Source organism: Phyllostomus hastatus, unplaced genomic scaffold (genome assembly GCF_019186645.2).
Source record: "Phyllostomus hastatus isolate PE091 unplaced genomic scaffold, TTU_PhHast_1.1 phas_contig_524, whole genome shotgun sequence".
Classification (NCBI taxonomy): Eukaryota; Metazoa; Chordata; class Mammalia; order Chiroptera; family Phyllostomidae; genus Phyllostomus; species Phyllostomus hastatus.
In genome coordinates, this window is record NW_025333900.1 from 15,340,392 (window position 1) to 15,404,676 (window position 64,285).

At 44.1% G+C, this 64,285-nt stretch overlaps 1 long non-coding RNA gene across 1 annotated transcript; it reads left to right on the forward strand.

Annotated features, from left to right (window-relative positions):
- Positions 1-294: 294 nt before the first annotated feature.
- On the forward strand, positions 295-39,774 carry LOC123823937. Its single transcript, XR_006786626.1, has 3 exons — positions 295-624; positions 38,425-38,610; positions 39,528-39,774. It is a non-coding gene; the product is annotated as an uncharacterized LOC123823937 (long non-coding RNA).
- Positions 39,775-64,285: the final 24,511 nt, after the last annotated feature.

Here is a 64,285-nt window from a genome sequence, read left to right on the forward strand (position 1 = left end):
GTGGCAGGAAAAGAAAACTCCAAAGGTTTCTTATGCTCTGTAACTGTAACACTTGCAAAGTTTCACACAGGACTGTAGAAGCTGACAAGTGGTAACCAAAGCAACGGCCAGTTACTCAAGGTCGTACACAGACTCCCATGATAAGCTCCTCGCTCCTTGCTTCTGCAAATTCCTCCTGAGTTTTCTCTTTGTCTCCCATATAAGGTAGCTGGACCTAACTTCCGCATTCGGCTTCTGTAACCTTGCTTCGCCACGTAGGGTAGGAAGCCCGGGACTATTTAAACCCCGGGAGAGTGAGGATCGGTGCTCAGAGGATTTGGATGTTAGCCACCCCCTCTGGGCCCCCGGGTAATAAAGTTCGTGCTTCATTATCTCCCCGCGTGTGGGTGGATTTTCCACAACATTTTGGTGCGGTGGCCGGGAAATCCCTCATGCGAGCAGGTATTTTGCCTCCGGTGATGGCGACTGGGGGAGTCGGCAGGGGAGCCCTGCCGCAGGGGAGGAGCACGTGCCCTGGTGATTCCAGGCTTCCCGGGGCAGAGACTCCCGTGCTGCGTCCCCAACGGCTCTAACACCCGGACGGAGGGGAGAGACGAACCACGGACTGTCGGAGGCGCCAATCAGGTATCTGGACGTGCCCTAGGGACCTGACCCCGAGAATCTGAGAGGGACTGATCACCCCTCGACCAGAAAATTCAGGGGTCTGGGCTAGACCCAGACCATCGGGCTCCTTCTCGGGGGGAGGGACAGCTAACTTCTGTGTGGCTGTCTGTGCGACTGTGTGAGTGAATGTGTTTGTGACTCCACGAGCCAGCCAGGCTTACAGAGTCTGATTGGCCCCCCCACCTGCGGCGGGCATGTGAAAGATCCCCTTTTTCCTTTGTCTGCGTCAGTTGGGAGAATTCATCATGAGTTGGGGGCGGTTTCTGCCCCAGTACTGTATTGCATGTATGTGGGTGCGCTGCCATTTTGGGTAAAATGGAGGACGAGCCACGTGAGTGCCCCCCCCCCAGGTGGAGGTGCAGGGTTGTCGTCATCTTGGAAGATGGGTCACGTGAGAGCCCCTCCATCTTGGAACGGGGCAAGGTGCCAGGCTAAGGGCTCTCTCCAGACTGCATCCGTCTGGCTCTCTGTGTAACTGGTTCTGATAAGGATGGCTCTGAAGGACTTGTACTGAAGTTAAGAAAACATCTGGCCTGTAAAATGTTTGCAGGGTCTGAGCTTCAGAAAACTGCAGCCTGCAGTGTCAGGGACTTTCGGCTGTCCTTCCCAGAGTGGGAAAGAACCAGGATTAAAAAGAATAATGGTTAAATCTGAATGAGTAAAATTATGTATAAAGAATGTAAAGTTTTAAACCTGGAGTAAAGGAAACCTCAACTATTTGTTTTCTGGTTTTGTGGGAAAAGAGCAGTGTTGTTTCTGATCAAAAACCCTCTGTACTTAAAATCTGTTTAAGGTTGCCTGTAACTGGTTGGGGAGGATGCCTTTGCCACTCGGGACCCAGGAAGGGTCATTTGGGGCTGATGAGTGCTTCAGTCAGAGGCAAAGCAGCATGTCTCTGCCATGAGACCGGGCCTGAAGGAGCATGTCTCTGTGCGAGAGAATGCCCCTACCTGTGTACTGTTCTGGAAACTCTGTGTTTTGGGTTTTGCTCTGCATCTGCTCTGAAAAGGAAGTAAAGAATTCCAGGGAAGGTTAAAACTTCACACTCTGTAGAAAAGTAAATAATTTAAGTATTTATATATAAATGAAGAAAGTCTGTGGGAAACTGTAAAGATAAATGGAAAAAGAATTTTAGAATTATGTGATGTTAGTTAATAATAAAAAATATAAGGCATGGAAATACACTCTTGCTGGATATCAGAAAATATATGAAAGATAAAAAAGTTGTAAATGTTGCATAAGTCTGTAGCAGTAAAGGTTTTAAGAAGCCTGGTAAATATCAGAAGGGAAAAGTTTTTCCTTCAGGCTTTGTATTTTTCTCCCTACCTGATCCCTCCAGAATTTGGCATTCTGAAGGAGTAAGTGAAAACATAAGGTTTCTTTGCATAAGACCAATAAGACCAGTAGTTAATAATGGTTTTGTTAACCAAGACTTTGACTGGAACGTCATGTCTGAAGGAGGCATGTATGGGTTCTGGTCGTCACCAGAAAGCCCTGAGGAACTGGGATTGACTTGTGAAGCTAGCATAAGCCCACGAGGAAAGCCTGGTACTTTGGTTGGTTGTGCAGTTCATGGCAGTCTTTCCAGGGAAGGAACGAAGGTTGCTTTCATGAAAGATGGCCAAAAAGGAACCTGTAAGCAAGAAACCTGTTTTAACAATGAAAACTCAAGGATCTGAGTGAAACAAATGGTACAGGCAAAGCCAGATGGCGGATGTATGGCTCTGCTTCTGTGCTCTGAGGGGCGGACTGAGAAGTCAATCTGAAGGTTCCCTGTGTGAGTTCCAGCAAAGCAGAATCAAGAATCATAAGTAATTCAGGCTGCTCCTGGTGTGTTTATGCAAACGAACAGTCAAAATGAGAAAACAGAACTCAAAGTAGTCCCTTTAATAACAGTGAGGGTGATCTTAAGGAGGAAAATTATGGTTCAAGGAAAATCACTGTGCTCAGTATTAAACAGAATAACGCAGCTAACTGTCTTAAAAGTTTGTTTTCATTTGAAGAAAAAAAACTGGTTTTGTAATATCATCAAACTGTACAATTTACAGGTATGAAGGACCTGTCAAATTGCCATTGCTGAATGTCATTGCAGGGAAAAAAACTTGCAACTGAATGCCTTCCCAAAGACAGTCTCACAGGCACGGAGACTGGTTTGGGGACTATTGTGTAAATTAACTGTGTGTTCTTCTGTTTTCATAGGACGTATGCCTATGGCTTCATTGCCTGAGTGATCGGTTGCAATATAGGCCTCACTTAAGGAGCCCATTTTCATCGTCGCCCCCTGGAGCTCAATGGTTTGGCTAAACTAAGTAGTTGGGTTAGTAAGCAGTTTGGGCGATCTGTGGGCTTCACTTTAAAACTGATTTTCTCTTTTCTGTCTTAGTGGATGGAACAGGAAAAGTTTAGATATCTGAAAGGAGGGAAATCATAATATAATCCCTCAGCCTAAGTAAAGTATAATGGACCACAAAAGCTTTGAATAGGTGTAGCATGCCTTGTACACCTTCCTCCAGATAAGCCATGCCTAAGCCCCTGCCTTTGTCATTTAATGGTTATGATTTAATTGTGCCTTCCAACTCTTTCCAAATCTGTCACTTCCAGAATATAACCAGGATGTCAACGGTCCAGTAATGCCAGCCTTTGGACACTGAGCCTGCAACTTCCTGGTAATAGCTAACTGACCAGGATTCTGTAAGGTCCTTCCCTTTACAGGCAGGACTCCCCCTGTGCTGCACCCACTTTCAGGGCACCCCAGACCCATGGGTAGGTAAAACAACGTCCATTTCTAGCCAGAAGCAGTTACAAGAAGATGAGACCTTCGTCCATTGTCCTTTAAAAGAATTTAAAGTGGGTATATATCTAAAATGAAAAGTTGTTACAAGTTTCAGCCAAGGGCGGGGGGACCCCAAATGGGCATTTGGGACGGAGTCCAGAATTCAAGATGTCCAGGAAATTTTAGGATGTCTTCACCCCTTCCCCACAAGTGTAAGTTGAAGAAGGACACACAGAGCAAAATATGCGGGACTGTTTTATACAACACCGGTTTTGCAGTTGACCCATGGCATGGTCATTTAACGTGCCTATAGCCTTCAGCTGGTCACTTGGATATGCTAAATGGCTGTGGCCATGCTCTGGGCCAGGGAGATAAAGGAAGACTCCCCTGCCCAGGATGTGACAGGGAGGCAAGTCCCCCAAGTGGGAGCTTGGAGAAAAATTGGCTCCATAACATGGGGCCACACCTGCCCAGACCCATGATAATAGCCAGACAGGAGCGGGTGCCGGCCTGTCCAGGATCTGTGGGCTGTCTACGAATCAGCCGACAGCCGCCACCCAGTGGTCCCGAACCCGTGCACCCTCCCGAGCCAGCTTCCCCCAACAGCAACGTGGTTTACCTGCCTTAATCTGAAGGATGCCTTCTCCTGCATTCCTGTGGCACCTTCCAGCCAACCCATTTTCTGCACACAGCGGTCAAGGCTCAGTTGACCTAGACTAAACTGCCCCAAGTGTTTAAGAACTCCCCAGCCCTGTTTGGGAAGCCCTAGCAGGAGACCCTTCGCTAAGGGGGGGATAGACCTGACAATTCTGCAGTATATGGACGACCTCCTCCTGGCAGCCCATCCCAGGATCGGTGCTAGGAGAGAACGCACATGCTGCTGAAGTGCCCCCCTACAGCCGTCTGCGCAGTCCTCTGTCATAGCCCTTCACGTTGTTCCATCAGATTCGCCTGCCCCAATAGCCTACAAGCTCCCTTGGGGCTCCGGTAATATCACCAAGTGCAGAGCTCAGCAACCAGGCTTGCCAGAAGTACTCAGGGTGTGATCAGGGGCGAAGACAGAAAATGGCAGAGTTGCCAACGCCCTCCAGAACCTTGTCTGATTTCTGAGGAAAATGCTCATTCTCCTGAGGGAAAACCAGCCTGCACCCTGCGGCTGTAAAACTCGGCCCTACTACCGGGCTTTGAAAGATCCAGACATTAAGAAAAAGCCTTCCAAAATATTAAGAGGTGCCTCAGTAATGTTCCTGCCCTTGGACTGTCAAAGCCGAGGCGGCCTTTTAATCTGTACACCCACAAGAGAGACAAAGTAACCCTTGAATCCTGACCCAGCCTGTCGGACCATGGCAACACCCGGTGGCTCACCTGTCTAAGCAGTTGGACATCTGCTGGCGCCACCGGCTGGCCACCTCATCTGAAGGCAGTCGCTGCTGCCATAACACTCTTGCAAGAGGCATAAGTGACTGTCGAACCCCAGACTGACTCAATACCAGGGCATCCTCCAAAGAAATCCGAGGGTGCATATTAAGACCATGAAACAAGTCAATCCAGCCACCTGCTTACCGGCAGAACTTAGAAAGCTAGACCATGACTGTCTTAGAGTAACCAGAGAAGTCCACGCCAGCCGGCCAGACCTCCAAGACCAGCTCCTGGTTCAACCTGATGTTGATGTCACCCACTACATAGATAGAAGCAGCTATATAATTGAGGACAAGAAAGTTGCCGAGTATGCAGACCAGAAAACTGGACTGCCCTGGACAAACTTACTGCTGCAGGAGTCATCCCTTAGATCTACTACAGCCGGGCCAAGACAGCAGCAGATCCCAAAGATCCAAAGACTAGGCCTGTGCCAAAACCCACGCTAAGACAATGGAAGACGCCAACCAGTAAAAAAGACGCCAAAGAATAGACCGTTGTTCCTCAGGGTACCTGACTTTAATTGGCACCTTCGCAGGAGCATTGACAATTGGACTAGTGACTGTGGCCCCTGAGGAATGGAATCCCTGCAAAGCGGGTCACCCTAGAAATAGTTTGTCTCTGTTTGATCTCTGTATTTGGATTTATTGTATGCTTTGCTTAACAAATGTAGCCCCTGTCTCAGCCCCAGCCTGCAAATGTAGTACCCCCAGGCATAAAATTATGCTCAGTGGTAAAATGGTCTCTTACCATCTCCCAGGGTCAGCTTTCAGCTCCTCCACTGACATGCCATTGGGTTGCATTCAATCACAGCAATCCCTCTGCACTTGGGGAGGGAAGGTGTACTGGACTGAAGTAACATCCAAGACCATGGAATACCGGACCCGGGGGTGTCGGGCATGTGGGACCCTGCATTCTCCGGACCTTAGTCCCACACCTAGGGCTACAGTGACTCATAGAGCAGCTGCCACAGTGCTAGCCCTCCGGTGGTACCAACACCAGCATCAGCAGTTGTAACCCTCCCAAAGACCTCAGCCTTATAGCCAGGTATTAGTGATGCTAAAAGGGATAAAACACCTTATAGCATCAAAGGGGGGAATGTGGCAGGAAAAGAAAACTCCAAAGGTTTCTTATGCTCTGTAACTGTAACACTTGCAAAGTTTCACACAGGACTGTAGAAGCTGACAAGTGGTAACCAAAGCAACGGCCAGTTACTCAAGGTCGTACACAGACTCCCATGATAAGCTCCTCGCTCCTTGCTTCTGCAAATTCCTCCTGAGTTTTCTCTTTGTCTCCCATATAAGGTAGCTGGACCTAACTTCCGCATTCGGCTTCTGTAACCTTGCTTCGCCACGTAGGTAGGAAGCCCGGGACTATTTAAACCCCGGGAGAGTGAGGATCGGTGCTCAGAGGATTTGGATGTTAGCCACCCCCCTCTGGGCCCCCGGGTAATAAAGTTCGTGCTTCATTATCTCCCCGCGTGTGGGTGGATTTTCCACAACATTCCCTTTATGCTGTTTGATGGGGCCATCAAAGTGCACAAACAGTTCCCAAACGCCGTCCCCTCCCTGTGTACACTGTTTTAAAAGGGGAACTCAGAATTCATAAAAGAAGAAATCCCTCTCCACTTGCCCAGCCGTACCCCTCTCCCTCCCCTCCTCAGGCAGGACAACCTTAGGGAGCCTGCGGGGTCTTCCCGAGGCTGGACCTACTTGCTCTTACTGTCCGTCTGGCAAGAGCAGCCGTTCTAGTACTGAGCCTGGATGAAATCAGAGCGGGCTGGAGACTGGAGGACGCCACAGCTGCGATGGGAGGAGGGCCCCGGGGGGGCGGTGGCGTGCGGACAGGAGCGTTTGTTTGCCGAGCAGGGAAGGGGGAGAGCTGGCTGAGTGTGAGGAACTGCGTTTCTCTGGCAACTGAGAACCGTCCTGTTAGAGGTGGCTGCACGCTTTCAAAACAAAAAGTAGCTTGTAACTGTAAAAGGCTACCAATGGATTTCTTGCTCCTCCACCCATTTAGAGGCGAAACCTATCTATGAGGCTTTATTAAGTGCAAATAAGTCCCTGGGCTGCATCGGAGAAACAGCAGCTGCTGAAGATGTGGTCATTTGCATATAAATGACATGATTTCAGCTCAGAAAAGAATATTGAAAAATATACATGTCGACAATGGAATCCTGATAGGTTCACACATATTAAGGTCAGATAGTGTAATTTTTAAGGCTGCTGCATGCTGATGACTGCATCATATCACACATGCAATGCTATTTCAGTTATACGAATTTTATCTTCTATGAAATGAAGGATTTTTATTGTGAATTAATTAAACTTTTTCCCCCCTAAACATGAGAACATTTAGGTCAATAAGCTAAATGCTCTACAAACGCATCAGCTTCACAACAGCCAGTTACCAACGGCAAACTCTGTTGACAAAGAGGGGTGTGTCCCCAGGGCACTTTCTCAATTTCAATGTGCCCCCTGCAGGGTCAGCCTTTTCTTAAACGGCCAAAGAAAGCTCCACTTTCCAGGGTCTAAGAAGTTTTCTAACAGCCTGGCTAAAAGATTAGGGAGGAAATTACTGTAGCCCAGAAATTCCCACAAATTTGCCAAGTGCCCACCTTACCCTGTGGCTTGTGGCTTGAACTTCACAGCTGGCCAGCAAAGGCCCTGGAAGGGTCCACCCTGCTTCCTGACAAGTGTCCCCTCCCTGTCTGGAGCAAGGAGATGGGTTCTTCTGAAATCTGCCCCGAATTTTGGCCCTGCATCACTCAGGGTATTCCTGGCTCCTTCCCCCAAACAGAGCTTGTTTAGAAGCTCTTGTATCTGGCTGTGGGAAGGCCATAGAAATAGTAACACTTGCCTTTGTCTTGCCAACCAGTCTGACTCAGCTCCCCCAGGGAGATTCCTGTAAGTGATAATGTTAGAGTTTCTTGTACAAAAATACTACCTTGTATTCCTTTAAGTAACAGACTTTATTCATATCAATTCAGCATCAGATCACTGAATTATTTAAGTAAGTCAGGTAACTAATTCTCAACATGTTTTTAAACCCTACACATTAACACTTTCTGGATGAATAGTCTTTGGTACACACACACTTTTTAAAAGAGATCATTAGAGAGGACTAATAAATAATTAAGTAGCCAGCAGGAAAAAAGGAAAATTGAGAAATTCACCATAAATATACATGTTTTACAGAGAATTTTAGAGCCTTTAGTGAACATAGGGAATTTTAGAATCTAAATATCAATTTGCTGGTATATTCAATATATTATGGAGATACATATGATACTTTAGGTTTAGTAAAGATTTAAAAACTATATTCTAAAAAGTTTAATCTGGCCTGGTTGGTGTGGCTCAGTGGATTGAGTGCTGGCCTGTGAACCAAAGGTTCTCTGGTTCAATTCCCCGTCAGGGCACATGCCTGGGTTGTGGGCCAGGTCCCCAGTAGGGGGCATGTGAGAGGCAACAACCACACATTGATGTTTTTCTCCTTCTCTTTCTCCTTCCTGTCCCTTATCTCTAAAAATAAATAAAGAAAACCCTTTTAAAATTTTTAAAAAGTTTAATCCTGGTAATTGATCAAATTATACACATAGAAGATAATCATATTATCCAAAGTTTGGAATCCTAGGATTAGAGAAGGATGATTAAACTACCCAGAGTAGGATCCAGTTATTGAGGCCTGAAGCTTATACAATTTGGAGAATTCTCTTTAAGGAAAAGAATGATACAAAATTGGATACAAAGTGAATATTTATTTAGATAGAGAAAAAAATCCCAACAAATTATAAATTTTTGACTGTTTTTTATTTTTGAAGATTTTTAGAGACAGGGAAGGAGAAACAGAGGGAGAGACACATCCATGCCTGAGAGGTACAACATTGATCGGTTGTCTCTCACTCACATGCAACCCGGAGATGGGGCCCACAACCCTGCATGTGCCCTGACTGGGAATTGAACTGACGACCACTTGGTTCTCAGGCCAGCGCTCAGTCCACTGAGCCACACCAGCCAGGGCTAAAATTAGACAATCTTAAGAGAGAAGAGGCCCATGCCTAAAGCCAGGTTTGAATATTTTAAAAACTCTAGTGACAACACCAGCTGAAACTGCTGCTCTAGAGGTATTTCCTGCATGGTTTGTCTCCTCAGTCATTGTCCGAAAGACTCTGAGAAACTGTAGGAATATCAAGAAACTGATTTCATCAGTTTCTTACCCAACTGCTATCGGTAAGATCATGTAAAGTTCTAGGACTGTTGTCAGATTGGGGAAAACCTCTATTTCTTTCAGGCAAGGGCTGTAACATTCCAGGGAATTTCAATTTTTCTTGTGGAGTGACCAAGCCCACACATCCCCCACCTTCCTAGTGCCGGGGTCACAAGGCACGTCGGGCTCTGCTGCAGCATGCTCTCAAGCACTGTGCTTTTGGGTACTTAGAAATGGGGCTTATGGAAGCTTTCCCTATATCAGGACAGCTAACAATATCTGTGCTGTATACAGAATTGACTGCAAAACATTTAATTAATGTATTCCCAGCTCAATTTTGACATGGATAAAAGGGAAAAGCATCTTCTTAGAATGAACCCCACCGAACCATTTCTGGCCCTCTCTGCCTTCGGACAGGCTGGTGGTTCTTACACAAATAGTCATTGCTGATTCCCCAGGCCCAGTGTCTGTGATGAGGGCAGAGGGGGTTGTTAAAGCAGCTGACAGCAGTTGAACAGTTTCCCTTGGGCAGCAGAAGCCCCTTCAAGTTTGGGGGGCAGGGGAAAGCTGTTCTCTAAGTTCATGAAAATAATACCCTCCAGACTACCCCCCGACCAGTGTGCTCTCTATCCACACAGAAGTTCAGCAAGAGTAGGATTAAAACCAGAAGATGCTACAAGAAATTGAAAAATAAGAGCCCCAGGTGGATCCTGTCTCTCTGGGGTGTGATTCACTGAACACAACCAATTCTCTAGTGGATCCATGGCCAGCGTCTTCTGAAGGAGCTTTGCTAAAAGCAGTGCATCCGGAGCTGCCAGAGATGAAATGGACACTCTGTTCTGTCCTAGAAAGAAGATGAAGCTGGTAGTTTAGATTGCTGAAAAACAATTTGAGATAAGCTTGTAGTTCCATAGAAATTAATCCGTTCCTCTAGATAGCACGTAAGCCTGTTGGAAAGCTTCTTCAATTCAAGCAGTTAATAATATATCAAGTCTTGTAGCTTAAGGGATACAATTTTCAAAATTATTGTGCTGAGGGAATCATAAATTCCACCAAGAGGAAGGTTGTAGTTCAGATATTTTATTTTCGATTTCCATCTAGGGTGCATTATGACACTCCACATGAAAGTCAAATCGTCCATGTAAAATGGTTTCCAGGTGATAAGTTTACCCCAAGGGGTCCAGTAAAGTAATACATTCAGAGTTATATCTGACTTTCACAATCTATAAAGACTAGTTATCAATTTTTTGAAAGATTTGATAAGCAGGAGCAAAAAAATAGCTTATGGATGCTGACATTTGTCTCATTAATGGGAGCAGCATAAGAAGTACAAGCTCCTTCTGGATTTGGCTGTAAATACGCTGCTGACATACATTTTGGAAGGTTGCTGTTTTGTGCCGGTGGGAATGTGTTTGTCTAACCTTGCACTGACTATTACAGACATAAGGAAGCCGGGAGATTGCTGTCAGCCACATTCAGCTTTTTAAAACAGGGGCGCCCGCTCTGCCAATATCTGTCAGATTCCGGGCCGCTGCATATTAAAAATTATGTTCCATCAACACTGCCTGGCCTAGTGGAAGTTTTATTAGGAAATTATTCTCCTGTTGTGTTTGGGGAAGGGAAGAAAAAAGTCCCATTTCACCCAATAGGATTCAAAGGAATAATTAATGTTTCTTCCAGCCTCAGAATAGGAATGGCATTGACTTCTCTGGTGTTTCACGTGGAATTCCACAACCCCACCTTGCAAGGGCAAAACTAATAAGCATGTTAGGAACAGGCAGGAGGCTCAAGTGCTAATTAACCACCAGTTCGAGTGTGGCCTGTCGTTGCATCATTCTGTGTATTGTAAGGCATCATTTTCCTAAGTTATTACCTTGTTACCAGGGGAAAGGAGTTAGATTCTTTTTCATTCAGGATGATGATTGGTGAGTTTGCTGAAGACACTTATTAAAACAATAAGAGTAATAATGAAGTGGGTACATTTGCTTTGCTTTGGTTAAATTTCCTAGTTGCAAGTGTATTCCTGGCAGGGTGCTGACTGCCCGAACCGCAGAACTGCCCGGGACTGCCCACCTCACCATTGCAGTGCACGAGGTGAAATGCAAGGAGCGGCTACACTATTCATCTGGCCAGGATTTACCACTAAACCTTCAAAACACTCACTATGCACTCTACAGAGCATGCCCACATCTCTTCCCTGTCCTTCCTCCCCCACCCCACGTGTTCTCCTTGCCTCTCTCTCTTTCCTAAGCTTCAAGGGACATTCTTTTGTCTCTGTAACTTGTTTCCTGAGCCCGTTTCTTCTACAGCTCACTTCTTACACCTCTGTGACTTTCTAACTAAACTTTCTCTTGTGGTTTGAGTCTTGGCTCTGAGTTATTTCTTAGCCAGAACTCAAGTACTGAGGTCGCTAAACCAAGGTCTGGTCTGACTCCACCAACCTAACACTTGGTGACATTCTTGCCATTCATAGTTTGATTGCCTGGGGGCCTTTCTTACTCACTGTGTGTCTGCTCCTGGCTAGTGGAGGGCTAACCCGGCCAGCACCTCACCCCGGAAGATGTGAACAGACCATTGCTGTGCCTCATAATTTAAAGCAGCAGCATCCAGCGCCCTCTCTGTGCATTTTTTGTTCATCTAGCTATACAAATAAACGTGTTTATTTTTTATTACTTGGAAATGACTGAGCAGATTTCACCTGATTTGGAGGCCTGACGTTGCATGTTAACTTCTTCCAGTGTTAACTTCAGGAAGACCTGGGGGCCCTCAGGTGGGTGGTTCTCAAACTTGAGAGTGCATCAGCATCACCTGAAGGATTTGTAAAAACACGGGTTCCTGAGCCCCACTCCCAGAGTTTCTGCTTCAGGAGAGAGTCGACAGTTTCCGTGTCTGACCAGCTCGGAGGTGAGGCTGCTGCTGCTGCTGCTGTTGCCAGTCTGAGGAACCACACTCTGAGAACCGCTGCCTTGGGTAATCCACAGCAGGATGGGTGTTGTGGATTTGCAGGCAGCCAGCCACACACATGGGCTGCTCTGTGGGCTAATGAGCTACCTGAGGCAGGCTGGAAGGCCAACTAGTTCCACTCAGCTAAAGCCTGCTGTTAGGAGCAAGTGATTATGTGCAACTTGATGTCTGAAAAGAATATCACCAAGGTGAGACATAAGGCATATTTTTTATTGGCTTAATGCCTTCTTACACATTGTCTAGTTAATGCAAATAGCTGGAGCACCCCTGCCCCACCAATGCCTGCCCTTATTTCCTGCTACATCACAGTGGCTGATTAATTTAGGGTTTGAGTGGGACTTGTGGTCTGAATTATTAGCTCTGAGGTAAAGTGAGACTCATTTACATTGTTCTTTTTTTAAAAAAGATTTTGTTTATTTACTTTTAGGGAGGGGGTAGGGAGGGAGAAAGAGAGGGAGAGAAACATCATTGTGTAGTTTCCTCTCACAAGCCCCGCACTGGGAACCTGGCCTGCAACCCAGGCATGTGCCCTGACTGGGAATTGAACTGGCGACCCTTGTGGTTCACAGGCCAGCACTCAATCCCCTGAGCTAAACCAGCCAGGGCTCATTTACATTGTTCTTAATTTCCCACAACACACTTAGGTTGAGAAGAAAGCAATTTCATAACTATTTGCAAGCCAGAAATTGTGTTCATAAAACATTTAACTGAAATAATTCTAAGCCATGTCGCTAAAATCTAAATCACACATAGTTAATTGAAATGGAAACCAGCTTTCTGAGACCTGGGCTCAAGGCCCCGACACTGCAGGTGCAGGTGGTCCAGGGAACTTGCTGCCAGACCCAAAGAGGTGAGCCGTTGCTGGGGTCGTCCTGCCCACATCTGTGTGCCCCCTGAGGAGAAATGTGGGGCAATGAGAAGCCCAGGGGGCCCTGGGGGCCAAAGGACAATTTTCAAATTGATTGTTTGATGTGTTGTTTTGTTGTATAACCACTAAATTTAGGAGGAGCCTGCTGCATACACTACTCTGTATTGCTGGGATTCATGAGGGTTGTGGTCTCACAGATGAGAGAAGAGAGCCCCAGACGGTTCTCACACATCTAGTGGACATAGCTGGCCTGGGGAGTTACTGAGTGGCAGCTCAGATAAGCCCCCAGGATTTCCTGAGATCCCGTGGGGAGGGCACTAGACTTCCCACAAGAACATTTGGCCCACAAGACTTGCCATGCTTTCATTTAAATAGTAGAGAAAAAGGTGACCTAGCAAGGGGACAGCCTGTTGACAGACCTTGGGGTAATCTGATGTTGTGGAAATCAACAAGTTGGCTCGGTGTTGCCTCAGCCCTTCCTCAGGTTTTGCCAATGGTCCGGCAGAGGTAAAGCCTGCTTGAGTGTGGTTGGTAGGGTAATAATATCGGTGTAATAATTTATAGTTTTAACTTGCACATTTCACCTAAAATGTCACATGGTATGCTTGAGTGTGATATTGTTATGTTACAGAACTACATGCTTATGATTGTGTAATCACAAAGGGGCATTTGAAGGGTCTAGTCAAGGAACATGTACAGAGGACCCATGGACATGGACAACAGGGTGGGGACAGTCTGTGGGAGTGGGGGGAGGCAGAGGAGAGCAAGAGGGGAAAAATTGGGACAACTGTAACTGAATAATAAAATAAAATTGGGGGGGAAGGGGACCGCTACTTGTGCCAGACCCTGTATTTCCAAGGGGCTGCTGGGCGCCTGGCTGTGTGCCAGATGCTGAGTGTGTTGTGATGACAACAAGGCAGGTCCTGTTCTCAAGGAGCTTATTTTCCTCCCACGTCTTCTCTTCCTCCAAAGCCCAGTTCCATGCCATCTGCATTCCAATCCCACCTCCTTCCTCTGTGCTCTCACCACTGATCCACTCCCAGGGCCCGCAGTATTCACCCATTCATCAAACAACTGTGGGCCAGGCACTATTTGAGGCAATGGGAACTTGGTAGTGAACAGAAGAAACAAAAATCCATGTCTTCTTGGAGTAGAAGGAGACAGACAACAAATAGGATAAAAATAAAGCAAACATAGTACATAAAATATTGGTGTGTTAGGCGAGGATAAAGCGGGAAGGAAGGAAAAAGGAATGGAGGAGTCTGGGATGGGGTTTAGATGGGCTAGCCAGGGCAGGGCCTCTTTGAGAAGGTCTGAGCATAGGAAGGAAGGGCAAGGGCAAAACCCTGGGGTAGAAGCTCATTCCTGGCACCATATGGAAGAACTCAGAGGCTGCTGTGGCTGGAGCAGAGTGCAGGATATAAGGCCAGAGACTGAGCTGGAAAACCGACCAGGTAGGCCTTGCAAGGCTCAGATGGTGCTTGGCTTTTTCTGTGTGATGTCATAGAAGGGTTTCGAGCTGAGGGTGACCTGGTCTGTCTTAGTTTTAGCAGGATCACCCTGGCTGCTGCATGGGGAATGGGCTGAAGGAGAGCAAGAGAGAATAATTTGGAGGCTACTGTGAGTCCAGGTAAGAGGTGATGGTGACCTGGACTGATGTGGACCCCAGCTTGTGGGGTCCATGACATTGTGGCTATGACATGAGACATTCACACAGACTACCAAGTCCTGTGGAGGAAAGGGACAGCATGGCTTTTTCTCTCAAGGGGAGCCAAAAGCCACATCCTCTGCCATGATAGGCCTTTATTTCTTTTTCTACACATTACATGATGGTCCTCACTTACTATGCACAGGTTTGCTTTAAGTTGTTACCTTTTACAGAAAGCAAAGGAGCCAATGCTACTAATCACATCACAGAAGAAGGATATTTGCAAATGAAAAGGGGAAAGTAGTTGAACCAGTTACACCTGTCCTTGGAAGATTTAGCATAGATTTTAGGAAGTTACAGTAAGCATTTGCTGTCTCAATTCAGGGTGAGGGAGTTTTAGCAAAAGCAAGTCTCAAAGCGGCCTAGGTACGTTGTAGGCCTGATTCTCCACGGGAGAACTTATCCATGGGTGTGGGTCCTGTGCATCGGACCTTGCTTTCCACTGGGAGCTGCGCCCATGCCATGCAGAATGGTCTCTTACACTGGACCAGGACGTGATGGTGAAAATTCATCAAACCAAAGATAAATTTTTAAGGCAGAGCCAACAGGATTTGTTGACGGACTATGGGATATAAGAGAAAGAAAAGACCTAAAGAACTCCACTAGACATTTTTCCAAAGAAGACATACAAATGGCCAACCGGCACATGAAAAGGTGCTCAGCATCACTAATCATCAGGGAAAGGCAAATCAAAACCACAGTGAAATATCACCTCACACCCATTAGAATATAGCTATCATCAAGAAGGCAAGAGATGAGTGTAGATGAGGATGTTGAGAAAAACGAACAGTTGTGTACTATTGGTGTATTGGTGGTAATATAAGTTGGTACAGCCACTATAGAAAACAATATGGAGTTTCCTCAAGAAATTAAAATTAGACCTCCCATATGATCCAGCAATCCCACCTCTGAGTATTCATGTGAAGGAAATGAAATTGCCGTCTCAGAGAGGTGTCTGCACTCCTGTGTGCACTGCAGCATGATTCACAACGGCCGAGACACGACAAAAACCTGTGTCCATGAACAGATGAGAGCACAAAAGATGGAAGTTTATTCAGTCACAGGAGAGGTAGAAATCCTGCCATTTGCAATAACATGGATGGAACCTGAGGACCTTATGCTAAGTGAAACAGGTCAGACAAAGTCGAATACTAATGATCTCATAAAAGAACCAAAAAACCAACTCGTAGACAGAGAATAGGCGGGTGGTTGCCAGGTGCTGGGAAGTGGGGGAAATGGTGGAGGCGGTCAAGGCACACACTTCCAGATGTAAGGTGGCTTCAGTCCCGGGATCCGATGCACAGCATGGTGGCTATGTTGGCAACACTGTGTTTATTGTGCACTTCAAAGTTGCTAAAAGAGTAAATATTAAAAGTTCTCACCACACACACAAAAATGGTAACTATGTGAGGTGACGGATGTGTTGACTTGCCTTATTGTGGCAATCATTTCACAATATTTACCTGTATCAAATCCTCATGCTGTACAACCTTAAACACACACTATGTTATATTGCAATTATATCTCAATAAATTGCAATATTGAGGGGTGGGAGGAGTTCTTAAGATGTAATAAGTGTTTTGACCCGAGCAATTAGAAGAAAGGGCCACCATGTACTAAAACAGAGGAGACTGCAGAAGGATCAGATGGAAAGACCAGAAGCTTGATTTTGGACCAGAGTTTGAGAAGTCTGATGGACATCCATGTGGCGATGTCAGGTAGATGTCAACTAGATATCTGACACTAGCTCAGAAGTCCGGGCTGGAGATGTAAATTTAGACGTAATTATAATGATTGACCATGAACTTAAGTTGGGAAAGGAGGATATGAGGGGGTTGAGGGACAGTGGAAGGGGGAATGGACCAATGAATGGGGCGTGGGGGCACTACCAAAACAGGGGCCACAGGAGAAGCACTCACTGTCCTCAGAAAAGCGGGTTTCAACAAGAAGAGGGGAGCGCTCAGAGAGGAGGTGGAGGATACAGGGATTTTACTGATGACTGATGGCGTACTCCAGACAGCACAGGAGAAGACTTTCAACAGAAAAGCAGAGGTGGGAAATGTGGTCAGAAAATGTGATACACTGAATTGCATGCACACGAAGTGTCCAGGGATGGGGACTGATCTTTCAGCTCAGAGAAAGACATAAACAGGGGAAAATGGCATGAGATGCTGGGCCCCAGGCCCCAGGCCCCGGGTGACAGTGTGGCTGTGAATGTGCGCCTGCGCGCCAGAGGGCCGTGCCAGGGAACTTCCCCCACCAGGCTCCCCGGCTCCCTCTGCATTGTCTTTGCAGCCTTGGCTCTGGGCTGTGGCAGTTTGCTTCGTTGCATGTCAGCCTCCTGTCAGGGCTCTTCCTCTGCTGGACAGATTAACAGCGGGCTCCCCACAGGTTCTGTCCCGAGCTGGGGTCTCTCTTTTGCGCTGCTTTAGAAACACCGACGCTTAGGGTGGCTCCTTCTTTGAGCAGACACTACACTCAGTCTTCTTCAAGTTCCTGAAAGTAGACACTTGTCTGGGACTTCAGGGATTGCCCAGTGTGCGCCGAGAGGGGCTCATCTTTCACAAACTATCACATTTCCCCAATGTCTTTATTTCTAGTTCTTTTCCTTTATATCCACCTTTTAACCAGCCATAAATGAAGCTGAACTTTCAAAAGCAAGTGTTTTAGTATGGTGGTTACCAGAGGGGAAGGAGGGTGGGAGGAGGTTGAAGGGGGTAAAGGGGGTCAAATATATAGAGATGGAAGGAGACCTGGCTTTGAGTGGTGAGCACACAATGCAATGGACAGATGATGTGTTGTAGAATTGGCACTTGAAACATATAATCTCATTAACAAATGCCACTCCAATAAATTTAATAAAATAAAACGAAATAAAAATAAAAGCATATAGTCACCAAGTTTTTAAAAATCGAGTATTTTGCATTTCTTATCTTGAATTTTTGGCTAATTTGGTTTGATTTTTTCCCATCACCATTTATCACCCCATAACCTCTACTATCTCCACCCACACCTTTCCCCTGCCCCCCACCCCCGGCAATTACCACCCTGTTGTGTCCATGAGTTCTGTCTCTCTCTTAAATAATTCCTCCTTTAACTATAAGATTGGTAGCCTTCTGTCCCTTGGAAGTATTTATTTTCCAACATAATCTTGCTGGGGATCTTCTATCTGGGGACAGTGGTCTACCCACAGCATTTCTCTAGCTTGAGGTTTGTCTGGGCACCTCTTCCTCACCTTCAACCTGGCACCGGCTCTCCAGGACCCCATCTGTCTTGGAGCAACACCAAATGCAAAAAGAGTCACCTGGCAGAGGAGAGAAATGGAATGATGGTGTTTGATTCACTACCCACCCAAGAATGAGCACAAACAGAAAAGGCTCATTGCACCATCACTGTCAGATCAAAAATACGAGGGCGATTTGAAAGAGAGAGAGAAGAAACCCCTCTGGTGGCCTGGTTATTCTCTCTAAAGATGAAATCTTTTCTAGTTATTTTTCGCAGCTGTGCCAACGGTATTCCCGTCAAAGATCCCAGGGCAGAATAAAACTAATCACCATTAAATGTTCATTAACAGTTACCACCGAGTTGGATGAAGGCAAGTGATTGCTGAGTTCTGGTTTTCACATTTTTTTCCAGCAGAAGCACACAGACTTGGTCATCCTCTCTGGCAGGCAGGCAGTTGGGCCTGCACCCTGCTTCTTACGGGCTTCTACAACATGTTCAGAACATGCTTCTAAAGATCAGGAAGAAATACGTCTCCCATGATGCACTGTGCATTAACTGCTTCAGTGTTTTCTCACATTAAACAGGACCCTTCTTAAGTATAACAACAATCCAAAGCTTGAAGCACTTTGAGGTCACCCATCTGCTTCTGCATGTGAGTGCACACGTGCTCTGTGTGTGTTCTCTCAGAAAAGAAAAATCATCACCTGCTGTTTGAAGTACCTTGTCATGTTACTCCTTTAAGAAAATAACCTGGGTAATAGGCAAAGGAGCAGGTTATACTTAGAGGTTTTTTAATATATAAAATGAATATAAAAATATAGCTAACAAAGTATTTTAAAACAGAGCTTAAATTGTTTTAATTGACATTTATTATCTACTAAATGTTGCAGGCACTTTGGATACAAGAGCTTGCTTAAACGCTATGACAGCCCCCAGTATATAGGCATCATTAACTCCATTTCACATAGAAGGTGAAGTAACTTGCTGAAGAATAATTTGGTTAATACGAGATAAAACAGAGATTTGAACCCAAATCTATCTTACTCTAAAGTCCATATTTATGTCCCTACATCCTGATGACTTTTGAAGAGACCAATTGGCCCGTATATAAGGTGAAAATGTCCTTTGCCTCTCAAATAAGCAACAAAAGTTTACTAACTACTGACTAGGTGGGTAGTACTTAGCACATTCAAATGGGATAGAAGTTAATGCTCCTGAGGAACAGCTGAAAGAGTGGCTTATTTGTTACTATACCAAGCTTGCTTCTCAGGTAGCAAGAGATAAAACTATTGGTGTTGTTCTGAAGGAGACAGAAAAGAACTAGGCATATTCCACACCAGCAAAGAGTAGACTTGGGGTGTGTATCCGTGCTGATATAAATTGTCCTATTACCTGGAACTGTTTAGGGCTCTGCTCAGAGGGCAATGCTAGTTGAACTGAGTTCTGCCTGGAGCACATCTTCCCCGCCCCTCACTGATGCAAACTGGAGCAGGCGGCAAGGCCTCCAAGGCTCCCATGTGTGCAGCACCGTCACCCCTCCCACCCCAGCCCCTGCGTCTGGGACCAGTTGTTCCTGTCTCCTCCCTGACAGTTTGAGAGAGCCACTGCCACACCAGTCAGGACAACTCGCTTTTCCCACAGGGAGTCTTTCTTGGAATATTTTCTCTCTTGCAGAATCTACTAGATTCAATATACCCTCAAAACAGATACTATATATACATCTATATCTATATATCCATATATAGATACAGATATGTATAAAGATATAAATACAGATATACATATATATCCTCACTCCTTCATTGTTTCCAATACTATAATTTAACATGGAAACACTTCTGGTTTAGTATACAACATCTAAATAACTGTACTATATCTATAACTCTATCTATATATCTATACCTGTATCTATACATTCCCCTCTCACAAGACACCAGCCTCTTCTCCTGCTGGGCCTTGCTGGCAAACACTTTGTCCTCATGCACTGGGTGCATAAAGGACACTTATTACCTAGACCCTGTTGTTCTTGCAGGGCCCAGGCAAGACTGTGGGGAACCTGAGCTGTTTTGCTGTGCCAGATACCTTGCCAAGGCCACTGGCACTGAATGTCTTTGGGCAGCAACCCCAAACAACAAGCCAAAAATACAGGGTGGCAACTCAGAGGCAGAGAAAACATATGCCCAGATCCTAGAATCTGTCCTGTTATTAACCATATTTCCCTGAAAGCAGCCACCAGAGCAATTAAAAATCAAACAAAAGAGGGGCCATGGACACACAGACCCCACACCTCAAGGTTCTGGAAAAGAGGCCCCAAGAGGAAAATAAAATTTAGGAGGTTGTTGAACCCACTGTAGAGCTGATCCAGAATTTAAATTGATTCCATAATTTATTGCATTTTAATTAGCAATCACAAGAGACTAAGTATTGTTTACTCTCTTGTTAGGAGCTCAAGTTGGAAATAAATACCAGTAAGTCTTAATAAGGATGAGTTATATTTACTGTTTTCCATTTTACAGTCTTGTTATAATCATCACAAGAAGGGATTCATTTAGTGCTCATCTGTTCTTGGTGTGACATTTGTTGACCACCAGGGTGACATAAAATCAGAACATACCCCATGCGCCAAGAACGAACCCCTCCCCCGCCGCACCCTGTGTTCACTCCTTCATTGTTTGCAATAATGTAATTTAATGTGGAAATACTTCTGCCTTAGGTTAGAGGACATGAGTTCCCATGTGTCATTGTCACCCAAAATGTATCTAAATGACTGCTGGCGGTCATTTATTTAGAGAAGAACAATGCTACAAACAGCAGACAGCCGCACTGATACGCACCGCCCAGCACAGAACCCCAGCGTCAGACGGCCGAGAAGCCGGGCGAGAAGCCGTCCATCGGCCGCAGTGTGTGAACGCCCTGGGCTACTGAGGCCGCTCCTCCAAGGGGTCGCCACACTTGTTTTGTTTCATTCTATAGTTTTGTTTGGGGGTTAATAGAATATCAGTTCTCTTTAATGACATTTCCGCAGAGCCAGAGTTTGTGCAGTTTCCAAGCAGCCCTTGCTATTATTTTTCGAGCAGGAAGAACCTTGAACTTGTCCTTGTGGGGCCGGACTCCGTGGGACAATGGGTTTCCCTGCGAGCACCCTGGCCCTGGCTTCTCGCTAGGAATGATATAAAGTACTTTGTAAATACCACTGAGTATTATTGCAGTGATTCCCATCGGCCACCCAGCTCTGCCACCGGATTGGGCACGGCTGCTGGTGATCGAGCCCATCAGCTCACTCTAAGGGACAGTTCACTAAACGGGGCAGGAGGACCCAATTCTGAAAGGCCACCTTCAAAAAAGGGATGTTTTGTGTAACCAGAATACACATACCCTTTTGAGGCTTTTCATTCAAAATTGTCTTTCCCCCCCTAAAAGTAGATAAAGTAGCTGTCATTGTTTATTTACTCCTTTTTCTTTTTTTAACCCAGTTTTTCTACACAGCTGTAGAGGCACCAATCTGATGCTCAAGTTTTAATTAAACCTTGCTCCCTGTTAAAAAGCTCCTATTGTTCTTTTCATTTCAATAAGATCCTCCCTAGATCTTTAACAAGACCACAAAGGAGTAATAAATCTAAGTAATTGTCCTTATTAGAAAAAGATTATTCTCACAAGATTGTAACAGTCACCAAAGTAACCAAACCCATATCCGCGCAGCACTTAGAGTGTCCTCCTCCTTCCCAAACACAGAAAGGCCTCCTTCGTCACCTTCTTTGAAGCTCAAATTAAATTCGATGGCATTCTGTTTATTTTTCATATCCTTTGCTAACAAAAGGGAATTTTCCCTTTGATGATATGCATCAGGAAACCTCAAGTTCCGTCCTACCAGTTCATGAAATGGAGATGACTCTTCTTCCTGCCTTCCTCAGCTGATTCTGACTTCCCACTATGCCAGGCCCTCTGCTGGGAGTGGTTCAAAGGTGAAGGACATGGTCCCCGGATGGCATATTACCCATTCATCTAATACTCAGTAAGCATCTTCCATGTGCAAGTCACGGTGGTAGGGGCTGAGTTTTCAGAGGGGGAGAAAAGCCAGACACAGTCCGGGCAGTTTTGGAACTTGAAATGTTGCAGGAATGTAGACATGAAGCCAGTAATTGCATAATTAATTAATTTCAACCACAGCAATGGTTATGAAAGAGAAGAACATACTCTCAAATACCATGTGAGTTCTAGGAAGTTAGAAAGGGTCCCCTCAGAATTATCCCCTCAGTATTATCCACTCAGGGTATCACAGATGATCAGACCTCTGCTTCTCTATACTAAAAACGGCCAGAGGAGTCTTCTCATTTCCCCAGTTCTTATATAGGCAGTGTTTCCTGATGTGCTCAGTTTTTATTTAAAACTCATGTTCTAAACTAGCCTCCCTTGCTTAGAGAAAGCTAACTTAATGTGCATAGAATAGAGATGACAAAGAAGTAGATGGCTAAGATTTATTTCAGTGTGTACACATGTGCACATGTATGTGTACACGAGAGCCTGACAAGAAACAGATGCCCGAGGAGCTTGGAGAGGGAGCTTCATGCCGAGAGGGAGAAAATATGGGTTGCCAGCCTTCTTGGCCGCAGCCTTTGTTTTCAGATCTTGAGGGCACAGCTTACATCAGCTCAGCTCTTATACACACTTCATGTTGGGAGTGCTGTGATTTCTTGTTTGGGAATTGCTAATAAAAACTAATAGGTTTGTTGCCTCCAGAGTTGCCAGTAACATAGAAATTGTGGGTGCTACTTACAAAATTTATTCTTGGCACACGAAAGGGAAGCAACCTAGAGCTGTGTGAGATGAGGATTGAAAGCTTGCCATTAAGAATGGAAAATATCCACCATATGACAGTAGGGAAAATGAGCCGTCTTTCACCCACCCAGCAAATGAAAAAGTTTTCTTGACAAGCAGGATCGGCAGTCTGTCTGCTGGGAAGCCTTGACTTGCGGTCATCACTACCTGTGTGGTTGCCCACGGGCTGGTCTGGACTGCATCCCTGCAGACACCTCAGTTTTAATAACCTGCTATAAGCAGACCCACTTTTGGTGGTAGAGACTCATCAGCCAAGTGGTGAGACTGAAGGGTAAAAGCAATACGCCAGGGCACTAACTGGCAACAAGTAACTGTCAGAGGGACCACATGCTCAAAAGTCTACAGATGAGCACATTCTTTCCCTGTAGGCAGGCTGCACGTCATGACCAGAAGATCGCTTGTAGAGCAGAGAGAGGATTATGGAATCAGAGCCAGAGTGTTCGATGGTGTGAATGGTCAGTGAAATCAAACTGATATAGACCGATGCTTCCACCTGGCAAGTGGAGCTCAAAGTTTAGAATTCAGCTGGCCTCGACCCCCTGCATTTATCTCCACGTTACAGAAGTGTTTGCCAGTGGGGTCTGGTGGCTTAGGTTGTTGAGTTAGATCCCCTTTAAACTGTGTGAATCTTCCCCAAATAGGGCTTTGCTAGTCACAATAAAGAAATTGAAAGAGCAGCCTCCCAAGAGCCTTTTTAAGATACAAAATATAAGGCCACTTCCTCTTTCCCATGGGATAATTGTTTAGGAAAAATCTTCATCTTAGATTTGAGCATGTATGATTAACATTTATAATTAACTTAAGAATCAATGATTATGTTCCAGAACCATGACTTCTGTAGGGTAAGATTCCTTTTCATGGCTTCCTATTGCATTTGAAAAGCTTGGTTTTAGGGGTTTTTGTTTTGTTTTGTTTTGTTTTGTTTTTTTAAAGAAACAAGTAATCCAGTACTTTCTGACTAGGGAAAATGGAGGAGAGGGGCCCTAAAAATAGCTGACATAAGTAAGAGGGAGAGGAGAGCGGGGGCAGAAAGACAGAGGGAGAGGAGAGAGAACAGAAGGTCACTGGAGTCAAATGCACCAGTTTCATCACTTTGGGATCCAGCCCCAAATCCTTCGTCTTCAAGGCTCTTGGCTTACGCCATCAGCACACGTCTAGATTCTCTCCTTTTCCCAGGCTTCCAGGGCTGACTAGCTGCTCTTCAAGGGGACGTTTCTTCCTTTAGACATGTTACACGTTCGCTGCGTTGCCAGTGGAGTTCTCCTTCAAGTGTCTTTGCTTCTTTCTCCCTGATGTTGACCGTAGTGTTTGGCTCTTGAAGGGCAATCTGATAGCCTGGTTCTCAGGGAAGTGGGGTGAGGTGGGGGAGTAGCATACTGAAGTCCCAAGTACACAAAAAAGGCAGTATCATCACAGCTTATTTTCGATATGGGCAGGTATCAGAAGGCATGTGTGTGGAAACATACACTGACACTTCTGTCGTCTCTTCTTTTGAAACTGTTTGGAGATCCTCTAAAGTAACAAAGGGAAAATTTTGCATTTTCTCTTAGCTTCATAGGGTTCCTTCTTATAACTTTGTGTAGGACAACTTAGTATAATGGATTTGCAGTGACAATATTTGCCAATAATGATCAAAAAACTATAGGTGCTTTAGATCCAACCATGTATTTCCAGTTAAAAAGAGAATGATGTTTTTAAAAGTTAAGATTTACCTGCAATTCAGGATATGCTACATATTCTGGGCTTATTTATGGGTACCCAGGAAATGTAGGGTGGATTTGTCTTTGTAACACTTCCCTTTACGGAATTTTTGCTGCATATGCTGTTGGATTTCTTGGGTTATTAGATTAATTTCTTGACCAGCAAAGAGGCTGTCCTCCATTTTTTACCCTGTCCTAATACATAGAGATTTTCCTGGGAGGAAGCTGGGCAAGTCAGAACACCTGTGTTATAAAGCCTCTGGTTTAGCCCTGGTCGGGTGGCTCAGTTGGTTGGAGCATCACTCCGCACACCAAAGGTTGCAAGATTGATGCCTGGTCAGGGCACATATGCGAGACAACCAACTGATGTTTCTCACATCAACATTTCTCTCTCTCTCTTTCTCCCTCCCCCCCCCCCCACTTTTCTCTCTCCCTCTCCCTCTTTCTCCCTATCTAAAATCAATAAACATATCCTTGGGTGAGAAATTTTTTAAAGTCTCTGGTTTAATGACTATGGATATATAAGAAAAATAGCCTGGTAGATGGAATAGGAAAATTCCAGAAAGAATTAAAAATGACATTTTAGTTTTAAAATTGTCCCCAGTGGAAGTGGCTCTCCTACTGTGTGTGACAGAGACTGTCTGTGCTCACTCAGATCCACAGGTGTGTATGCATTTCAGGGCCTGGCCCCTAAAATGCCCAGCAAGATCTTCCATGGCCCCTGGCTTTGCTATCTCCATGCCTGTAGCAAAGGACCCTGATATGTCAGAGCCACGCACAATGTCAGGAGCTAAAACCCTGAACTCATGACTTAGAGTTGCCCAACCAGTGACATTCGCATTGGACTTTACGGGAGTGAAGAATAGCTTTCCTTGTGTTAAGTTGCTGAGATTTTGCAGTTGTCCGCTGCCACACCTAACCCAGCCCGGCCTGGCTGTGGGAAGCAGGCGAGCCCCGCGAGTAAGACGCTGCCAGCACATCACGGGTGTCATCCTCAGGCACGTCTGTCCTCCTCGTTCTGATGCATGAACACGGGATGCACCTACCACCCAGGACACATTTTTATCTGGGAATCCGGCCAGCTCACTGCTCTCTAGCATGTTTGTAAATAATTTTCCTTATTAAATAAATATTTCAGATGGAAGAGCCCATCAACTCTAATATTGCACCTCAAGTTAGCTGGGGTCTGCTCAAGGTAGGCTGTTTTTAAGGCTGGGTCTGGGCCAAGCTTGAAGCCAACTGTAAGCCGGTGCCTGGCATATATCAGATTCTCTGCAAACATTGACTGAACCTCCAAATCCTGAGGGACACACAAGAGACAAAGTCAGGAGCTCGGAGCTGGCAGGAAGTGTAGTGGGGCAGAAAGGAGCAGGCGGAGAAGGGAGTGCTGGCAGGGCAGCGCCGCCTGCGTCGACAGGGAAGGGCTGAGTGGTATATGGAGTGGCCCCGGGGGACATGTTTAAAAGCCCAGTTAGGTTCACAGCAAAATTAGGCAGAAAGTATGGACAGTCCCCCTATGCCCCCTACCCCCCCACATGCATAGACTCCCCATTACCAGCCTCCCACCAGAGTGATGCATTTGTTACAATGGGACCTAAATGACCCAGAATCATCACCCAAGGTCCATAGTACTTATTACTGTGGACCCTTGATGTGGCACATTCTATAGATTTTGACAAATGAATAACTGCATGTGTCCACCATTATAGTATCAAATAAAACAGTTTTGCTGCCCTAAAAATCAGAAGTACATTTTTACAGTGGGCACAAATAAACAACTTTGTCCACAGCTTTCTCTTAGGAGGCATTTTCCCAGCTCACAGCCAAAAGACCCAGGGAATTCTTCAGATATCCACATGGGAAAGAAAAGCCCATCAGGGTCCAGGCCATTGTGAATGGAGGCTGTGGCTCCATTCCCAGCATTCCCTGGAGTTTAGCTTGAGAAAATAATAAGAATCCTATAGGATCAGTGATCTCAATCATTCGGACTACAGTAAATCTCTTCTATATTACTGCTTAGCCTCTGAGGATATTATATTGGGTCTCATTTTATTAAAGAATGTTGTGCGTACCCAGAAGTCGCTATTTAATTTTTAGCTGCAAGACACAATTTTGAAAAACCATTATCTAGAAAGTGCAATAATCAAACAATGTAATCAGGAATGTTAAACCTTCCTGGAATATTATTTTAAATGCTTGCCAGATGGAAGCAAGAGTTGACAAGGAAGCGTGTGACTTGGTCGGCTTCTAATTTGTCAAAGCATCTACACTTTCCAACAACATATATTTGTGAAAATATGGTTTTTCTCTGCATGATTGTTTTTGAAACTATCAAAAAATGCAAGATCCTTAAACAAAGAAGATAGATTTGCATTTTCTATTCGTTCCAGTCTAAGATTTAGGATGAAATCACTGTGAGAGACGCAATTGAATCCTTTCTCAGAGGAGCCAGACGGTCCACATATATCACCAATTGCCTTTCTGGCTGCTCTGTGAGATCAGACTCGTAAATTTTGTGACATATGGAAAATATCAGAAAACCACAGCATACATACATTTTTAAAGGGCCCAGAAAGCAGGACTCACACTGCCGTGAAACACCTTTGGTAATTCACTCATTCTTTTCCTCACCCCCCCATGAATCTCTACAGAAAGGACCAGCTGAGTATTCAGCCAGTGGCTGGGACCCTCAGGGGCGATTCGGCTGTTTGGGAAGATGTGCTGCCCTCTGCCCGCAGCAGATCCAGCAGGGCCATGGCTCGCAGTGCAGTGCCCCAGGAAGGGTGTCCTTCTTTATGACTCTGGACTTGGGCACATCCAACTCCTCCCATGTGTAATAATACCCTTCTGTCTTGGTGAATTTCCCATTCCGTTCCTACGTACTTCCTAGTCGGCCCTCTCCCAGCACTTGTTTCATTGTATTGTAACTTACATGTCTGTCTTCACTATGGGACATTGAAATTATGGAAGACAGGGATAAACGTGCCCACTTGCCTGGGGAGCCTAGGATAGAGCAGGGAGTGATGTTAGCTCCCGGCTTCTCTTATTCACATGAGCTTTGTGGCCTAACCTTTCTATGTCTGTTCCCTTTTCTTTAAAATGGGAATGATAATGGTGCCTGCCTCACAAGATGTGACTATTGAATGATTTATATATGTAGGTATTATATTTAAAATGATATCTTGCAATTGATAAATCTTAGCTAACAATATGAGCTCTCAAAAAATGTGAGCTATCTCCTAATCAGTCAAAACAATGTCATTCCAAATGGCCCACCTCCATTAACTTCCCACATTCAAAGAACTCTGGGGCCTTCTCACCCTGGCAACCCATTTAGGAAGCTGGGAAGAAAACACATTAGAAACCTCTGCAAAAGTGAACATTTCCTCCCAGGGAGGGGAAAATGGGGAGATGGCAGGCCACAGGTAACTTGCACGATTCATTCAGAGCCAAAACTGCAGCTGTCCCCTGACCATCCCAACTGGTTCCCTGGGGAGGGAAGCTCAGGTCCTCCATCATGTCAGATCAGTGGGACCAGCTCTCTTCTGCTCCTCCAATTCTCCTCTGGTGGAGGACCGTACACCGTTAGGCTGGAAGGGACCCTAGAAGATTGCTCAGGCCAATGGGTGGGTTGGGGTTCCTGGGAAGAAAGAATCAACTGAGGAAGTTCTGTTTCTGAGGGGAAAATACACTATCTGCCTCCTGAAGCCAAATGCAGAGCAAAAAATGGACCCCCATGCTGTTGAGGGATTGATAGTATATTCCAACCATTCCATAAACACTCCTTGAGCATCTACTGTAGCCCCATGCCATGGAGAATGTCACAGTTTAGTAGAGGGAGGCACATAGTGAGCAGGTCATCGCAGCATGATGTTGTTGGCGCTCATGGGGTGCCGTGGACCCTGAGGGCAAGGGCACCAGACAGCAGGGGGCAACTGAGGAGGGTGCTTTGGAAGAGCTGGTGATGCTCGAGCTAACTTTGGAAGGAGAAAAAGGAGTAGCTCAGGGATGAATGGAAAGATGCTCCCATCAAAGTGAAGAGAATGAACAAGCAGGGGCTCAAGTGTCTGCTTCCAAACACAGTGGAAGCAGGCAAGATCTGAGAGACCGGGCCCAGAGAGGGCAGGGCCTCATGTGCTGTGGTAAGGACTTGAGCTTGGAGAATGGGAGCCACCAATAGGATGATGAGCAGAGGAGCTATGCAAATCAAATGTGCGATCTGGAGAAGCCACTGAAGGGCTGCTGGGTGGAGGACAGATCGAGGTGGGCAGGCCTGGAGAAGCTTGTCCTGTTAGCTCCCTTGAGGTTGTCCGATGCTTTTCCCTGGTTCCTTGGTGAGCAGTAGGACTTCCCAGAGACCTAGGGCACCAGTGTCACACAGACAGTCCACATGCAGCCAACAAACACGGCTCCATGATAACGGTTCTTAATCACCCCAGTATCCCCCGCACTCCCACAGAGCCCGTTGAATCATAGGAGAAACTCAATTGCTCCCTCGAGGCAGGAAGCTTACGCTGCAGTGAATGAACCCAGCTCTACATCCCTGGTCACACTGTTTGCTTTAAGGATGGGAAAGTGATTCCATCCAGGCTGCTGAGACCCAAGGCAGCATTTCTAGGGGATTCAGAGGTGAAATGTGCAGATATGAGGCCGGGACATGAGGGACAGCAGCCCTAGGACACAGCTGGCCGTGGACAGCAGAAAACATCAGAAAAACAGACCCAAGGCTCTGATTACGGGGTGAAACCAGGTCAAACCAGATCTAAGGCACATATCTCTCTCCTTAGAGCAAACTTCTGGACTTTTCAGTTACACCAGCCAAAAAATTCCCTTTGTTTATAAACTTTTTTTTTGTCTTGGTCTCAAAAGCGCAGGGAGCAGGGGCAATCATCTAGGGCACAGTGGCCAGAACTGACCAGTTCTAAAATATAAAAAAAAATCATGAGGAGGTTTTCCTGACACCATGTTAGAACACTTAAAAATTGTTTTAAATTAAAACCATTTTTGCAAGGCTCTCTGCTAGATGGGCCCTGCCTCTCAAATCCACTCTGCTCTGGGTCCCACTAAAGCAGTGGTGTGCTGCCACCTGCTGGTGACCAAGCAGAATGTGCCCGGAAAGTAAATTGAATGTTAAGATGGAAAAGGCCTTTAGGATCATCGTGTGAAATAGAAAACAGAGATTCATTCTATGCTAACATGTATTTGTGAGCTGTTTGAATTTGGGTTGGCATGTGTTATTTTTATAATGAGAAAAAATACATATATTCACTTTGGAAAATGATTATACCTCGCTGTTTTCACCAACACCTGCCATTTCCTTGCAAAACAACAAACTACAGCAATGATGCCACAATAACAGCCCTTCCTATTTTCTCTTTCTCTGCACATATGAAAATACACACACACACACACACACACACACACACACACACTCACACTCACACAGCCCCTACTAACTCTGCCTGAAGCAGCAGCCGCTTCATTATTCCTGCTTCCAGGGCAGGCAGCTGGCCCATTCTATCCAACCTGTTAGATCTTCTAGGCAGAAGGCAGACCACAGTCCAGTGTCTCTCTATTCAAGAAACACCTACCAAGTTCTCCAAGTATTCTCCTTAGAGTGTCTCCCTGGGTTTGAAACACAGAGCAGCCACAGACTCCACCCCTGCCCCCAATTCTAGGAGGGATAGGACTTGGGAGCAGCTCCCTCTGAAAGTTCTCTTTTCTTTTTCCTAGTGGTTAAGAAATTTAAGAGTTGTTCTTGATACTACTTGGAAATTTCTGCACAGTGGTCCCTTTGGAATTTAGTATCTACTATATTCATGCCTCAACCAAAACTAAGATAGTAAGAACCGCTTTACAAATTCTGTTGCCAACTCCCTCCTGGCCTCCATTTGAAGTGTCCCTGAGCAGGACCCAGACACTAGGAGCAGCCTCAGCCCACCAGCAGGTGGCATCCCAGTTAGCCCTGTTGCCAGAGCTCTGCCTGAGATCCAGCTTCGCGTCAGTGCTCTCCCACAGCCACCTTCCCCCCAAACCCTCCCTCTCCTACAGCCCCCCTCCAGCCTGCCAATGGGTCCACTTAGATGTTACCTGGGCTTTGGCTTCAATTCTCCACTAAGTCATGAGACTCACAGAGGCCTTGAAATTGCCCTCCTCCTATAGATCATACACTTCCCCAGAGATTTCTCCGTTACTCGGACCACAAGCCCCACCACCTGGCAGGGGTGACTTGGCTGGGCATTGCCCTCATGGGTGTCCACAGCTATCTTCTGCTCTGCATTACAGCATCTGAATTACCTCACCCTCTATAACAAGCCTGAATTTTCTAGGTCCATTAGGTCTCTGCACCCTGGACAGTCAACCACCCTTGTAGAAGTTCATTATGGCCAAACTAGTTTTTCCTGGCCCCTTCCTAGCTGATCCAGGAGCCTCTCTTGAGGCAGTGAGGAAGCTGCTCCCCCATACCCCTAATACATGTGCATTTATCACCTGGAGCCTGCAAGGGCCAATCTGATCTGGGCCCACTTAGCCTCATGCCTTACCCTTCTTTCCTCACTGACTGCACTGACTTTCCTCTTTCCTCCAACAGGTATGTTCCAAGTGATGCAAAACCATTCTCACACCTGCCTCAGGGCCTTTGTACTACTGTTCCCTCTGCCTTCTGCACTCCAGCTTATACCCAACCCTATCTTTGCAATCGGGTCTCAGCTCAAATGTCACATCCTGAATATTCTCTCTAGACTACACTGTCAACCACTATCACAGTCAGTGCCCCTCCTCTATTTTCTTCAAATCCTTGACAGTCTCTGAAATTGTCTTACATACTTTTAATTCACTTGTGTATTATCTAGACAGATAATAAACTGTAACTAGGATATAAAGCTCCATGAGGATGGAGATCTTGTCTATCTTGTTCACTGCAAAATGCTCAACATCTAAAACGGAGCAGGGCATTTGTGGAAACTCAATCAGCATTTGTTCTTGAGTGAATGAGTGAAGTGTGCCCCAGGCCACCTGGCCTGAATGTCATATCCTCAGCATCTTCAGTTCAGTTCATCTGCATAAAACATTGCTACATCATCTGAATCCAATTACCTTTCTTAGTCTCTGCCCTGTGCTTATTGGTAGAAACTCTGGTTGCCCTTGGAAACCAACCTTTCCACTATTTCAAGAGTCTTCAGCTTGAACCTGCTCAGCTGCCAGCTGGTACCTGACATTTTCTCTAGTGCAGTTCTGCGTGTGGTGTCTGATGCTCAGGTCGCTGAGGCCCGCAGGCCTCCGAAGGCACCCAGGCCTTGCCACAGCTGCCATCCCCCTCGGATGTGCACCCATGTTAAGTGATGTCACCCCCCATGGTGTCACAACTCTGGGTACTAAGGGCTCAATGCCATGGGCAGCCCCTCCCTTCCCCTGCCTTGTGCTAACCGGCTCTGCAGGACCAGAGTGTCTTCCCCAGCTTATCCACCTCTCATCCTTCAGGTGTCAGCATTAATGGCTGCTGTGGGCTGAATGTTATGCCCACTCCTCCCTCCCCCAATTTATATGTAGAAATTCTGCCCCCCAAGGTGATGGTATTAGTAGGTGGGGCCTTTAGAAGGTGATTAGGTCATGAAGGTGGGGCAGCCTCATGAATGGGAGTAGTGCTTTTATAAAAGTGCCCTGGGCAGAGAGCACAATCCCACAGAGCTCCCTGGCCCTTTCTGCCATCTGAGGACGAGACAAGGAGTCTGCCACCTGCAGAGGGCTCTCACCCAGCCTTCAGAACTGTGAGCAATAATTTTCTGTTTATAAGCCGCCCAGTCTGTGGTATTTTGTTATAGCAGCTTGAATGGACTAAAACAATGACCTCCATGAAACAGCCCCTGAATTGGACTGGAATCGTGGCAGGCATGTTCAACTGCACTGGGGGTGTTGCACCTTCACCTTGACCCTGAGCTCCTCCTGCTCAGCCTCCTCACTGCTCCTGCCTCCCGATCCCCATGTTGATCTCCACTGGCTGGTTCTACCAGGGCCCTTGGAATCTCTCTGCTGTGGGGTGGGATGAAGTGCACCTGTGTCTAAAACCTGGCTTCTCTAATCACAAGCACCTCGAGATCTAAGGTAAGCATCCAAACTCCCCTGAGCCGTTCCTGTAAAGTGAGGTTGATAATAGCCTCACAGGGGAGCTGTGAGGCTCAAATGTGGTGGACAGAGCACATCAAGTATGCACTCAGGGGCCTGGCACGGAGGTAGCCTCTCATCAACGGCAGCGATTATCAATGCAAACACCTAGGCTGCACCCTGCATTGCTCTCATCTCCAGATGGCAGCTCCATTTTATGACAACTACTCTTCCTTACCTTTCTATTCCCAGCACTTAGGAGTATGCTTGATACACTGTGGGTGCTCAACTATTGCTTTTTAATTTTATTGATTTATTGTGAGAGAGGAAGGTTGGGGGAGAAAAAGAGATTGAGAGAGAGAAAGATTGATGTGTTGTTCCACTTATTTAAGCATTCATTAGTTGCTTCTTGTATGTGCCCTGACTGGGGATTGAACCCGCAACCTTGGCATATTGAGACAACTGAACTACTTGGCCAAGGCTCAAGTGTTTGTTGAATTGAAGGATTTGATAGCACGAAGTTCTTTCCTCTCATTTGGACTTTATGTTTTTAGGATAAAAATACTATGTTGGTTTGAGTGGTTGTTTTTTTTTTACAGCATGACTTATTTATTGTGGTAAAATATATATAACCATTACATTTACCATTTTAACTGCTTTTAATGTGCAGTCAGTGGCATTAAGTACACTCCTACGGTTGTGCAACCACATGGTATTTCTTTTAAAATTCCTAATAGCAGCAGCAACCAGGGCTAGCAGCTGAGCCTACACAGACTTAGCGGATGTGAATCGAGACCCTCCACCAGCGTCTCTGCCTTGTTCAGGGGGCATGGGGCCTGTCCCCACTGCTCAGCACTGCTCCTGGACACAGTGGGCCAGTAGGTGCTCAATTAATGTAAAAAGAGCCACCAAGAGACATTTCAAGCTGGTGGGAAAACAGGACAGGGCCTTAAAACGTGTTGTTTGGGGCCCACGAAGTTTTTTGTTTGGTCGGATTTTAGTGTTTAACAAGTCGTTCTGAATGAGCCGCGATCTCACACCCACAAATCCACGTTGTGGAGTTAAAGACTGGCCGCTTAGGACCCGCGCTGTCGGGCAGCAGTACCCTGCTTTTTCGGAGTCATGCTGCCCTGTGGATGGCCTGTGTGCTCTCCAGGCCACTGTCGTCCCTTCGGTCGCTCCTCTGGTCCTTAGGCATTTGAGTTTTGACCCCTGCGTCAGAGTCAGATGAGCTGGGCTTGCCACCCTCCCCAACTTCCTAGTCAGTCAGTCAGCCAGCCGTTTGAGCCTCCACGTCCTCGGATGGGAAAGACGGTGGTGTCTTCATGGGCTTTCTGTGGAGAGTGTTATAAACAACAAATGTACAAGAAAATGTCACAGCTGTTATCTAAACACTCACCCTATGCCGCGGGCCTGCTGCCCCGTCCTTCGTGCTTGCGCCGAGGAGTACGGATTCGCCTGCGGTTTGGCACGTGCAGGTTTTGTACATCAAATACTGGCCTGGAGAGACACCAGCATCTGGTCAGCACATGGCAGCTGACAGCTACCCCCATCGCCTGTCAGTCTTCTTAGAGCCATCGCAAAGGCTCTGCCTGTGCAGTCAATAGCGAGTCACCCAGGTACAGACTGCTGCCCAGCACCTTCTTCCATCTGAGGGCCCTTCCACACACGGGACAGCGGCCAATGGGCCTTCGGCTCCACATTGCACATCAGTGCAGAGATAAACTAAGAATGTGCCTCATCTTAAAATCTGCTCCTAGGACTTTTTGTTTTTTGAATCCTCACCTGAGGACACACTTTTAGAGAAAGAGCAAGAAAAATAGGAAGAGAGAAAGAGAAACATTTATGCTAGACAGAAATAACAACTGGTTGCCTCCCCCACGTACCTGGACTTGGGATCAAACCCACAACCCAGGCATATGCCCTGACAGAATCGAACCCCTGACCTTTCAGTCACCAGACCACGTTCTAACCGCTGAGCCACAACAGCCTGGGCTAGGATAGTGGTGTTGGCATTAGAGTGCCTCCCGTGTCCCCCTGCTTCCCCTCTCTTCAGAGCTGACGCAGTTTCTGGGATAACTTTTCAGCTTCAGAGGCTGGAAGAAGTCAGGGCTCTTTCCTAGTCCTTTTTACAAACTCCTTTCTCACAATTCACCTCAAAACTCAGGTCAACTGTGTTTCATTAGCAGCATCTTGATACTAAAAAAGAGTTCAAGAGAGGCAATAAATAGAAAGGTAAGTCAGGTGATATGGTTTTGAAATGAAACAAGTTTGTATAGTAACTGGTTCCAGATTGCCTTACAGTCTTGCTTGGCAGGTAGAGATTTATTCCTGATAGCGAACCAGATGTCACACTTGCTCTTCTAAGGCATTTGCTTTTATCTCCAGCAGTTCCTGATGGAATAGATACAAAGAAAAGAGTAGAGCCTTGTTTAAGCAGGGAGTAGTGTGTTTGCATCCTGACACCGGAGAGGATCTGATCATCTGAGAGCTTCCAATGTAGGTCTTAACAGCTTTCAAAAATCAAACACGTCAAAACAAAACAAAACAAAATAAAACAAAACAATATAAAACCTGAGTAAGAAACAAAAAGTACAGAGAGGCAGTCACACATTTTGCAATCATGTGTAAGAAGACAGAATGTGCCCATGACATAAAAACCACCTACAGCTTTGGCTCTTTTAGAAGAACAGGGCCTCTAAAAGTCAGCTAATGGTTTTATGGAAGAAAAACAACCAGTCGCTTGATAATGTTTCATTGTAACAGTGAACCCAGAACTCCTCTGAGACTCCTTTCAGCTGGAGTGGCAGCCTGCTCCCCCCACAGCCCTCAGCAGCATCCTGCCCTGGGCCTTTCCTGCCCCTTCCTTCCTCCTTCTCTCTGTGGCACAGTCCTGGTCGGCCTTTGTGAGTCAGTGAATGTAAGTGCTCAGGCTCTTGGGTGAGTCATACAAACCCACTGCAAACTGGTATTTAAAAAAAATCACAGTCCTCAACAAAATCCCCAATAGCACTGATCCGAGGACCTTCTCTCCAGACCTGTCATTAGCAGGAATCGGCCCCTAGCCCCTAGCCCCAGTGTCTCTTAGCTCAAAATCTTGAGAGACATTTTGCTCCGGTGTGGCTCACATGTCTGTTCTGCTCCAGGCAGCTCTGCCCAGGTGGAGGGTCTCATGTGAACATGGGTGTCAAGGCTCATCCCGAAGTCAGGGGAGTGCTGGCAGAGTAGGTTATGGGCTGGCAGATGCTCCAGGAGGAATCCGCCATGTTTCAGGACTTGGCTTTGATTCGTGGTTGTGGCCGGGGTGGAGGAAGTTCTGTGGAGAGTGACTGCCAGAGAAAGGCATTACTGTATTTTGCCATGTACAATGTGTACCCACATATTTGTGTGCATTATACACGGAATTATTATACCCATTTTATGCCTATGGTATGTAATCATTATACTCATGTATAATGCACATCCTTATTTTTCCCTCAAAAATTTCAGCCAAAAACTGCATTATACATGGCAAAGTACATTTGTGGGGAATGAGAGATTGCATGATAAACAGAGGGACTGTCGTGGGGGGGAGTTGTATTAGTTTTATATTATTGAGATAACAAATTACCACAAAATTAGAGCCTTAAAACAACACAAATATGTTTTCTTACAGGTCTGTATTGCAGAAGTCTGACAGGTCTTACTGGGCTGTGAGTAAGGAATCGGCAGGGTCTTTCTGGAAGCTCTCAGGGAGCATCTGTGTCTTGCAGCATTTCAAGGCCAGGCAGGTTCACACAGGATTCAGGCAGACAGAAGAAAATTCGTGGAGCTGTGGGGATGCCTGACATGCCTTTATTCCGGGGTGGGGCAATCCATGCACACCACAGGTTGCATGCCCCACTGTGCGAAGCCCCAACTGCCTTATATACCAAATGCACACAAAGCCGGCAGCGTGCCAAGAGATTACGAAACAGAGCATGATTCTGTGCCTGCGGGCCCAGACTCACGGTCATATGAACACTGCTAAGTTATAATTGCCCGGACATCTGGGTGAGGGAGCCTGACTGACTCCATTTTCCCCACAATCTGTTACTTTACTTTTCTGGCTTCTGAGGCCACCAGCATTTTCTTGACTCATCACACGTTCCTCCACATTCACAGCCCTTCCTGGCACCTCTTCTGTCATCACAACTCTCTCACTGACCACAAAAGGGAAAGGTTTTCCACTTTACAGTTCCCGTGATTAGATTGGGCCCAACTGGGTAATTCAGGGTAGTCTCTCCACCTCATGGGTTGTAACTTTAATCCTATCTGCAAAGTTCCTTGTAACGGGCTGCCCCATATTCATATATTGAAGTCCTAAACCCCAGAATGTAGACTGACTTTGAAATGGGGTAATTGCAGATATAATCATGTAAGTCTTCAAGGTGGGCCTTAACCCAATATAACTGAAGTCCTTATCAAAAGGGGGAAAGACACAGACACATATAAAAGGAGGATGACATCAAGAGATAGAGGGAGAAGATAGCTATCTACAAGCTAAGGAGAGAAGCCTGGAATGTGCCTTTCCCTCACAGCCCTCAGAGGGAAGAAAGCCTGCTGACACCCTGACTTTGACTATGAGAGAATAAATCTCTCTGTTCAAGCCTCCCAGTTTGTGAGACTTTGTTAAAGCAATCCTAGCAAACTAATATGCCTCTTTTGCCCTGGAAAGTAAATATTCAGTGGTTCTGGGGATTAAGACATAGACATCTTTGGAGAGCCGTATTCTACTTATCGTAGGTTTAACCAGTGAATCTCAATCTATTGTTATTTACTCACCTTTTTCTTGGGGCTGTTCCCTGTAGCTTATATACCATAAGTGAAAGTGTGGGCTGGACCACAGGCTTGTTGCTCACAAGCACCCTGAAAGCAAGAGAGCAGACTCAGAGCATTTGGTCTTTGTGTGGGAACATGGTACAACTTCAGGCACACTGGCATTTGTAAACCACAATGCGAAGGTGCTGGCACTTATTGCTATTTTTTGAGAGGGAGACATTGTATTCCCAGAATCCAGTAAACTAGACATTGTTAGCTACTTAATTAGAACAAGAAAAACATGGGAGTGATGTTAGTGAAATGGCAGGAGTTTTCTACTGTATGCCCCCCCGAGAACAGTGACTCTGACAACCACCTGGGGATGAGAGTGCCTTTGTGGCAGCCTGAGGGTTCAGTGGAGAACTTCTGGGACACCAATTGAGAAAACAAATCTGAGATTGGACACATTGAGGAGGATAAGAGGACTAGTTTAACCTTACTAGCTCACCCCTTCCCCAAGGTCACAGCTCAATGACAAGAGAAACCTTCTAGGTCTTTGACTGCTTTCCTGGGGGAGAGTGAGAGTGTTGAGTGTGCAGCTGTGCAAAATGCTGCCGGAGAGACCCACTTCTTTCTCACCCCGCCCAGAACGCCCAGGTGTGCTGCACAACTATGGGATGGAGAGGAGTTGGGAGAACAGACAGGCCTCTTGGAGGGCTTCAGAGGGACATGGATCCTACTAACTGCTTTGTGGATCCATTAGAAAGCCCCCCAACAAGATGCTAGATGTGCCCAACCTACGGATTCCTGATCTGGCCCTCAGCCACCCCTAACACTCCATTTGTCTCTCCACCACACACCTCTACCCTGTGGCTGGCTCCCTGTGTGCTCCGAGAGTGGCAAGTGTGAACCTTTGCAGATGGCTAGTGCATGCCAGCAAAAAGCTGCAGGACTGGGTGAGAGCACACTACCTTGAGTATTCAGCACCACCCTAAGGAAAACAAAACTGGAGGCTGTTGGCACTTGGCCTGGCTTTACAGAATCAAGATAAGTTGATAAGTATACAATCTGAAGAATTCCCCCTAAAGAGGGGACAAGAAATGGGGAGCAGGTGAATTCACAGAAAAGGTCTGATAGAGCCTCAGAATTCCTGGCAGGACTGACAGACGGTTCTTCTCTCCCAAAGCCAGGCAGTGAAGACTGGAGGAGGCGACCTGCGTCTTCAAATACAAAGATAGCAATGCAGGCTTCAAGGCACATGACAAATCAAGGAAACATGACACCACCAAAGGAACACAATAATTTTCCAGTAACTGACCCCAAAGAAATGGAGACCTGTGGTCCTGAGTGTTCTCAGCACACACACAACAAGGTGAGTCTGTGAGGAATGAACCTGTTTATTAACCTGACTGCGGTCATCGTTTCACAAAGTATACGTGTGTCAGCTCATCATGCAGTACGCTTTAACTATATACAATTTTATTTGTCCACTATACCTCAGAAAGCTGAAAATGTTATCAAAATCTTGAAATTGCAAAATCTGAGTGACTAGTTATAAAGATTCACTACTATCTTTATGTTTTGTGTGTTTGCAAAAATAAAATGTGGAATGTGCGGAGCAGTGAAAGATGAGGTGGGAAAAGCAGGCTGGGCCCACCTGGAGTCGGCTGAAATGCCAGCGAGGAACTTGGACTTCATAAGTAATGGGGGACCACCGAGAGCAGACGAATGACACTATCGACATGCAGAGCAAGGAGTCTAGAACCTTGACTGCTACAGGGAGAGAGTCGTGGAGAAGCCCGGGGGGAGCAGGTTAGAGATTCACTTGCAGCAAAAGAGCCCCTGAGTGCTGTGTTACCCTTCGGTGTGAGAGAAGTCCACTCTCCTGTGCCACAGTGAACAAGTGGCCCTTACAGCCCCGAAGACCCACCCCACTGCCCACACGCGGACCAGGCTGAACTCACAAGGTCCCTCTCCCCTGCGGTCCCTGGGGCTGCTGTCAGGGCTGGGCCAAATGCTGGAGAGCAGAAACTGATGTAAAAGAATGGTCAGTAAGACATGAAAACCAATATACATTAACCGGAAAAGTAAATCTACAACTAATAATAAAATAGCAGGTTCATGTTCTCAGCCTGCTCCCTCCACCACCACCAAACGAAAAGTATTCTGGTTGTTCCATCTCCCACCACCACCTTAAGCACATTCTTATCCTCTTTTATTTGGACTATGCAACACTCCTACTTGGTTCCCTGTTTTTAATTCTCGTTCTTCTCACCTTTCATCCTCTAGCTGCTGCATTGTCATCAGGAAACAGGAAAGTAAAACACAGACACTTGCAGAGACGCGCACACACAGATCTGATCGTGCCGTTCGCCTGCTTAGTCTCGAAAGCACTCACTGGCTTCCCATTGCTTGTAAAGCCCAAGTTTCTAACCGTGTGATCTGAGGCCCGCTCCACATGGGCCCAGAGTACTCTTCTCAGCTCATCCCCCATGCTTCTCACATCGGGAAAATGGAGACAACTGTACTGAACAACGATAAAAAATAAAAGTAAAAATAAAAAAGAACCTATTCTACTGTTTCTCAAAGTAAGGCCCCTGAGCACCGGAGTTAGCCTTCTGGGATGCTTGTGAAAACCCCAGTCTCATGAGTCAGAGTGTTTTAACAAGCTTTGCAGCCACTTTGATGCACACAGCGCTGGGGGCTGCTCATCCAGAGTCACGGGGCTCTTTCTTCCTCTGTCTCGCCTGCCCTTTTCCTTTTCCACTTCCTTCCAAGCCTTGTTCACATAGCATCTTTTTCTCATGAGCCAAAGAAATTGTTCCCCCATATCCATTTCCTTAGTACTCTTTACAGACCCTCATAATACAGCTCTGTTTTACAGATGCTTGCTACAGAGCTGTCTCATCTGTTGGGTTATGAATTTCTTGCCATTAGGAATCACGTCCTATTCACCTTCCCCCCTCTGAGTGACTATACAGTTTCTCTGTTTCTACAACGAGAAATGTGCAACTGACCATATTTCCCGCTCCTTGTAGCCACCTAATGTACTTAGAGTCAAATTCACAGCTCAACCATCACAATGATAAAGGCTGCCATTGGCCATGTGTCCGTGTCCTCTTTTCTTCCTAAATGTGACCTATTTCAATTTATACTTTCCTTAATATTATTAAAAACCTGTATTTGGCCATTTTATTTTATATATTTCTGCTACAAACTGCCTCAGATAATTTCTGGAACAAGGTGAGAGAGATAAATTAATTATTTATGTCAGTATTCCTACCACCCAGGACAGCGTATGGCAGATAGAAAATACTCATTAACTATTTGTTAAATTTAATCAAAAGAAGAAAGTTATGTGGATTCCATGACAGTTATTTTACTCATCGCTTAGAAGACTTTTAGATGACAGTGTTCAAGAACTAGAGCTGCTAGAAGAATGCCTGATTGATAAGTGCCTGTTGCTACACAAACTTCACTTGATTTCAGCTACTTAATTGTCTTAATTTTCCACCTTGACCCCTACGCAAGCCGTCTTAGGGACTCAGGCTATTCATGAACTTTGTAATCTGTGATTAATCTTTAAAAAAAAGAAAACATCAATGTGTGGTTGCCTCTCGTGCACCCCCTACTGGGGACCTGGCCTACAACCCAGGCATGCACCCTGGCTGGGAATCAAACCAGTGACCCTTGGGTTCACAGGCTCCAGCTCAATCCACTGAACTACACCAACCAGGCTGTGATTAATCTTAAAAGATGGTGAACAGGTAGATTTCTGCTGAGAACTGAGAAGGGGAACAAGGATAATGTGTTCAGGTGAGCAGGGAGAGCAGTGTTCCAACGAGATTGCACAAAGCTGGAGCCAAGGACAGAACACAGGGAGGAAGGGATGTCACACAGGGAGGTGGCAGCAGACCCAGTGTCAAAGCCCAAAGGTAGATACAGGACTGCTCTTTGCTGAAGACACAGCGTTGCAATGTCCCCGTGGGATGCCAGAAAGATGAGTGTGTTCAAGCACATGGTTGAAGATGGCAACAGCAGACCACTGCAAAATAAAACTACAAAAAGTTAAGAGAAAATCTTGAGCAAGGGAAAAAATTCACTTTTATACTCATTTTTCTTCAATTTACATCTAATATTTCCTCAAGAAAAGCTATCATTTCCATCCCTGTGTATTATATCTGAAGAAATAACAGCAGCGCCCAAGTCTCTTTAAATTGGAGGGTTTTCTTCCTAGGAAACACATGAGCATGTGTGGTCTTGACTTTCAGTTGTCACCTCAGCTTTCTAAACAAGTCCCTCACGCTTCCAGTTAGCTATTCTCAAAGCATCATTGGAACTTTTTTTCCTTTGAAGAAAAATAAAAGGATGCTAAGCTACCAATTGTTACACATAACCAACTACATGTAAAATGACATGTCTAATTTAAATTTTCTTTCTATATCTTTGTTTCAATCAAAAGTATCAATTCAGTGTGTTTTCCCCATGAAAACCTAGAGAATATAGGATAATCTTTGAACAACATAAAAAAGGTGTTAATATTAAATAGATTAAGGTAGAAAGTTTATAGAAATGAATTTATTCACATTGTTTCATGTCACATATGATGTGACAAAAATCCTGGTCTGTTAAAATGAAATATGGCCCTTTCCCCCAAAAGAAATTAACAGAGGAACTGCTACTTATAGCTTGGCATAGCTGGTCCGTTTATGTTGTCTGGGGTCAGTGGGCTCTTAGTACTGACTGAGAGTTTGATCTGGGCCTCCAACAGTTCTGTGTCAATGGCAGGGCAGTCGCCAAGCCAGCTGGGGCAAGGAGGCCTGGTTCACCTGTGATGTGAGGACCATCTGGCAGGTTATGTGAGAATGAGATCGGGGTCAGAGGTTATGTGGTATTATGGCAGAGGGCCCTTGGTCAGCTGCAGCTGAGCTGAGAGTCAAGCGAGTCTCCCATTTGTCACCCCAGTCGTAGCTCGTGGACCAATACACTCTAACTTGCAGGCCTGTCCTTCCCACACTGTGAACCCATTTAGTGTCTCAGCTTTCTTTGAACCTTTCTGCAATCCCCCAATTCCTGAAATCTTAGAACTGCTTCTGTTTCCTCTGTAACACTCTAGTTTCCTTTCTGGGACCTCAGTTCCTTTAACGGAAGTCCTGACACCTTGTCAGAGTTCAGTCAGTCCCCACTCCCCCACCACAACCCCGCCCATGGCTAGTGCAGAGCCTGTACCCTGACTTGCTGAAAAACTCCTAAGTGATAGAGCCAGGACTCAAATTTAGGACTGAAAAAGGACAAAAATCTGACTCTCTATTCCTAGCAATGCATTAGAAACAAAGAGACCACAGAAGCAAGCTAGAATCTTAAAGCCATTTCATCGGCATGGTTTGGTGTGTTGTACATGTCCATGTACCCTTCCAAACACCTGCAGCCCTACCTCTTCCTTCAGCCACTGAAGAAACAACCAGTTCTGTGCGGGTTTTAATCAGCCTCATGCACAAGCCGACTGGTAGCGTCTCACTTCAGCCTGTGTCTCATCCTCTCACTTTCCTCTTCGTGTCTTCTCCGAGGCTACACCATGGGACAGCACGGCACGGCATTCCTGCATGGGCAGCCCGAAATGCAGAGGAGTTAACATCTGAGACCACTGTCTGCTAGGAGCAGATAAGAACCAATAAATAAATGGTTCCTTCTTTCATCCCCCATGGACATTCTGAAATACATTTCATATAGATCCTCAGAAAGTTCCTCAGGGTCAAGTCCCCATGCTGTGATCATTTCAACAACACATGCTTATGTTGGATTTTCTTTCATCTCTGTTGCTTTTCTCTTACTGCTACCCGTGGGACTACATTCCCACGTAAACTACCTGTGCTCCCGAGACAGACTACCTTTGCCTCAGGCTCTGCTTTTAGAGGAGCCCAGGCAGGTGGACAAAGAAGTGACCATTTCACAAGAAAGCCAGTCCAACCACTCACATATTACGCTCTGCTGGTGACCACAGTGATTTCTCTCCCCAATTCTGTTTGATTGTTTTCATCCTGGGCACATGATGGCATCCCAAAACTCCTTCCTTTTCAAAAGTCACTACTGATTAAAATGTCTTGAAGAGATTAGGATGAAGATCTGACCATAGCTGAGTGCAGCCAATGTTTCTGAGCCAAAGCCATAGCAAGGGCAGGGCTTCCACAAGGCAGATGAAGAATGTGAATCTAGACAGAAGATAAAAGCTTTTCCCGCTACAAAGATTAAAATCAGTGTTCTGGGAAGAAGATGGTCAAACACCTTTGATTATCACACAAACGCAGGCATCTGCGTTGGGGCCGCTGATCTATCTCCACAACTCTGTCCCTGTAGCAGTCAAAGTTCCAGACCCCTTGTTTCCTTAAACCTTTGCTCCTTTCAATCAATGTTGCCTCTTCTACATCTCCACTGTCAGTGGGGAGGTCAGTGCCATTACTGTCAGGCTCAAGAAGTTCTGGGGGAAATCAGAAGGATGCAGCAAATCAAGAGAAGCCCCACTGCAGCCACACTTAGCGTTGTGCCCCGGAAGCAGAGGTGAGCAGTGAACGTCCCTGGGAGCCCTACTTGACATCCTTCCATCTTCGTGAGCACAGGCAGAACTGAGGAGTACGCCTGCCCCTTTCCCAGCCCTGAAATGAGATTTATTCATTTTCCCAGATGCTTATTTAGAGCTGATTTTATATGGAGACTTTCTGCTAAAATAAGCTTTACCTTTTCAATTATTTTCATTCTGGTGATGCTTATTTGCTTTTAGATGCCATCATTTATTCTCATGGTACCTATAACACATTGCACAAAGAAATGGCACTTCCTCTTTTTGCTAAATCTAATAATATTCTAATGATTGCCTACAGGTATCCTAAATCTCTGCAGCAATAATGATCTCAATGGCCATTATCCTGCAGGCTCTGTCCCAGGGCTATAGCCCTTTAGGGCATATGGAGCTAATATGAGAGATGATTAAATCTTTTTGATGATCTCTCTTTTGTGTGTCAAGCATAATTTGTGGTCTAAATACTTAATATCTATTGCACACATATGTACGACTTTTTAGAATTGCCTGTACATGCTGCTGTGATTAGTAAAATGCAAACCCATAGATTTACTTTTTAGCTTAACAAATATAGTGGTGAGGCTAGTCTTTAAAAATATTTTAAATTAAAGCCCTAGTGCCCCTGAATATTGGGCAATCAGTGTCATGGAAAGAAGTCCCAAGACAGCAGCCAGTAAAGGCTCAGGCTCCTGTCCTAGCTCAGCTGTTGATGGGCTCGGAAGACTTAAGCAAGGTGTTGGTCTTGGTAAACCTCAGTTTCTTCATCTGTGAGAAGATAACCAAGACATCATGGAAGCGTTATAAGAAATATAAATTGGCCCTGGCTGGCGTAGCTCAGTGGATTGAGCGTGGGCTGGGAACCAAAGTGTCCCAGGTTCGATTCCCAGCCAGGGTACATGCCTGGGTTGCAGGCCATAACCCCCAGCAACCGCACATTGATGTCCCTCCCTCTCTCTCTCTCTATCTCCCTCCCTTCCCTCTCTAAAAATAAATAAATAAAATCTTAAAAAAAAAACACTAAAAAAAAAAAGAAATATAAATTGGATCATGTTGTTGTTTATCAAGCTTTTAAAAATGTATCTTCCCCCAAATGTTTTGATTCAAAAGTGATATTTTTTGATTCATGCATGGTATCCAGGATTCTGTATTTAAAAAGATCTTTAGTTATTACCCTGGCTGAGTAGCTCAGATGGTAAAGCATCATCCTAATATGCTAAGGTTGTGGGTTTGATCCCCAGTTAGGACACATACAAGAATCAACCAATGAATACATAAATAAGTGGAAAAACAAATAGATATTTCTATTTTGCTTTCTTTCTCTCTTCCCCCCCCAATCAATACACTAAAAAATTAAAAAGATCTTTAGCTAATTCTGATATAAACTACCTTTGACATATTCTACAAACTAATAAAATGAAAGTTAAATTCTCTGGAGTTATAAACTGCAGTGAAGATAGAAAATATTATTACTAATAAGTAAGTAGGAAAACTTGAAAAAATCTCATGAAACTAATATTTAAGGACTAATATTCCAGCAAAAGACCAGTAGGCTGTGATTGAGATAAGTATTTCAGCACCCCAGCCCCATGTTCTTTGTCCAAGTGTGTAGAAAGCAGGGAAAAAATGGCTAAGTTGGAATCAAGCACAGAAACAGGGAGAAACCACACCAAAGCATATCATAATCAAATTTCTGTAAACCAGTGATTAAGAGACAATATTAAAATTGGCCAGAGGTGTAGAGTCAGAAGAGGGGGTGGGAAAAAAAAACCTAAATGTAGAGGGAAAAAAACAATAATTATAGCAGACTTCTCATCAGAAGTGGAGCAAGCCAGAAGACCAGGGAGCTTTAATGTACTAAAACAAAAACTACCAACCTAGTAATCTATACCCAGAAAGATCATTTTTCTGAAATGAAGGGAAAAAGGTGGGTTTTTTTCCCAGAGAAATGAAGCTACTAGAACTGAGTTTAGCAAGGGTGTAGGATACAAGGTCAACACACATAAATCAACTGTTTTTCTCTATACTAGCAACAAACTTTCAAAAATTAAAACTAACAAAATAATGTCATTTAGCACATCATCAAAATGATGAAACACTTAGATATAAATTTAACAGACTACATGCAAGATGAAATCAATAAAATTATATCACTGTTGCGATAAATTAAAGAACACCTAAATAAATGGAGAACTATAGCACATTAATGGATTAAAAGACTTAATATTATACATTCTGCCCAAATTAATCTATGAATTTAATGTAATCTCATTCAAAAGGTCATTATCCATGCTCTGGCTGGGTAACTCGGTTAGTTAGAGCATTGTCCTGATGTGCCAGGGTCACGGGTTTGATCCCTGGTCAGGGCACATACAAGAATAAACCAATGAGTGTATAGATAAGTAAAACAACAAAATCAATGTTTCTCTCTCTCTCCCACTTCCTCTCTCTCTAAAATCAATAAATAAAAATTTAAAAAATACCATTGTCCTCTACTGTGGAAAGTGACAACTTGATTCTTATTCATACAAAGATACAAAGGTTTATAATAGCCAAAACAATTTTGAAAAAGAACAAAGTTGAAAGACTTCCATTACCCATTTTTAAGATTTACTATGAAGCTACAATTATCAAGAAAATATGGTATTGGCATAAAAATAGACATACAGATGCCTTGGCCAGATAGCTTAGTTCATTAGAGAGTTGTCCTGATGTGCCAAGGTCGTGGGTTTGATCCTGGTCAGAGCACATAAAGAATCAACCAATGAATGCATGAACAAGTGGAACAACAAATCGATGTTTCTCTCTTCCTCTCTGTCTTTAAAATCCATAAATTAAAAAAAAAAATTAAATACACATACAGATCCAGAAGAGAGTGGGGAGGTGGGTAGTGGGGGAAAGAAGGGGAAGGGTCAAGTCAAGGAACATGTGTACAGGACCCACAGACAAGGACAGTGGGGAGGGGGAGGACTGAGTGTGAAGGTGGGTAGGGCAGGGGAGAGCAATGGGGGGGAAATTGGGACAACTGTAACTGAACAACAATAAAAATAATTAAATAAAATAAAAAATAAATAAATACACATAGAGATCAATGCAATAGAACAAATAGTCTAGAAATAGACCTACAAATACAGGGTCAATTGATTTCTGATGGAGATGCCAACACTATTCAATAAGGAAAAGGTGACCTTTTTAATAAATGGTACTGAAATAACTAGATAGCCATACCATGTACAAAAAGATAAAAGATTTTGACCCTATACAATATAAAAAACCTTGAAATGGATAACAGACCAAAATTTAAGAAGTAAAACTATAAAAATTCTAGGAAACATAAGATAAAATCTTAATTTGGGTTTGGAAAATATTTCTTAAATATGACTCAAAAAGCACAGAATGTAACAGGAAAAAATCAATGATTTGGACTTGACCAAAATTAAAAATGTTTGCTTTTCAAACAGCAAGAAAATGGAAAGGCAAGTCATAGACTAAGAAAAGTATTTGAAAGACATACGTCCAACAAAAAATATCTATTATTATGAATACATAAAGAACTACAGTAGTATCTTAGTCTATTTGAACTTCCCAAACAAAATACCATAGACTGGGTGGCTTAAACAACAGAAGTTAATTTTCTCACATTTAGAGGCTGGAAGTCCAAGATCGAAGTGCAAACACAGTTGGATTTTGGTGAGGGTGCTCTTACTGGCTTGCAGATGGTAGTCTTCTTGTGTCTTTTCAAGGCAGAGAGAGATACTAGGCTCTCCGGTGTATCTTCTTATAAGGGCGCTAATCCCATCATAAGGGCACCACCTAAATGACCTCATCTAAACCTAATTACTTTCCCAAGGTCCCATATCCAAATACTATTGCATTGGGAGTTAAGGTTTCAACACATGAACTTCGTGGGGGGCCCAATTCAGTTTGTATCAAGTAGGAAGGCAATCCCACTAAAAATGGGGAAAAGATTTGAATAGTCACTCCAGCAAGAAGATAAAGAGATGGCAAATGAGGACCTGACGAGATGTTCTACATCACATTACAACTAACATTAGACACAACTACACACTCACTACACTGGCTGTAATTTTTTTAGAGACAATACTAAGTGCTGGAAGATGTGGAGAAACTGGAACCCTCATACATTACTGGTAGAAATGTAAAATGACACAGCCAATTTGGAAAACAGTGAGGCAGTTTCTCAAAATGTTAAGCATCAACTTACCATATGGGCCAAGAGTTTCACTCCTAGTTATCTACCAAAGAGAAATGAAAACATGCCCACTCAGAGACTTGTTCATTAATGTTCAGAGCAGCATTATTCATAGTAGCCCAAAACTAGAAGCAACCAAATGTCCATGAAATTGTGACTGGTTAAACAAATTGTGGTATAGGTATTCATACATTTAAATACCACTTAGCAATCACAAGGAACAGGCTACTGATAAATGAAAAACATGAGTAAGTGTCCAAAGCATTATGTTAAATGAAAGAAATGAGATACAACAGATAACATATGTTTATTCTAATTGTATGAACTTGTTGAAAGGGAAAATCTTATAGAAGGTTGTTGGCAGGGGCTAGGGAGTGTTAACATACTTTTCTGGGGTAATGAAACTCTTCTATACCATGATTGCGGTGACTGATTATGTACATGACTATGTTTGTGAGAAGATATCAAATTACACAGTTACATTTTATTATATGTAAATTATACATCAGTAGGTAGGACAGAAGAAGGAGGAGAAAGCGGGGAGGAGCAGGGGTCCTGTCACCATCACCACCCCCGAGTAGGAGGGTTACCTTTGAGTTCAAGACTTTCTATAAACTTACAGCAATGGAAACAGTGTGGTATTGGTGAAAAGAGACCTAGAGATCAATGAAACAGATCACCTGGCTACCAGGAGCTCACTCCCACAGTGCCTATGAACGGTGGTGGACACGTTATGGGCCACTAAACACTACATGTTCATTTCTTTTCTCTTTTTAAAATGGGGAATAGGAGGCCTAACCATCATACCCACAGAGACAAAGGTCAACAAACTTTTCTTGACTAGAAGGACACACAGATGATAGGGACTATCTTGTTTACTGTGCAAGGGTCCTGCATGTCTAGAGCTGATAGTGTGGAGGTATGCAATGTGCAGATCCTTCCTGAGAATGGGAAGCCAATTCATGGGGATGCAGAGCTAACAAGTGGAGGGAGGGACAGTTTCTTCTGTCATATTGGTCATACTGAGCTCCTGGATCTAGATATATTTGAAACCGTATCTCCTTAGACTTCCTAATTATTTGAACCAATAAATTCCCTTTTCCATCTAAGCAGGTTTGAGTTTGGTTTCTGTTTCTTGTAACAGAGAGTCCTGAATGATGTATGTATGTACTCTGGGGTGGTATTAGAGGAGACTGGCTTATTCACATACTGAGTGGCTTCCCTTAGGCAGAGCTTTTAAAAGCTCTGAGCCCAGGTTTCTCATCTCTTAGTAGAAGTGGTTGGATTGGAGCAGCAGTTTCTGAAAAGAGTTGCACAGAGAGGAGGTACCATGCATGGTACCTCAGTAGGAAATGAGGCAGAGGCACAGCGAGGGACCCCAGCTGCTGCCCCAACTAAACCAGAAGTAACCCTGCCTTTTAAAAATCTGTTTTACATATTAGAATTACACATAAAGTTTAAGTTGAAAAAATAATTTCCTTTGTTAAAAAAAGGCTCTGTGATTTCTTCCAGTTCCAAAAATTCTAATAATCTCTGTTGATTTCTGAGAAGCAGTGTGACGTTGGCCATCGCATTATAGCACGTCAGACTGCCTGGTGACTGAATCCAGCTCCACTCTTTATTAATAGTGTGACTGTGAGCACATTTCTTTGTTGGTTGGTTTCTTCATCAGTAAAATAAGAGGATAGTAGTGCCTGCTTCGAAGGGTAGTTACGAGGGTCGATTGACAGTATATGTGAAACCCTTCCAACAGTGTCTGACACCTGGTGTGCGCTCAATAGCTGCTCACTATGGGGATGATGGTAAAATGATGATGATGATGATGATGATGATGATGATGATGATGATGATGATAGATAGGCCTGGAAAATCTCAGTGAATCTGGTGTGCTTTTGTCAATTCCCTTAAGGAGTGAGCTAGAAAAATCAGGTCACCAGCTTGTTCCATGTAATTGTGTCAATGTGTTGGGGACAGTGAAATCTTTGGTGTCTGTTTTTTGTTTTCAGAATATAATCATTCTTTCAACAAATGACTAGTCCAAATGGTCATTTTTTGTGTGTGGTTTAAATAAAACTTTTCCTGATATATAAATAGTACATATGCAGTGATAAAATTTTGAAAAATTAGTTTAAAAATACGATAGCATTTGGAATCTTACTACCAAAATATAAATGCTATTAACATTTTGATTATTGTATATTTCAGTTTGGAGTGTTTTCTTCTGGACTTTCTTTTATAACATTAAAAAGAATATATAAATACATACAAAAAAACTTCATAAATATATGTGTATGTTTGTATGTATAGTTTTATGTCCTTCCTTTCACAAATCAGGTTATATTGTAAGTAACACTCCATGACATCAAATATTCTTTGAAAACAACATTTACATGACATCTTAATAATTTATCATTGTATGGCTCTACCATGATTTATTTGATGAGTTCCCTATAATTGGACTTTTAGCTTTTAGTTTAGATCTAGTATATAAATAATGCTGTTCAAACATCCTCAGATATCAGTCTTGAAATATATCTGACTAGGATCTTATACCTTGAGAAATCTCTGAGCCACCAAAATATGGCCCTATATAAGGCTTCCAATACATATTATAAAATATTCTTCCAGCAAGCTTGTACCACCTTATGCATTGACTGGCATTGTCGTAAATATCTGTAAACAGCAATTGTTAGAAATTATAATTGCTGGTTTTCATTATAGGAACTACCTTGGGGAAGCAAACTGTTGAATGTATTGCCCTTGTTTGAGAAATTTGACTAAATTTAAAGTTCACAAAACTAGGCTTTCAGGGCCCAATACAGATCACATATTTCTTTCTAAAGCCCTTAAAGTTTACAAAATTCATTGTAAAAATCATTCCTATTGGACCATAAAATGAAAAATCCATCACATCACACAGTGATTCAGAGTCTTTTTAAGCTATAATATTTACTAACCAGAAAATAAAGAAGTTATTGTTGTTGTGGCCATCATATTGATTGTAACTATTACCCAGACCTTTCACACCATGCTTCATGAAGGAGCAACATCCAATCCTATAAATAGTACAGTTAAGGGGCTTCCCCACATATACACCGACTTCACTTGGACCCTTGACTAACAATTAACTAGTGCTCTCTGGGTTAGATAAGTGGCCTGTGGTTCATTAAACTTGAACATTGGAATTTAAATGTGAAAGATAATATGAAAATATTCCTTACATGTTTTTCATTCAAGCCCTGGAAACCTTAAGTAGGGAAATGTTCCAAGGGGCAATGCTGTGACTAGAATACTGAGTTGGGAAAAGCAAGATGGCATCATCTAGAATTTAAAATAGTTTTCTTTAAAGGCCTCACAACGTCACTTCCCTAGAGCTACAGCTGTGTTCTGATAGACATTTTGCTTCTCCTCGAGACCCGAACATGCAGCTCATGTGATCAGTTCTTGGCCTCCTTTTTCTCAGTCAGTCTTAGCAGTATTAACTACATTTGTAACCTGAAAGAAACTAATAGAGAAATGAATCTTGTCCAAATGCCAGCATGACAGATTGCTAATAATCTGTACTCTACTATTTCAACTCTGCCATCCTCCCTCGTCCTCTTGCCAGTCACATTGTTCTTTCCACTGTTGTCTGGACCACCTTGACCTTTGGGACCTGGACTGGTTGTGTCCTCTAAAAGAGTCTTCGTCCCTGTGCAGCCTGGTAAGTTTCACTCATCCAATTAGATTTTCCCCACACATTTCCAATCATAGATGCTAAGGCCAAGATTTACACTTTGTTAGGTCGTATTGGTTCTAAGAAATACAAATCTCTTCAAGTTACTTCAAGCAGCAGGGGTTTGTGATGAACATGTCTAATACAGGGGGGTCACAGACAGGCAAAGAGTCTCAAGGAAACCAAGGAGCAGCTCCTATTCAAGATCCAAGACAGGCCTAGGATACAAGTGGTTTTATCCCCTCTTCAGTTATGAAAGTCAAAGATTTCCATTCTGGTGCTCTGTCGTTATGGTGACTCCTACTCTCACCGGCCCTGTGCCTCTTTGTGTGTTAGCTCATTTCTCCCCCTGGCTCTCTGCACCTACACCAGTCTCTGTGCTACCTCATTCAAACTTATTTGAAGTAGTTTCCTGGGTGAGGCTTTTCAGACAAGACCATCTCAGAAGCAGGGATTCATCCCCTGGAAGGCTGCATTTGGCAGGTTCCCCAGCCTGCTCTAGTCCAGTGGCCACTTTTGCTTCAACCCCAGCCTAAGGCTCTGTAGTTGCCCTTAAAAAGGGAGAAAGGGCAAGTTGGGCATCTTGCCGGATATATCTGACCCACCAAATTCCTGACCTTGACCCTAAGAATATTACTTTTGTGGATAAAAAATCTAGTATCATAGTGCTAATTTGCTTCCTCTCTTGTAAAGGAGAGGACTGATTGTCATCTCCCAAGTACTGTCCTGGAGCCATATCAGAGAGAGATTTTTTGAAAATTTGTTTTACCTGTTCCTAGGACAACAAACTGTCATCCAGTGCCCATCATTCCCTAACCTGTAAATGAGGCTTGTCAACTTACACAGGAAGCCCATGCAAAGCAGCCTTAGGCTACAACACCACTATCAGCTCTTCAACCAATCTGACCCTCGAGTACCTTGGATATCTGGTGCCTTGGCTTCTTTCTCTAGCTCCCTCTGTTGGCCTCTGGCTGTCCTTCTCCTTCCCAGGATCCACTCTGCTCACATCGTCCCACAGGGGTAGGAGAACCTCTCTGCCAACCGTGATTCACTAGCATCCTCTCTCTCTCTACTCTATTCCATCCCTTTCCCTCAACCCTCAAAAGAAGAGATTCATAATTCAGGGTAAAGTGGGGTATCGCCTTTAATGAGCTTTTGGTTTGGACTATGGCTAAAGAACCAGCATATTCTACTTACCTCAGACATTTGTATTGAGGACTAAATGAGATAACACATGTCAAGTGCTTTGAATAGCACCGGCACTTCTTATTACACCTTAGTATTTGGAATCCTCTTGGCCATTTCCTCAGTTGCTCATCCTTTCAGAGTAGGATCTGCTCTGTGGCACAGTCCAATTTATGCAGAGCAAGTATATTCCCAGGTGAAGGTGGTGAAGCATTTCAATTAGAAAAAGCATAGACAACTGCTGATAGTATTTAGTATTTATTGAGAGCTTATTAAGTATCAGACCCTGTAAGAGGGTGCAGCCAAGAGGGGGGCCCCAAATAGGGATTTGGAATGGGGTACAGAACTCAAGGTGTCCAGGAAATATTAGAAAAATATATAGGATGTCCTCTTCCCCCTCCCTGCCACAGGTTTGAGTTGGGGGAAGGTATACATGGAGCAGGAACATGTAAAGCTATTTTGTACAGCAACAGCTTTGCAGCTAACCTCTGGCATGGTCACTTAACATATCTATAACCTTTAATTGGTTTCATAGATATGTTAAATAGCTGTGGCCATGCTCTGAGCCAGGGGAATGGAAGTGACTTCCACCCAAGATGTAACTGGGGGGCAGCTCCCCCTGGTTATAGTGCCTGCATGAGAGCTTGGAGAAGATTGGCTCCATGACATGGGACCACACCTGCCTGGACTCATGATGGCAGCCTGGTAAACTTGGAATGATACAGGAATGCTGGCATGTGTAACTGATTGTAGGAGGAGTCAGAAATGAGGTTGCAGAGGAAGATTGGGTGGGCATTTAAACCTAAACACAGCAGCCATGCAAGAGGAGAACACCACAGCTTTGGCAAGAGTGAGGTCCACGTGGCTTTGGGGTGCTCCTTTTTGCCACATGGCTTAGGAAGCAGGAGAGACTTTGCCTGGAAGAAGAGGGGTGAAAGGACTCTTGCTGGTGGGCCATGAGAAGGTGCCACATGGCTTTGGATTAACTGGAGATCATGGAGGTGACACAGCTGATGGTGCCAGGAGCCTGGATCACAGACTTCTGCTTCTTTTCCTGAGATACAGTACCCCAGATTAGGGCAGATGGAGAAGGAAGGACTGTGTGCATCTGTGGGTATCCTAAAGGACTTTAATATTGTAATGAAGACAGTAAGTCACTACTCTAAGTCTGTATAGCTTTAAATAAATATTTCCTTTCCTTTTCACATATCTCTGGCATTGAGAGACATCTTTCCTCTGGCGTCGGGCATAGCGAACCTAGTGGGGGTTCCTTTTGGTAATAGTATATCATACACCCCCCTTGGGTCTGTTCTGTAACAGCCCTACACTTAGTGCTTTGCAATTTTTATCTAATTTATCCCTTATGAAGTACCATCATCATCCCCACTTTATTTATGAAGAAACTAAGGCACAGAGCGATCAAGTAATTTAACCCAAGGTCGTAAGTATCAAAGTCAGTATTCAAACTAGTAGTCTCTTCTGGAGTTTGAACTTTCTGCCGTGAAAGCATGCTGTCTCCAATTAGAATGGTGACTGTTCAAGCAGGAAATGGCCTTGGTAATCATCTTGCCTCTACCCCGTCATTTTACAGATTGGAAACAAAGGCCTAGGCAAAAGAGCTGATTTCCTCAAGATTGCAAATCTTGTTAGAGGCTAGAACCCATAACAACTTTCACTCAAGCAATTTTCCTACTATTCCACTTCATGTTAATATTTTTCTAGACTAATTTTATCAGCATCTACAGAAATGCTATCTTCAGATTACTTTTGCTTTGAAGGAGTTAGTTCTTCTTCCCATTTATCAAAACAAGCTTCCATATTCTGGTGTAGTCACCAAACTTGGAGGTATTACATAATATCTTAGGATGTTTTCTATGGTAGTTGAGTTGGATGAGTGGTTTCTAGATTTTGGATTTCAGGGAACAGCAAAATTTCAAAAAACTTAGGGACCAGCATATAATTGCCATTTTATTTTATATAGGCAAGGATTTAAAAAACCCAGGTACGAAAGAGAAAAAACAAACTACCATCTAAAATACTATCACCAGTCTGTAAAATAAAGAATATTTCAACCAAAAAATTAGGAAGACCATCTTAGAATTAAGAATCAGTCATTTCAAGTGAGTAACATTAATTGCATAGAAAGACTCAAAAATTGGCCTGAGTGTCTTCATTCATCACAGACCCGTGACAATTTAATCATGGATCAGCATCGGAGAATCTGAGTTAGATAACCTTTGAAGTTCTCTCTAGCTTTTAAACTCTGTGATTTTGAGTATCACTTCTCCTTTTACAATATTTTAGAGGTTTCTTGCAGTTAGGTCTTTATAATTAATCCTTCTTAAGCTTATCCTAAAAGGTTTTTTACACTGTGTATGGAATAACTATCAGAGATTTTACCATCAGAACAGTAAAGCAGGGAGGTACAATTGTCAGTCCCCATGTTAACACCCTTCAAGTCTTACAGTTTTCCCTTCTCCCACCCCGGGGGAAAACAGAACAATGATTCTTCTTCTTCTTTTTTTTAAATCTCTTAATCCTTTTTATTGGATCTATTGGGATGACACTGGTCAATAAAATTCTACAGGTTTCAGGTGCATGATTCCACAACACAGCACCTGTACCCTGTATTGTGTGTTCACCTCCCCAAGAGCGATGATTCCTAACACTGACCTCTCCCTTCTCCCCAGGCTGTTTTAGACCAAAGGAGTCAGGCTCAAGCTACAGCTGGAGATTTGTGTTTTCTGCTGACTGAGAGCCCTCTAAGATTTGACTACTGCCCAGTGCCTAACCAGGGAGTTTTGCCAAGCCTTGGTCTAAGAGGGAGAGATTCTTTAAGGAAGGAATACCTGTCTCCATGTTAACAGCCTGGGGGAGAAGCAGAAATCTGGCCCCAGATATCCCTTTGAATTTGCCCCTTTGAAAATTCAGTTCTTTGTTTTCTACTTCATATTGCCATGTTATATCTACGTATGTGTTCAGGGTGAGGGGGAGGGTTAGGAGGAAGTCAGAGGATGCCAGGACTAGAGCATACATACACCGAGGGCAAGATATGTACTCCCATCTGCCTCTGCACTCGTAACAATTTGCCTAGCCATAGCAAAGACTCAGCAAATGTTTGTCAAATGCTCCAAGTTTTAAGCACACTAATTTAATAGCAACAACCTTTTATTGTATGACTACTAGTGTCAGGCCCTATAATTGATGCTTTTGGAAAATTCTAATTTTTACTAGAACTGTTTTTATTAGTAGGTGAATTATTATTCCCATTGCACGGCTAAGGAAACTGAGGCACAAAGTGGTTAACAGACTTGGCCAAGGTCATAGAATTAGTTTAAGTGACTGAGCCAGATAGGCTGCAGTGTGCTGAGCTGTAGCGCCTGCACATCATCAAGCTCCAGGGAGAGCAGGGGAAAGGCATCTCCTTCCAAGGGCTTAGCTGAGGCCTTTCCTGGCCAAGTCTCTGCATAGGCAGAGAGCCAGTTGTGTCATCATCAGAGAGGAAGGAATCACTGACCTTCTTTTTAGACTCTGAATCTCTAAGACCATTAAGGTCCATCAGGAAGTGAGCGGTAGAGCCTAGTGCAGGACTGGTTCTCCTGACTGCCTCTCTGTTCCTTTACCCACCGTGCAGGCACCAGCAAAACCCAGAAAAGCCCCTTATACCAAGCAGGGTAGGCAAACTCCTACAACCACTACCACAAGTAGCAGTAGCTTAACAAAATAAGAATTTAATTCTAATTTATGTCATAGTCCAATGTAGGTAGGAGAGGGCCTTCCCATATTTACTCTGGGCTGGCTGTGTCTCAGGCTCTTGGTGTTCTTGGTGTTCTCTCCATTCAGCCAGCAAATAAACCAAGACAGCAAGGATCGTACCTGTGAGGGTTTAACAGGCCAGGCCTGGAAGAGTCCCACCTCACTTCCCAGGTCCAACTTTAATCGGGTGGTGACATCTAACTGCAACAGAGGCTGGGAAATGTAGTCTGATGTGCGCTCAGGAAGCAGAGCACTCACGGACACCTACGAGTTCTGGAGCCTCTTCTGAGAGCAGCAGCTGTCAAAGGGCCTGATCACAGGATAGTTTTGTCCTTAATTTACTGTGGGCACTTGAACTTTAGGCTCCTATAACATATTTTTTTAAATATAGGGTTGTTTGCTTGTTTGTCTTTTAGGTCACTGCAACTAGCCTTCTTGCAAACAAGGGTGGAAAGGAAGGGAGCAGTGGCAGTGTTAAGCAGCTTAAAAATTCAACATGATCTTTCGGGGTTTCCTGTTTTGTTTAGACTTTGTTGTTTAGTTGATTGGGTTTTGTTCTGTCTTGCTTTGTTTTGCTAACAGGCGTTGTATTCTTACGAGGTGTTATATTTGTGCATCTTCATAGCAATCCTGGAAGGTAGGTGCTATCGTCATCCCCATTTTCCCGATGCAAACATGAAAGCCTACTGAGGCTGAAAGAGAGACTGAACAAGGCGAGGGAGCTAAGGTTTTAACCTGGAGCTCTCCCTTTGCAGATCACATGCCATCCATTCCATTGTCCTCTGGCTGGCAAGCGTCAGAGGACAGAGCTGGAGCCCAAACTGGGCCTGGGACAGTTCTCTGACGTCTGCACACCTCTGACACATGAATTCCATTGGTTGGCACTTTGACGTCACTACATGTCCCCTCTATGAATGGAAACATAGAGGCTCCTACAATGTTCCGACCATGTGAAGAGATGTCAGTGTTGTAGCGACTCTTCCCTGTGTATAAAACAAGGTCTTTCACGTTCATTCATCTTTGGTCCACATTTTAGAGACTAATTTTACCCTGAATAAATTAATTTATGCTCAGCATCATAGCTCCTAAATACTTTTTTATTCAGTGAGATATTTCAAAAAGAATATTGTAGCAGCTCTCTTAAACCACCATGGTCACAGACTAGTCTGATCTTTTTCTACATGCTTTTAAACACTTGGAATGCCCTGGGAGTGAAGCACTGGATCAATTAGGGCAAACTGACGAAAGGTTAATTTAACAGAGCCCTGAGCAGATGCTCTGCCTGTCCTTGCAGCCCCATGGTCTAACAAGCTGAGCTACTCTGACTGTGTAAACACCATTAAAAGCATAACTTGACCTGGGTCGGGTACCCACCCCACGGTTAGAGAGTAGCTTAAAGAACCAACCCTATTAGAAAGAAACCATTGGGTGGGAGTGTGGGGAGCAGAAGCAGGAGAAAGGAGTTGTTGAGCTATTGAACTCTAATTGAACTATAAACAAGGGCTTATTATAAGCACTGCTCCCAGCACTCTCAGCATGTGACCCCCTCTGGGAGTTTCATTGTAAGCAGAATTTAATCACACACCTGTCTTTCTAGGATATCACGTCCCTCTACTTGCCTCTAGTTCAAGTAACTGAAAGGCGTGAACAACAGATTTTGAGATCAAGTTAGATTATGGAAGGAGCACTCAAGCAGCACAAGGCTGAGACCACTCAGAGGTGGTCCCATGGCTCAGGAAGCAGGAGTGGAACTGGTTCCAATCCCATGTATTCTTCTCCAGCCCTGACAGCCATCATTGTGACTGGCAATCATATGTCAATTTCTCAGGGACGTATTACCTGGTTTTCAAGTATTCCTGCATGACCAGCTGAGTCCCCTACTCCTAATCTACCCAAAGGTTCTATATTCTGTCTGTGCATCAGAACTGCCTGGGCACTTTTTAAAATACTGATGCTTGGAGCTCTCTCCAGAGGGTGTGCATTTTTGGCAAGGTTTCTGGGAAGACCTAATGTGCCTCCTGGGCTAAAACCATGGGTGCTCCATTTGCCAGCAGGGAGGAGTGCTTTGGTTTTGGACGTCTTGGATACAGTAAGTAAGAGGCAGGTGGGCCTGAGAGCTGCTAACCATGGCCAGCAGCAGCCATTGGGTGGGCTGGCTGTGCCTAAATGACACAGGGAAGACGGCGGGGCTGTAAATCTTAGGTGGCTAGCTCCCAATTCAAGTTCTCGGCCTTTTCTTTTTCCTGCCACATTGCCTTACTTCTTGCCACATGACAACTTAACAAACATTTATCGAATGTGCTGGACTGGGCACCATAGAGAGAAAAAGAGGAAGAGAGAGACATGGTCCTTATCCTCAAAGAGCTTACCAGCTTTTGCCAGGGAAGCAGAGGCAAGTATGGATATCAGTTCCCTACTTATTAACAGCTCTTATTAAAAGTTCCGTGGGATGAGATAAAAACATAGAATTTTATAACATTGTCAGGGCTTATTGGTGCTTTTGCCCATTATAGAGATAATTAAGAATTGTCGATGTCAAGTGTCTCTCTCTCTCTCTTACACATACACATACACCCACTTGAACACACCTTCCTCAGAAACAAGAAAAAACCAAACAGATATTTTAGATACCAGTCATGAGCATGCTACCTTTTTTATCTGGAACCTGTTTGTGAATTTAATCAAGGCCCCAGAGTCCTTCTAGTGAATCCCGAATCGGTAAGTGCCCTAATCTAAGTTCATTGGACCTTTGCACATGGCTTCTTCAGACCCCCACATTCATTCAGTCAGCTAAGACTTGAGACCTTTTATGGACCAGACACCGCACCAGACACTGAAATCTAATGAGCCAAAAGGCCATTCCTATTGTACTGGTACTTAAAATCTATTGCAAAAGACATATATCAATGTAAAATTACTATTGCCATAAGCAAAGATAGATGTATATGAATTATGTGAGAATATTAACTCGGAAACCAACCTAGGGAGTCAAGGAAGGACCCCTGAGAACTTGGTCAGGAACCCAGGCATCACATCTACAATGCGATGGCCTGGAGAAGAGATTGGGGAGGGGGTGGTCATGTTCAATCCAGAAAGAAAAGTATGAGTCAATTTGTGAGGATGGGTTGGATTGGTGGTTCTCAGAGTGTTGTCTTCAGATCACTGTGGGTACCAGATGTACTTTCAGGGGTTCTGAGAGGTCAAAATTATTTTCATAATGACATATTACTGAGATTTTATTGCCCCCTTTCACTGTATTGATATTAGCAGTAATGATATAAAACCACTAGTGAGTAAAACTGTGGGGGTCTTAGCACAAAGCAAGTCAGTGGCACTGGACTGTGCTCGTAGCCACTGTGTCCTTACTGCATGCACTTGAGGGGGAGGAAGAGCCAGCTCCACCTAGAGATCACTTTGATCGAGCAGTTGAAGTTATTATTTCTTTTATTAAATCAATACCTTTGAGTATACATCTTCTTAATATTCTGTGTGACAAATGGGAAGTATGCATAAAGCACATCTACTGTATATAGAAGGACAATGGTTGTCTTGAGGAAAGACACTTGTTTGATTTTTTGAATTGTGAATAGAACTAGCTGCTTTTACCATGGAACACAGTTTTTACTTAAAAAAAAAGCTACTGAACAACTATGGTTATTCAAACTTAGGTTCTTGGCAGACTTTTTAAAAATTTTTTTGAGAGGGAGTATCATGAACCTGTCACTTCAAGGAAAATCATTGACAATGTTTGTTGCCAAATGTAAAATTGAAGTTTCAAGCAAAAATTAGAGTTTTAAAAAACTTGTAGCCACTACCATGAGCTTGACAGATTCCTAATACTTACAGATTCCAACGAGATGGATGCTGATAGCAATTAATGCAATTTTTAGTTATATTGTATGATGAAATATGTCAACATTTGGAAGACCTGTGTAACTCAGTGAACCAATCTTTTCCAAATAACCAGCGCAGGTTACAAAACCACGCATAGGTAAGAGATCCACTCAAAGTGCAAGATTGCCTAATGGATTTCAAGTAACAGAGCATGAAAAGTTCACTCTCATGGTTTCAGGTTATAGACTGTAACTAACTTTTAAGAAACTACCACTCGTCAAGTTTTTATACAGTGTCCAAAAAGAACATCCACAATCATCAAAACAGGCTATTAAAATACTCCCCTATGTAACTACATTTCTGTGTGAAGCCAAATTTTCTTCTTGTACCTCAACAACAGCAACAAGACAGACTGTGGCTGATTAAATGCAGAAGCCAAAATGAGAATCCAGCTGTCTTCAATTAATCCAGAGATTTGGAAAAATGTAAAATACTGTCATTCTCACTAGTTTATTTTAGAAGCTAGCTGTTTTTTCCTAAAAATATATTATTTATGTTAACATGGAATGGCTTGATTATGGTTTTGAAATTAACTAACATGTATACACTTTTAAAATTTCCCAGTTTTAATCTCTGATATGGAAATATTGCTAGATTTAATCCACATAAACAAAAACCTTTTGGGATCATCAATACTTTTTAAGTTTAAAGGGGTCCTGAACCCAAATGTTTGAGAACTACTGGGCTAAATTATTGTTTTTTTCAGTAACGAAATTGTCTTGACTCTCAGCCGCTACACAGAACAAATGTTTATTTCCCTCTCGTGCCCAGACAAATCAGGCAACTCTCTGAAGACCGCTGACTCAGCAGCCAAGTCACCCATCTTGTGGTTCTGCTGTCTCAACACATGGCCTCCACAACTGCAGCTGCAGAAGAGAAAACTGGAAGATAGCACATCAGCTCTTAAATCTTCTGCTGTGTGTCACTTCTACTCACAGCTCACTCAGCAGAACTCATCACGTGGCCCCACCCAACTGCAAGTGGCCTGGGAAATATGGGAAAGTTTCCCAATATTTGGTAAGCAGCAGCAAATGGTGCTATCCACTGTAGAACAAAGAACTTGTGTGAAGAACTTCTGGTGAGAAACTGAAGCTTTGTGGAAAGAACTTTGTGCAAAGTTCTTTGTGCAGAAACTGAAGAACTTTGTGCATATAGTGAGGTGGAGCAGAATGCAAGAAAAGGCCAGGGAGATCTGTAGGGGCCAGACTGTGTATCTGGCCTCAGAAGCCATGGTAAAGATTGTGGTCTTTTTCAGAGCCATAGGAAGACATTGGATGGTCTAAACAACCAGTAACAATGGTCAGCTTTATCTGTTGATGGACCACTGCATCTGTGAGAAGAAATAAATGTAGGGGGACAGGATGGAAACAGTGAGGGACAATGCCAATAAATCAGATCTTTGGGAAAAATAAAAGTCTCAATCCGTGGCACTTGCCAATTTCTGCGGTGTAGATACTCCCACCATGGCCAATTTCAAGCTGATCAATTCAATACCACTTGAATGCAGAGTTAGGAAAAAACATCCACAGTCAGCTCTTGCGAGCTAGCAGAGCAGGCTTTTGATGCTATTGAGACAAGAAATATAGTAAAGAGGTTAATCCAGACAAAAGATGATGGTAGTCTAAATTTCCCTCTTGGAACACACAGCTGGAGCTAACCCAGTCTATGCATGTCCATGACTGAAAACCCCTACCTTCACACCAATTATCACCAAGATTTTTCAGTTATTATGACATATGAGGGTGAGGGATATGGCTCTCTTCCCCTATCTATCCACAGACTTACCTCCAGTATACAAGTATGGGCCTAGATCCTTTAAGAGAAAGCAAAGAAATATCTCCTCCACCTTTAGCTCGTCTGCCAAGAGCCAGGATTGCAAACATCCTCAGATGTTCTGGCAGAACATTCCTCCCCAACTGTTCCAAGGAGGAGACAGCGCGGAAAGTTGCCAAAAAGGCCCAGGGTGGGTTTTCACCCTCCTCTGATTTACGTGAAGATTCATAAGAATCAAATAGTTACAGTCCACACTGTAGGTTACCAAAAAATGGCTTTGCAAGCTTGTCAATGGGGTAAAAACCTTGGCTTTGGCTGGTGGGCTCAGCGCTGAACTAGATGACTGAGGAGGCTGAGGAATGGAGTGAGGGTTTCTACCCCAGGGCGCTCTCGCCAACGTCACCAGTTACCTGAGGCTTGCAGCCTCATCTACCCAGCCCGGGCTTTAGCTAGTTCGCCAGGCTCTTCCCACCTGCTGACGTTTCTGGAGCAGAATCACAGCTTGCGTGTACCTGAAGCGGTGCCTGGGGTGCTGCTATTAAAATAGCTCTGCCTCGAAATACAATAGGTACTGCTCACCATCTAGCTCCCAAATTTTAAGGATTTTTTTTCTTCTGGAGGAATATATGAATTTTTTATTTAAAGGCCTTGCCTGGCTCAGATAATAATCCCCTTTTTCCTTTCCTTCCCTCTTTTTCTCCCTTTCTACCTTCCTTTTTCCCCACTTACTTTCTCTTTTACATATAAAACCACAGGCTGAAATTGCTCCTCAGCATCATCACCCACCTGTCCTGCTGGTTCTGAAATTTTCTGACCCTTGAGCCTGCTGTGCTGGCTCCCATGTTTCCTTTTCCTGGCTTTGCCTGCTGAACAAACCTCCAAAACAGGAGCAAGGGACTCCAGCTAGGTTCAGTCATAATATCTGTGTCCCTAGTAAAGGTTTTATATAACCCAAGTGACCGGACACTGGACCATTCAAAGAAGGGTGACAAAGATAGACATGTTAGGCAGATGGGGAAGAAAATGCCACAAAAAAACTAGATGTCGTCAAATGCTAACATTCCCTCTTGAGATGAATTAGAAGTATGAGACTAACAATAAAATTTTATGTTTTAGAAATTTTAGGTTTTATTACTAAATTCACAGAAACCACTAACCAAACAGAAGACCTGAAAGCAAAAGAGGGTATACCTCTTTACTTCGCTGGAGTTACCTAATCAAGACATTTGTGCATGTGCAGGCACAAATCCTGAGTGACTAGATTAAGAGACTGACTTCTTACACAGCTAAATAAGGACAGTTTTAAAAAAAGATATCCTATTACTATAATTTAATATATATTTTTTATTCTCACCCAAAGACATGCTTATTGATTTTAGAGAGAAGGGAAGGGGGAGAGAGAGAGAGAGAAGGAAACATCCATGTGAGAGACATCGATTGGTTGCCTCTCATATAAGCCGCAACCGTGGACCAAACCCACGACCTAGGCATGTGCTCTGACCAGGAATGAAACCCACCACCTTTTGGTTTATGGGACAACACTCCAACTGAGCCACACTGGCCAGGGTTTCATAAGTTAATATTTTAACATTAAATATTTCAGTGAATTTAGTATGCTGAAAACTGACTACATTGTCCTTTTCACCTAGCAAAAGACTAAGGAAAGGTATAGGTATAGTTTACCTAACAGCATTTGATAACCCAAATCTCAGTGCATCCAACACTATCTAAGAGAAAAAAACTACATTTCATGCATATCCTCACTGAAACTATAGACAAATGAAGTCTCAGAAGGTTAAACAACTTGTTTCAAATCACACAGCTAATAATGTTAGAGCTAAAATTCAAACCCAAGACAAGCCCTGGCTGGGTAGCTCAGTTGTTTAGAACATGGTCCTCATATGCTAAGGTTTGGGGTTCAATCCCTAGTCAAGGTACAT